General features: G+C 40.0%; 2 protein-coding genes across 3 annotated transcripts; one reads left to right on the top strand and one right to left on the bottom strand.

The window, feature by feature from the left end:
* The first annotated feature begins 23,274 nt into the window (after positions 1–23,274).
* LOC128475248 (guanylyl cyclase-activating protein 3-like) lies at positions 23,275–39,809 on the top strand. The gene is made up of 4 exons (XM_053457719.1): positions 23,275–23,469; positions 29,663–29,812; positions 38,207–38,294; positions 39,656–39,809. The coding sequence occupies exons 1-4, from the start codon at positions 23,275–23,277 to the stop codon at positions 39,787–39,789; spliced, it is 567 nt and encodes a 188-aa protein (XP_053313694.1). The 3' UTR covers positions 39,790–39,809.
* A 7,139-nt stretch (positions 39,810–46,948) lies between these two features.
* On the bottom strand, positions 46,949–60,158 carry VEZF1 (vascular endothelial zinc finger 1). Of its 2 annotated transcripts, none has more exons than XM_053457713.1 (7): positions 59,998–60,158; positions 54,095–54,807; positions 53,044–53,107; positions 52,137–52,323; positions 49,895–49,945; positions 48,082–48,135; positions 46,949–47,871 (listed from the first exon to the last, which is right to left on the bottom strand). In XM_053457713.1, exons 1-7 carry the CDS (start codon positions 60,028–60,030, stop codon positions 47,435–47,437), a joined length of 1,539 nt encoding a protein of 512 aa, XP_053313688.1. In that variant the 5' UTR covers positions 60,031–60,158; the 3' UTR covers positions 46,949–47,434. The 2 variants fall into 2 exon arrangements, with proteins under 2 accessions (XP_053313688.1, XP_053313689.1); XM_053457714.1 differs by having other exon boundaries at positions 52,152–52,323.
* Positions 60,159–72,089: the final 11,931 nt, after the last annotated feature.

The following is a 72,089-nucleotide window of genomic DNA, read 5'->3' as shown; positions in this document are numbered from 1 at the left end:
AAGGTCTCCAAGAGTAGATAAGCCCGCTTCCGACCACCAGTGGAACGACAGCCGGTGCATTCCCTCCGGGAAGAGGGGGTTGGACAACAGCGGCGTGAGTGGGGACAGAGGCCCCGCTAGGCGAAGACGGAATCTCCAGGTCCGCCAGAGACGAAGCGCTGTCGACACAACTGCAGATGTGGGAGAGCCAAGTGCCAGCGGGTTCTCCTGCCACAGTACCTGATCGAGGGGCTGAAGTGGTAAATACGACCGCTCAATATCTACCCACGGGACGGTGTTTGCAGGTAATGACCAAGCCTCCAATTGCGACACTCGAGACGCTACATAGTAGAGGAAGAAGTCCGGAACAGCTAGACCGCCGAGGTGTTTAGGTTTGAACATAGTAGACCTGTTGACACGTGCCCTCCTATTGGCCCAAACAAATTGAAAAACAGCAGATTGAAATGCCCCAATTTCATCCTTCAGAACTGGAATGGGAAGCGCCCGAAAAAGATATAAAAGCCTGGGTAATAAGTTCATCTTGATGGCGTATATACGCCCTAGCCACGATATGTTGTACCGGGACCACACACGTAACTCCGAGAAGTCTGTCAGATATCTTAATAATCATAAATTATTTATTTCATCTAGCTTTATAAACATGAATCCTGGGCAGATTGTATGTCGTCCAATAGACCTCATAATGGTAACCATTGTATTGATAAATATCCTAAGAAATACATGGTGATAACTTTAGCCCCCGCCACAGTTTCATGGATAGAAATATTCAAGCAAGTGTGCACATTTGTTATACTTGATATAAAATGTTTCTGTGTCCGTGCATCATTGAGGTGTTTAATGTGAAAAATTCCAACCAAAAAAATTGCTAAATTCTGCTTGAAAGTCTTCATCTCTCGGGTGCTGTGGTATTGTACATAGACTGGCATTTAGTCTCTGTATATGAGAGACATTATAAAATGTTACACGTTCAATCAAGGTTAAAGAAATAGATACAGGAGTAGAGAAACATGAAAAATGGGCTTTTGTAGAATGACAAATATAGTAGCTCTAAGGTATGAGATGGTGAGGCCTGGTACACTAATGTGAGGCAACTATCATCTTGTGCCTTCGATAAGACTAGAGTTGAAGAAAAAGGGAAAGTAAAGGGTTAAGGAAACAAGTACAATACTGTGAAAAAAAACATTTGCCTGTTCCAGACAACAGGATTTAACACAAAATGATCATTTAAATTTTTTAAAGGTAAAGAGTTAATCAAAACCAAAATCACCCATGTGAAAAAGTAAGGCAATGTAATGAAATTGAACCAATTATCAATAAAATTTGGTTAATTGGTGGATTTAGTAGATAAAAAGTATGTACTTGTATAAGTAACTAATGCTGCAAGGGCAAATCTACTATCAACAGTGCTACTGGAGAGTTTATAATAATAATAAAAAAGCTAGTTGCTAATACTGGACATCGACTCACGCACAGGAGCAGAGTTGTGAACGACCTTGTAAGTGGCAGGCAAGTTTTGCCGCAAGTATCGGCTAAAGTATACATCAATAGGCATGGAAGAAAAAATGATAAAGCACCTGACGTGTGTTTCACTTAGAGGGCTTTGTCAGGGTAAACCATTACCACGCTTGTGATGAATAAGATACAAGTAGACCAATCAATGGTTGATAGCATAGGTGTGTGAGTACTTTTAGCAATCATAGACTGGTGGACTCAGAGCTGGCCAATAGAACAGTTCACAACACCAGCGACCCCTCTTTACATTTTGTGGATTTATATATCAGGACATAATAACAATCATCTGTTCCTTAGCGAGTCTAAAAATAAGGGTAAATACAACCTCAGATGAACAATAACATATTACATGATTTATTCAACAAGAATAAAGCCAAAATGGAGAATCCATGTGTAAAAAGCTTCTAAAAGAATTAAGATGCTAAGTAGCAGACAAGTGCTGCTAATCAAATGCTCTTGATTAATTGATCATCAGCAAGTGTGACCACCAGGGGCGTAGCTAGAAGCCTCAGGGCCCCGGTGCGAGAATCTGTTAAGGGCCCCCCCACCCCCAACCCATCTACTCCCTTCTCAGGCTATCTACCCTCTCCCTAGCCCCCCTTCTCACTATCTACCCTCCCCTTCTCACTATCTACCCTCTCCCTACCCCCCTTTGTAGGTCACTTATCGTGCAGTCCTGCAGTGGGGACGCAAGGCCTCTGTCTCCCTGCTCTGCCGCGGTGTGCACGGCTTCAGACGAGACAGACGCCTCACGCTCCCACCACTGCAGTCGGGGCAGCGCTGAGGCAGGCGGCGGTGGCAGGGAGCAGATGAGACAGAAGCAGTGGTGACTCTAGAAACAATATATAGAGGGGGCACACAAGATACCACAGTCAAACTGGGGGGCATTCATAATTTTCAAATGACAGTGTCAGCATGTTTTTTTGGTGCTTTAAAAAAGCACCAAAAAAACATGCTGACACTGTCCCCCCCCGAGATATGCTGCCACTCTGCCCCCCGAGATATGCTGCCACTCTGTCCTCCCCCCCGAGATATGCTGCCACTCTCTCCTCCCCCTCCGAGATATGCTGCCACTCTGTCCTCCCCCCCTCCGAGATATGCTGCCACTCTGTCCTCCCCCCCCGAGATACGCTGCCACTCTGCCCCCCCCCCGACTTACCAGAGCAGACTCCCGGGTGTCTTGCGGGGCCGGAGGGGGACATCTATGCAAATCGCGTATACAACTCCCGGTGCCGGCACTCAGCGGAAGTGCCGGCACCGGAAGTTGTATACGCGTATTGTGTAGATGTCTTCCGCCAGCCCCGCAAGACACCCGGGAGTCTTCTCTGGTAAGTCGGGGGGGGGGTTTAAAATGCATCGTGCGGACGCTTAGACAACCTCCCATGCCGGCAGCCCCCCCGTGAGAAGTGCTGGCAGGGGAGGCTGTCTGAGCGTATCAGACAGTAGGATACAGGTCCCCTGCACTGCTCCGGGGGATCTGTATCCTAACCCCGCTGCCTGCCCGGCGCCCGGGACTGCATGTCCCGGGCGTCGGGCGCTAGACCCCGAATATAGGCCGCACCCCCACTTTAAAGACTTAAAGTGGGGGGAAAAAGTGCGGCCTATATTCGGGCCAATACGGTATATATCAAATAAACAGAATCAGACATACAAATCCTGTATTTGCAGGTATACAATAGTATGTGAAAAGTAGCATTGCAGGTATAGATCAAATAAATACATGGAAACAGCATTGCAGGTATAAATCAACTGAATAAGACATACAAACACTGTTTTTGCAGGTATACATAAATAATGTATGGAAAACCAGCTTTGCAGGTATAGATCAATTGGAATTCACATAAAAACACGTCATTAAAAGGTATATTTAAAACCCCCTAAATTACAGGCATAGATCACAGGTTGCACACCCCAAAGCCAGCCCTGCCGTCCACACTGCCCACACAGCAATCACACTCCTATCATACCCAGGCAACCAGTAAATGCTGGTACCTAGGCATGATGGGACTGTGCTTGCTGTGATTGCTGTTAGCAATCACACTCCTATCATGCCAGGTCAGCCAGTACATGCTGGTACAGGGTGGCTGTAAGTGATGTGTAGACCCCATACTGCTGGCAGCATCAATACAAAAGGGGGGCAGCTAGCTAGGTTTCAGCATATACTGGCTGACTTGGCATGATAGGAGTGTGATTGCTAACGGCAATCACAGTCCCATCATGCCTAGGTTACAGCACTTACACACCCATGCTATCACACACACTCATTCGTATACTCATTCATTCACAGATTAATTCCCTCAATCACGCATACTCATTCAAACACCCTCCCCACCCCCTTACCTGCACTGCAGCTCCTCGATGCCGCTCACAGACTTCAGCAGAGGGCGCGGCCTCCCTCTGCGTTCTCTGGTACTGCACAGAGGAAGCAGGACCGGAGCAGAGTCATGTGATGTCACGTGAACACTGCTAGGTTCCGCTTCCTCTATGCAGTACAGAAGACCCTCCCACAGGTAAGTAGCCTGACTCGAGGTGCGGCCCGCGTAAGATCGGTTGCCCTGGCTGCCAATCCTACGCGGGCCGCACCCTCTCTCATTAAAAATAAAATTTAAAAAAAGACGGGATTTAAAGTCGCATTGCATCTTTATTCCAAATTCGGCTGGGGGACAACGAAGCGACGCCACTGGACAGAAGGGTGCCGAGCGGTTGCTGAAAACGACTACTCGGCACCCCTTGGGCCCCCCTGACTGGCAGAACTCCAGGGCCCGGTCGCAGTCGCGACCCCTGCTGCCCCGGTAGTTCCGGCACTGTTTGGCAAAACTATGAAAGCCAAACTTTTGGCAGTTTGCTGCTCTGGAACATTCAGGTAACACAATGCCAAGAGACATCAGCAATGATCCTAGAAAAGCATGTGTTGCTGCCCATCATTTCATCAATACATAATTCATATGTCGATATAAATAACAAAATACAGGATTAACTTGCTATCATCAATCCATAACATGGAGAGACATGATATATAGTGAAAAAACTGATGTAAAGGTGTAATAATTAAACCCACCTTTGTCTGAGGGTTTGATCTCCGAGTATAATATTTTCTAAATCATACATTACCAATTTCAGCTCTGAAATTTATGGGGTAAATAAATAGCTCTTAACCTTAAAATCAGTTAAAGGCTGATCATCATAGATTTGTTCTTTTAACAATGCCATAAAATCTCATGTTGTTAGGCCCTGGAGTTTAGCCAATTGAATTTTCTGAATGTAGGACATGAAACAAACGTCCTTTGGTGTCTAGACTGTAATTTAAATGTGGAGAGATTATAAATCCTATTCCATTGTAGTTTTTGAGGTATTTTTTTCTTGTAACCCCAGACCCTTCATTCTTCTTAGTCTGTCTCTAAAAGGATACATTTTGCTTGCGAATACCTTAATAATGTTAGGGGCCTCAGGACATTTGGAATGGGTAATTGACCTTCGTTCATTATCCAAGGTGCTTTTCAGATTATCCTCCACCCTCTGAGGTGTCTAAATAATTAGACTTGGAATTAAAATGTATTTCCTTTTTTCTTGAAGAATATTATCCCATTGGGACTCAAATTATTTTTCTTCAATATGTAGGGACAGAAAGATATCCTCTGCCCTTAATCCTCTAGGGAAGGCATGTCTAAAGTCCGTCCCGAGGGCCAATTGCGGCCCGCGTTCCGGACTGATAAGGCCCCAAAGATAAATTGCCCAAATATAGATCTGTTTTTTTTATATTAAAGGCAGAGTGATTTAACACCTGTTTAGATTTGTCATCCAAGTCACAAAATGAAAAGTATGCCGTTTTCAATAAACTTTGCATAAAATAGTTAATTTGCATTTAATTTGAATGGTTCAAAGAATGTCAGGCAAAATGGTCGGCCCTCGCATGTTCACTTCATCAAATCTGGCACTCTTCGAAAAAAGTTTGGACATGCCTGCTCTAGGGACTAATCTATGTTAGAAATACAGTTGAAAGTACGTCTGACGAAGCTATCCAGGCGAAATGCGCTTTGGGTGCTGTGTTTGTCGTTTTCACAAGCTTTCTTCCGTGCCTATTGAGTTATACTTTAGCCAAATAGTGTAGCTGGCAGCAAAATTGGCATGGCAATAAAGAGCCTGGATCTCTACGTGAAAGGATTAAAGTAGAGGCAAAACATTAGATGTATGTAAATGAGGATAACGATTTAGCTGACTGTCTATTTTGTACATTTTTACAGAGAAAGGTGAAGGGAAGTGACCTCAGAAAACGTAAATAGTGAGACGTGCAACATGTATGTTTTCAAATGAAGAAGCTCTTTAACTCTCTAACATAAAGCAGCTGAATCAGAAACTCTTTTACTAAAAATGTTACCTGGCAAAACCATTGATAAAATAATTTAGCCAGTGATTATTGAGTGGTTCCAGAAGACTGATTGTTGGCAGTTGTAGTACCACTTCATAAAGGTAGCAGGGAAGAATCTTTCTACTACATACAGTAAGTCAGTGAACTTAATTGAAACTGATAAAGGAAAGGGTTATTAAACACTAGACTTGTGCATTCCTTTTTCGTACAAATTTTATTTTTAATTAAAATTGCCTGTTTTGTGCGTTCCTACAAATCATTACAGGTTGTATTACAGGGGCTGCGGCAGACATTTTTCCCCTGAGTATAGTTTAGTTAATTGACACAGTTGGCTATTTATGCTACTAGCTTAACCTGTAATTTGTGGACAAGTTATTTTTTTTATTATCTTTCTATCATATAATTTATTATTATTCATTCATAAATAAATATTGGTGACAATATAATATGTATAATATATAATATTGGGGAAATTCAGCCCTGCTCCACAAGGCTCATCTGCCAGTATTAGCCTGCCCATGCCCAGTGCTCTACTACTACTACTACTGCTGCTGCTGCAGCAGCTCTTTGACTATCCTTACTATAGGGGAACCCTTTTCAAAAAAAAAAGTCCTGCTCCTCTGGGCTACATGTGCCATGAGCTTCCAGTGTTTGCCTGCCCAGGTTCATTACCCCACTACTACTGCTGACCCTCTTTGACTGTCCAAACTGTGGGGGAACCCTTTTTTTAAAAAAAAATTCCATGATGTAAAGTGAGTCTAGAAGGTGTCAGGGACATCCTCTCCTATGGAAAGTTCCCCGAATGTCATTCCAAAACAAAAGTCCTCCGAATTTCGTCAAAAGACCAGGAAACAAAATTTGTTGCCCAAAAACTAACACGGCAAAAACAAAACAGAAATTTTATCCGAAGCAATTTTGCTCACCTTCTATTAAATACTTAACAATCCTAAACTGCAATATCTAACTCTCACCACTGAGAGTCTCTGCAAACTGTGAATACAATACTTGTGGACTATAGTGGCTGAATCTCCTAGTGTGGGCAAAAATTCAGATTAAAAATATAAAAGAATAATGTATTCAATTATCCAAAGTATCTTTTTGCAAGTAAAATTTTCTATAGATATGACTACGGTCATAACAGCTGTACTAGTGAAAAGGAGCTATTATCGAAATCTAAATGCACACTGTGGAATAAAGCGATTAAGCCATGCTCATTAAATGAAATAATATCTAAGGAAATATTAAGTATGGAAAATTAACCATCTGAATCCCTCAATGCATTTGCAAGGGAAAAACATTCATTTGAACAGGACACTCAGCTATCATATGCATTAAAGTAATAATCCAGTGTTCAATGTTGATAAATATAAAATAACTGATTCCCAGTGCTGTATGTTTTAGTTCTTTTAGGGCTCATTTTCTTGGGTCTTATTTATCAGCTAACCTCTTTCCAATAAGGCGAATAGGAATAAAAATTGATGAAGCTGTGGCTTGGTGTCTGAAGGAGATGGATGCATTGTGTGGAAGCTCTGTCGCCATTGACGACAGATAGCAATAAATCAACCTGAAAAAACTTTTTTTTTTTTTAAACTACCACAAATAGTACTATGGACTATTGGAAAGCTAAATGCAAACTGAACTTTAGCCAGAAATTTAAGGGGCAGCGGCGGGTGGACTTAACAGAGTCAGACACATTTGGGGAGGCAGTTTTCCCACCAACTGATAACAAGGGCACAGAAAGACCTCAAGCAGAAGATGCAGAGGACGTGAACAAATCTAAATTAACGCCAGTAATTAAAAGGTTGCTGCAAGAGCATCTTGATCAGATTCTTGGCTGCCCTTGACCCCATTGCGGTTCACCACTTTTCCTTCCTTGGACCGCTTTTGATAGGTACTGACCACTGCAGACTAGGAACATCCCACAAGAGTTGCAGTTTTGGAGATGTCTTTTCTGATTATCTAAGTCTGGCCTCCTTCCTGCTAGTCTGTCTATCATACAGTCTATCATACAGTCCCCATGTATGCTATATATTTCCTAAACACACACCCCATTGAGATTTCAAAGACACCCAAATTACCTTTCTAGGTGGGCTGCTGCAACCACAAATCTAACAGGAGCACAAGATTTTGTTTTTTCCTCTACCTTTTCACATTTTAGGGAGGTTTTCGAATGGATGCTGCATTCTAGGCTACCTGGAACAAGAAAGAAAACACAAATAATCTTGCGCTAGTTGTGAGCACATAGATACCACATGGATGTGGTATAAAAGAGTTAGAGGATCACAATAGGCCTCCAATTCATTAGATAGTGTATTCAACTTTTACAAATTTTCTTTGAACAAGGAAGTTGCACATCATGCGTTTGAAGGTAAAATACCGCATTTTCTCGATTATAAGACGAAGCTGATTATAAGATGACCCCCCCAAATTTGAATATTAATTTAGGAAAAAAGAAAAAGCCTGAATATATTTGCTACTCGGCCCCAGTTATGCATATCCGCCCCCCAGATATGCCTTATACCCCATTATATGCCACTTTACCCCCCAGAAATGCGTTATACCTGCTATATGCCACTATATGCCTCCCTAATAAGCCACTCTGGCTTCCTGACATTCATTTTAAACCCCTATTTGCCACTCCCCCCAGATATGCCTTTTACCCCCTATATGCTACCCTGTCCTCCCTGATAGGTCTTTTAACCCCCTATATGCCACTCTGCCTCCAGAAAACCATTGAACCCCCCCATGCCACTCTTAACCCTCTCAATGCCACTCTTAACCCCCCAGAGCAGAGCATCCCTTTACTTGTGACCCGTGCTTCAGACTCCCTGGCGTCTAGTGGTGCAGCCTGTGCTATGCAGACCTCCGCTTCTGCTGGCCAGTACTTCCGCCGGGGCTTCTATGACGGGGCTTCTATCACATGACCTTCCAGTGCTTCACCATAGAAGCTCAGACGGAAGTGCCTTCAGCAGCAGGGGTTGTCTGTGCCCATCCCGCAAATGTTCACCGGATGCAGGATGCACACAGACAACCTCCACTGCTGCCGGCACCTTTGCCGGGCTTCTATGGTGGAGCACCGGAAGGTCATGTGTTGCCAGCGCTCCGTCATAGAAGCCCCAGCAGAAGTGCCGGCAGCAGTGGAGGTTGTCTGCGCACATTGCACAGACCTCCACCGGCTGCCAGAGAGACGGATCCAGGTCCCCTGCAGCGCTGCGGGGGATCTGGATCTTAGTCTTGTAGTCAGACCTCTATTTGAGGTCTGATTACAAGACGGCCTCGAATATAAGACAAGGGATATTTTTCAGAGCATTTGCTCTGAAAAAAGCCTTGTCTTATAATCGAGCAAATACGGTGCAAACAATATAACTTCCTGAGCACATAGATACCACATATGTTTTGTGACACCCAAATTATGAGTGTGCAAGGTGGTTTCAACATTTTTACAGTTGAGCCAGGAATGCCCATAATTTAGATGGCTACCCCTAAACCACCCCTCAACTGCCACAAATGAAATATTTCCTGAAAACACATTGCCCAAAAACCTTATACACCCTGTGATGTTAGCCGGTGGCCCTCACATTTTTGTATATATATTGCTATATCTTTTCATGTGACAACACTGAAGAAATGACACTCTGCTACAATTTAAAGTAGTGAGTGTATAACAATGTAAATTTAGCTAAAGAAGCTGAGGGTAAAGGTGATGGACTGACCAAGCATGTCTCTAGACCTAAACCCTATTGAGCATCCGTGGGGCATCCTCAAACAGAAGGTGGGGGAGCGCAAGGTCTCTAACATCCACCAGGTCTGTAATGTTGTCATGGAGGAGTGGAAGAGGACTCTAGTGGCAACCTGTGAAGCTCTGGTGAACTCCATGCCCAAAAGGATTAAGGCAGTTCTGGAAAATAATGGTGGCCATACAAAATATTGAAACTTTGGGCCCAATTTGGATATTTCCACTTAGAGGTGTACTCACTTTTGTTGCCAATTTAGACATTAATGGCTGTGTTTACACTGTTATACAGGCGGTACACTACAGGGGGGATGGGCCCAGACAGGCGGTACACTCACTACTTTAGATTGGAGCAGAGTGCCATTTCTTCAGTGTTGTCACATTAAAAGATAATAAAAATACTTAAAAAAATGTGAGTGAGATACTGTATTTAATGGGAATACGGGATTTTGAGTTTCTTTCCTCTAACATTTCATGCACACTGGAGTCTCTTTTTGTACTTTGCACATGTGGCATGTTTTTGTTATTTCCCTGAGCCTGCTAGAATGTTTTCCCTGCATTTACCTTTTTAGAAAAATGCTTATTATCTCAAAAGTAGCACTCAAATAATTGATGAAATAGTTTAGTGCTTACATCTAGAGATTAGGTTGGAGTTAGGGGATAGAGTAAGGTGTAAAATAATGTTTATTGTCTCAAACCTGCACTCAAATAATTGAAGAAATAGCTTAGTGCTTACATCTAGAGATTACGTTGGAGTTAGGGGAAAGAGTTAGATGTAAACAATGTTTATTATCTCAAAAATAGCACTCAGATAATTGACAAAATAGCTTAGTTTTTAAATCTAGGGATTAGGTTGCAGTTAGGGGATAGAGTAAGGCAGACCTGGGCAAAGCACGGCCCGCGGGCCACATCCGGCCCGCTGAATAGCTCGGACCGGCCCGCAAAGAGTGTCCTGGTGACTCACCAATGAGTCCGGTGTCAGCAACGGGAAGCAGCGAAACTATGCACTCCGAAGCCTTGTTCATTTTGTTCACTTCTGTGCTGTGCTAATAGTTATTCAGGCCTTACTTATTCAAGCACCTCTACCAATGACGTAGGCTTGAATAACTTTATTAAACAGCACATAAGTTAACAAAATGGACAAGGCTTCGGAGTTTGTAGTTTCACTGCTTCCCGATGCTGAGTAAGTGATGCCACTGTAACTTCTGAGTGCCAGGATGCTCGTTGCGGACCTTGGGGAGTGCCAGGACAACCGTTCCACGCTCGTCATTGGTAAGTGTCAGGACTTTTCCCTTTGCATTGTAATTACAATAATAATAATGCTAATAATATTCACTTTTTAAGCTCTCTTCTTGTGGCAGCTCTCTGTGCCCTCTCCTAGGAGCATACTACTGTGTATTAAAAAAATCTATTTTCCGAGGTTAGCTGTTAACCCTTAAATATGGCGGCTAACATTAAAAAAAGAAAAATTGATGCAGAATGCCCCATTACGGCAATGTGCATGGAGCCTTCGTATGTTGGTCTGGCCCTCTAAAACCATTCCAATTTCTCATGTGGCCCCATGGGAAAATTAATTGCCCACCCCTGGAGTAAGGTGTATTGCAACGGTACTGTTAGTGGATAGTGACAGTGTTTGGTGTGGTTAAATGTAAGGGTTTTGTTATAGCATTAGTGGAATGGATGATCAAAATTAGGTCATTGGCTATTGATCGGTGTTAGTTATTTGATTCTATTAGATGTAGGTTTATTTGTCAGACCAAAATAGTATACATACAGCACTAATTGAAGACAGATGGTAATAGGATGATGGACCTTTGATACTCTAGGCTCCGTGTTATTGAAAAGAATAGAGAAGAACGAGACCTTGCCTTTTTAAACATGAGGTTTTTTTATACCGCTTTACATTATCAGTTAGGGTCACCAAAAACGAACAAACTACCAAAAATGGTAGAGATACGTGCACTGTACATATATAAACATCAAAACCTAATGTAAGGAGAGCACATAAGGAAAAAAAGGTATAATCTTAATAAAGTAAATCTTTATTAGACAATATGATTTAAATACATATAAAAAATATATATAATAAAAAAGCATCTCGGCACCAAGACACATATAGGAAGGTACCTATGAACAAGGGCACAGGACTACAGGAACTAGGATGGAAATACATATATACCGTATTGGCTCGGATATAGGCCACCCCCGTATATAGGCCGCACCCTAAAAGTTTGGTGCTTTTTTAAAGAAAAAGTTTTTTTCTTTAAAAAAGCACCAAAAAAAACATGCTGCCACTCTGCCCCCCCTCCCGAGATATGCTGCCACTGTCCTCCCTCCCCGAGATATGCTACCACTGTCCTCCCCCCCCCGAGATATGCTGCCACTGTCCTCCCTCCCCGAGATATGCTGCCACTGTCCCCCCCGAGATATGCTGCCACTGTCCCCCCCCGAGATATGCTGCCACTGTCCTCCTCCTCCCCCCATATGCTACCACTGTCCCCTCCTCCCCCCCGATATGCTACCACTGTCGCCCCCCCGAGATATGCTGCCACTGTCCTCCTCTGCCGGTACCGGAAGTTGCATACGCGTATTGCGTAGATGTCTCCCGCCGGCCCCGCAAGACACCCGGGAGTCTGCTCCGGTAAGTCGGGGGTGGGCAGAGGTAAAACGCATCGTGCGGACGGTCCGCACTTTGCGCTTAGACAACCTCCCGTGCCGGCACCCCCCCCGTGGGAAGTGATGGCAGGGGAGGCTGTCTGAGCGTATCGGGGAGTAGGATGCAGGTCCCCTGCACCGCTGCGGGGGATCTGTATCCTAACCCCGCTGCCTGCCCGGCGCCCGGGACTGCATGTCCCGGGCGTCGGGCGCTAGACCCCGAATATAGGCCGCACCCCCACTTTAAAGACTTAAAGTGGGGGGAAAAAGTGCGGCCTATATTCGAGCCAATACGGTATATATAAAGGCACAAATAAGAAACACAAGGATGACCACAGCAATAAAGTAAAAAGGAACAAATGAAATAACATACAGCAATGGTACATCAGTGCTCAAAAGTAAATAATGTTAGGGATATTAATGAGACAAAATAGGCAAAACCAATATTTTATCACATACGCAAAATAACGACGCTATCAAATATTGTAGTACCACATCCACAATATGAATTTAAGGAGATACCCTATATTTTATCTCCGATCCTAAATTCTTTCAGATCGCCGAAAATTATAATTCAAATCAGATATATATCACCAAGATAGTCAATCAAAAATATTTATTGTAAATACAATTTATAAAATCTATATATGGGTCACACAGTGCATAATATAAAACACAAAGTTCTTAAAACATGTCAAAAATGAATCAATTCAAATACAGTATATTATCGATAGTTATCAATATGAATTGGTACTTTATGAGTCTAACACACAATTAATTTCCATCCCACTCAGCAACCAAAAATTGATAATAATCAGGGCAGTAATAAAGATATCACTATCTCTCTAATATTAGTTCAACTAATATAACAAACTAAAAATAATTTAATTGTGTCTAAGAGTATTAGTGAAGTTCCTAATAGATGCAAATAATGTCAAACTTCATCTATAGGTAAAAATACCTTTTCATTATTGTTATTATCACGGGTTATAAGCTGCAGTCTCACAAGCCGTCATATACAATAATGCAATATACTATTTCCCAGAAACAGGGAATTCTATACGAAGAAGACAAAATTCACCTCTATTCAGAATAATAAAACAATTATAATTACCACCACTTGTTGCTGTTGTCCCACCGATCCTTGTAGAAATTAATCCAGGTTCATTGGCAAGAAATTAAGTGGAAAAGAATATAACTTTCTACCAGTTATATAGGTTAGAACTCAAAGTAACTCCAAGAGTGAAATATGGTGCCAGAATCTTAAGATTCCAATTCTCTAGGGTAAATTTGGTGAATAAGTCCGTCAGGGTCTGTCTCTTTCAGGGTGCGTTCTTTTTAAGGTCCGTCTTTTTTTTTTTATTATTCAAGACATAAGCTTTTACAGACAGGGCTTATTATCATTGCCTCCACCTTTTGATTGGAATTCTCCAATCATAACGGTGGGTTTTACCCATTATAATTAGGATTTCTAATCATATTTACACCGTTGTAATTTCTTAATTTACCTGTGAGAGACGCTCTGGTCTAAGAATTAACTTAAAACCATGACATATGTGTTTGGAATTTATCCTTTGTCACCCTAATCGCCAAATGTTACTTCCTAGATAGTAACTCAGGTCTTGGTAGTCTTCCCATGTATCCCCCATTCCAAGTTACATTTCTAAAGATATGCAGTGTCTACTCCTTAACTTTCTCATGGAAGATAACATTAATTGTATCATATATACACTGAAACATCATTATACATGAATACTCCTTTGTTCTCACTTATAGAGGGAACAAGGACAGAGAAAAAATAATCACTACATGATTAAGTAAAATAAAATGGCTCTGACTCCATTTTGTGCTCATGTAAAATACAGAATATATGGAATACATGTTTTCTATCATAAAATATCTGACAATAACCAAACCTAGAAACAAGGCTGAAAACAGTAAAAAAGCCTGGTGATAAATGGAGCCACGTCCAAACGTACTGTCACGACCGAGGTACGGGCTGTGGATCCTCGCTGCAGAATCGGCGCCTCCTGGTGGAGAGAGGACGCACTGCCACCAGGGCACTGGAGATACGGGCCGTTCACCACCGACAGCAATGTAAGGGTGAAACTCAGGAACATAAAATAAAAAATAATAACAGTATCCGTGGGGTCAGGCAATAGAGTAGTCGGGGTCACAAGCAAAGGTCAGGGCAGGCAGCGAAACAACGAAGGTCAGGTTCAAGCAGGAGTCAATACCGGAAAGATAAATCAGGATTCAAACGCTAGTGAAGGCAAAAAGGCACTAACACAGGCAAGGGTGTAGTGCCAAATGAGGGTTTAAATATCCTTCCAACAATACAGATCCTCCTACCCTCCTAATTAGGGGGAGGAGGAAAACTGATAAATGTCACTTTAAGAGTGACATGAAAATTCATTAGCATGCGCGAACGGCTCTCACGACGTGGAGGCTCGCGCCCCGTCAAGATCCCTCGAACTCGCCGGGGACGCGCGTCTTGAAGGAGGACAGACCCGGCAGCAGCTCACCGCAACGGAACGAGCAGGGAGCCGACCGCGCGGGCTGCGTCTCGGCGTCCCTGCCGGCGGCAACGCGACAGAAGAGGTAACAGTACCCCCCCCCTCTACAAGAGCCATCCTGGCGATCAGGAGCAGGCTTCTGTGGAAATCTGTAATGGAAAGAACGAATCTTGGCAGGAGCATGAACATCAGAGGCCGGAATCCAAGAACTCTCCTCAGGACCGTATCCCTTCCATCTAATAAAATATTGCAATTGCCCCCGTTTCTTTCTAGAATCTAAGATAGTCTGTACTTCATATTCCTCTTCATCTTGTATCATTACTGGTTCAGGAACACGGACTGAGGAAGAGAATTGATTGGTCACAACTGGTTTAAGCAATGAGACATGAAATGCGTTATTGATGCGCAAAGTTTTAGGTAAAACCAGGGAATAGGTAACTTCGTTAATTCTTGCTTTAATCTTGTACGGCCCAATATATTTGGGTCCTAAAGTTCTGGCAGCTTGCTGAAGATGCAGATATTTAGTGGAGAGCCACACAGAGTCTCCGGGATTAAGCATAGGTCCTCTGGACCGATATTTATCAGCTGTCTTCTTTTGCAGTCTTTTAGTGTTCTTTAAATGTTCAGCCAGTATAGCCCAATGATCCTTCAAAACCCGAAATTGAGCTTCCGCCGCTGGAACCCCTGTGGAACTGGTTTCCTGAGGCCATAATTGAGGTTCGTATCCATGAACTGCTTTGAAAGGAGACATCCTTAAAGATTCATGAAATGAGCTATTGTAAGACCATTCAGCGAGATGTAACAATGTAGACCAATCTGACTGGTCTTCTGAGACATACATTCTAAGATACTGTTTCAGTACTTGGTTAGCTCTTTCAGCTTGTCCGTTGGATTGCGGGTGGTGTGAAGAGGAAAAATGCAGTTCGATACCCATGAGTTTACACATGGCTCTCCAAAATCTGGAAATTAATTGTGATCCTCTATCGGAAATTATTCTTTGAGGTACACCGTGTAAACGTACGATCTCTTTCATGAAGATCTTGGCTAAGGTACTGGCAGACGGAAGTTTGGAGAGAGGGATAAAATGAGCTTGCTTGCTGAACAGATCAACTACAACCAGAATTGTTGTGTGGCCTTTGAAGGGAGGTAGGTCTGTAACAAAATCCATGGCTATATGTTGCCATGGTTGTTCTGGAACGGGTAGTGGACATAATAATCCTGCTGGTCTGATGCAGGGTATTTTATTACATACATTACATGCTTGAACAAAATCTACAATGTCCCGAGTCATAGAAGGCCACCAAAAATTTCTCTGGAGAAGAAATTTCACATTCCGAGTTCCCCGATGACCCGCTACTGGAGAAGCATGACCCCAAGATAAAACGGCTTTACGAAACCGTGGTTGAACATATAATCTCCCAGGAGGTGGTGTCAGTCCCTTAGGACGAGGCATCTGCGATCTGGAGATGTGCCACATGTTGTGAATGGTGGCAATGATTTTGGTAGGAGGTATGATTGGTTCAAGAGGGGTGTCTAAATCAGGTGCTTCGTGCTTCCTGGACAATGCATCTGCTTTACGATTCTTTGAACCCGGACAAAACGAGATAGAGAAATTAAAACGGGTAAAAAACAATGCCCATCGAGCCTGTCAGGGATTAAGTCTTTTGGCTTTTTCAATATATATCAGATTCTTGTGATCGGTCAGGATTGTAATGGGAATGGTAGTGCCTTCAAGAAGATGTCGCCATTCTTCTAAGGCTAATTTGATAGCTAAATGTTCCCGATTTCCGATGTCATAGTTTCGTTCAGCTGAAGTAAAAGTCTTAGAGAAGTACGAACATGGATGAAGACGATTAGACTCTTGATTTCGCTGGGACAGAATGGCCCAGGCTCCACTCTCTGATGCGTCGACTTCCAGGATTAAAGGTAAGTCTGGATTGGGTCGTTGTAGGATAGGAGCCGTCGTAAAGGCCAACTTTAGTTTTGCAAAAGCCTCTTTCGCCACTGGGATCCAGGATTTTGGATTCGCCCCTTTCCGGGGCAATGATTTGAGAGAAGTTCCGGATGAAGCGGTGATAATAATTGGCGAATCCCACAAATCGTTGTACACCCTTGACGTCAGAAGGTTCCTTCCAGTCTTTAATAGCTGCTAGCTTGTCTGGATCCATCTCCAACTGTCCGGATGATAAAATATAACCCAAGAACTTGACTTTGTCGCATTCAAACTCGCATTTCTCGGCCTTGGCATATAGCGAATGTTCTCTTAAACGCTGCAATACTTGAGAAACATGTCGCCGATGCTCAGTCAGATTCTTGGAATAAATCAAGATGTCATCAAGGTACACCATAACATGGGATAGCAACATGTCTCGAAAGATATCATTCACAAAATTCTGGAAACCTGCCGGAGCGTTACACAGTCCGAAAGGCATCACTAGATATTCATAATGCCCGTATTATGAATATCTAGTGATGAACCTCATTGCAGCGAAACGTACGTTGGGGTTGGTACGTTTGGACTTGGCACCATTTATCACCAGGCTTTTTTGCTGTTTTCAGCCTTGTTTCTAGGTTTGGTTATTTACTTTTGAGCACTGATGTACCATTGCTCTATGTTATTTCATTTGTTCCTTTTTACTTTATTGCTGTGGTCATCCTTGTGTTTCTTATTTGTGCCTTTATATACATATGTATTTCCATCCTATTTCCTGTAGTCCTGTGCCCTTGTTCATAGGTACCTTCCTATATGTGTCTTGGTGCCGAGCAGTGTTCCCTCTAAGCTGTGCGCTTGTGCGCGCGCACGTAGCTTTAAGAGGGAGCGCACACAAACAAAAATTGTGCGCACAACCAGTAGCGTACCGAACAGGGGGTGGTCCGCTACTGGTTGTGTGCACGGCACCCCTCCAGAGAGGGACAGTAATATATATGATTGCTAACAGCAATCCCACTCCTATCATGCTAGGAGTGTGATTGCTGTTTATCATATATATATATATATCATATCATATATATATCATATATATATATATATATATATATATATATAATATGTTATTGATTTTTTGTCTAATTTTGGTGTGTTACTTTTAATAAAAGTGTTTTTTTTTGTTTTTGTTTTTAAAGGTGTGTTTTTCAGGTCCAGAATTTTCATTTCAGTGCATATATATATATATATATATATATATATATATATATATATATAGATAGATAGATAGATAGATAGATAGATAGATAGATAGATAGATAGATAGATACTAGACCAGACACTAAAGTGGTAGGCCTACACCACATCAATGTTTGGCTTAGTATATAGTGATTGGGGTTATGCTGCATTATTGTCAATGTCTGGCTCAATGTATAGTGATAGGTGTTGTGTTGTACCACGGTCAATGTGTGCCTCTGTATATAGTGATAGGTGTTATGCTGTACCACCGTCAGTGCGTGCCTCAGTATATAGTGATAGATGTTCTGCTGTACCACTGTCAGTGTTTGCCTCAGTATATAATGATAGCAGTTATGCTGTACCACCCTCAATGTTTGCCTCAGTATATACTGATAGCAGTTATGCTGTACCACTGTCAATGTTTGCCTCACTATATAATGTTAGCAGTTATGCTGTACCACCGTCAATGTTTGCCTTAGTATATAATGATAGCAGTTATGCTGTACCACCGTCAATGTTTGCCTTAGTATATAATGATAGCAGTTATGCTGTACCACCGTCAATGTTTGCCTCAGTATATAATGATAGCAGTTATGCTGTAACACGGTCAATGTCTGCTTCAGTATATAGTGATAGGTGTTATGTTGTACCACCGTCAATGTCTGCCTTAGTAAATAATAAGTTATGCTGTACCCCTGTCAATGTTTGCCTAACGACAGAAGCTATGCAGTTTTAAAGAGTGTATGTGTGGGGGTCCCATGTACAGGATCCGCCCCAGGTGCCAAATACTCTAGGTACACCCCTGCGCACAACAGTTTTTCCCAATTTTTTTTTATCCTTTATGAGGCCTGGAGCCTCCGCTCGTGATTCGCTCATAATTTATTTATGCAGTGAGAATTTCACCTTTAAAAAAACATTACAGTAAGTAATACTGTTGTGTAACTAATACTACATTATCACACTATAATGTAGTGTTATTAACCATGAGCGAGCAGTACCAAAAATATAGAATAACAATTTAAATTTAACATTTGCAGAAGCATATTGTACGCACAAAATTTTGGCTCTGGGAAAATTTTTGCACAAGAGAAATTTTCTGCGCATACCACCTAAGAAAAATTAGAGGGAACATTGGTGCCGAGATGCTTTTTTATTATATATATTTTTTATATGTATTTAAATCATATTGTCTAATAAAGATTTACTTTGTATATACCTTTTTTTCCTTATGTGCTCTCCTTACATTAGGTTTTGGTGTTTATTATCAGTTAGGTTATAGTTTCTACCATATGTGGGCAGTATTTGAATATCCATAGTCCTATTAGACCATTCATGTAACATTTCAAAGAAGACCCTCTAACAGTTGTGTCAGGTTCTAACACTCATGTTTCACTCTAGGCTCTAGACCTAATGTGAGTATTTGCATAGGGAACAAAGAAAATATGGATTTCTTACATTTCCACTCTTTATGGTTATGTACCATAAATATGTGTCCTGTCTATTCTCACACCATTCCCATCACATTCAATGAGTGCAGGAATCTATCTACAGTGAAGGAAAAAAAATATTCGATCCCCTGCTGATTTTGTACGTTTGCCCACTGACAAAGATATGATCAGTCTATAATTTTAATGGTAGGTTTATTTAAACAGTGAGAGACAGAATAACAACAAAAAAATCCAGAATTAAGGTCTGGAGACTGGCTAGGCTACTCCAGGACCTTAATGAGCTTCTTGTTGAGCCACTCCTTTGTTGCCTTGGCCGTGTGTTTTGGGTCATTGTCATGCTGGAATACCCATCCACGAACCATTTTCAATGCCCAGGCTGAGGGAAGGAGGTTCTCACCCAATATTTGATGGTACATGGCCTCATCCATCGTCCCTTTGATGTGGTGACATTGTCCTGTCCCCCAAAAAACACCCCCAAAGCATAATGCTTCCATCTCCATGTTTGACGGTGGGGATGGTGTTCTTGGGGTCATAGGCAGCATTCCTTCTCTTCTAAACACGTTGAGTTGATGCCAAATAGCTAATTTTTGGTCTCATCTGACCACAACACTTTTACCCAGTTCTCCTCTGAATCATTCAGATGTTCATGTGCTTTCTTGAGCAGGGGGACCTTGCGGCCACTGCAGGATTTCAGTACATCACGGGGTAGTGTTTTACCAATTCTTTTCCCAGCTTTTCCCAGCTGCCTTGGCAAGATTCTCCTGTGTAGTTCTGGGCTGATTCCTCACAGTTCTCATGATATTTGAAACTCCACAAGGTGAGATCTTGCATGGAGCCCCAGACCTAGGGATATTGTTTGTGTTTCTTCCATTTGCGAATAATTGCACCAACCGTTGTCACCTTCTCACCAAGCTGCATTGTGATGGTCTTGTAGCGCATCCCACCCTTGTGTAGGTCTACAATCTTGTCCCTGACATCCTTGGAAAGCTCTTTGGTCTTGGCCATGGTGGAGAGTTTGGAATCTTATTGATTGGTTGCTTCTGTGGAAAGGTGTCTTTTATACAGGTAAAAAGCTGAGATTAGCAGCACTCCCTTTAACTTTCCACAAAGAGGTACCTGAGACTATTGACCATTCATGCTTCGTGCAATTTAGCTTGGTCATGGTAAAATACAATTCCTGCTTCTTCTAATTGTTTTTGTAAGGCATTTAAGAAACATTTGTCTTTTCTGAAACCATATGCCAACCTTTGCCATGGAAATTCACTTACTGATAAATTAAATTGAAGTGGAAAAACATTTCAAAATCCCTTCACAAAGATGTGAGAGACTATGTCAATTCATACAGAAAACAATTGCTTCCAGGTATTGTGTTAGGACTTACCTGGCTTCGCGTCCCACAAAGTCCCACTCTCTGCAAGCTGCTCCGATGGCCTGTATCCCCGCCAGAAGGAAGCAGCTTCCTCAACCACGTGGCAGACCACGATGCCTTCCGTTGAGGAATGTGCAGTCACGTGCGTACTGGAGTGATGCGCATTTGTGACCTCGGATGACCCTGCCTGACCGTCTGTGCCTCGTTCTCGACCCCTGCTGCCTATTTAAACATGGAACCTTCACTGATACTTTACCCTTGGTTGGTATAAGGCGTATATTGTATTGCTGCTCTAGTTTGATCTTGTTAACCTGTTTGACCTTGCTCCTTGTTTCCTGATGTTGGCTTATAGCTTGTTCTCCTGCTACCAATCCGGCTTGTTTTTGACCTGCTCCTTCTCTCCTGATTTTGGCATATTCCGTATCATTGTGTTGCTGACTTGGCCTGTCTGACCTTGGTGGCTTTTGTCAGTTCTGCCTGATTTTCCCGCATCAGACCTACTTTGCTCCACGGGATCCATCGTACAATATCTTTAAATATTGGTGCTAAAGGTTGTTCTACAAGCTACAGTGTACATAATTTTTCCACACAGGGCTTCTCAATTTTGGCTTTATTTTTGTTGAATAAATCATGACACAGGGAAATATGTCATGTGTTGTTCTTCATCTGTTGTTGTATCTACCTTAGTTTTAGACCTGCTAAGGAATAGATGATTGTTATGTTTTTACCGTATTTGCTTGATTATAAGAAGGGTTTTTCAGAGCAAATGCTCTTATATTTGAATTTTGGGGGGTCGACTTATAATCAAGCAAATACAAATGTCCTATTATGTGAAACCATAGAATTCAAAGAGGGTGTACTTTCTTCTTCACATGACTGTATGTTTAGTTAAATAGTAATTTGACCAATTTGAACCATGTTCTAGTAAGAGAATAGATACACACAAAGTAATTTGACCAATTTGGAACGCCTGGTTGTGAATGACACTAGCATAATAATTAAGACTGCGGACAAGGCAGGATTAATGGCAGGAATTACCACACATCTAAGACCTTAATACAGCTATCAGTCTGGGAGAACTAAATTCCTACTTCACAGAACGCAATACATAGACTCACACGTAAACTAGAATCTATTAAGGCAGCCTTGGCTCTTGGAATCCATGACTAAAAAGGAATATGAATTTGTAGTCACCTAGGTGAGATTCCAGATCATAAATCAAGTACAACCTCCCAGACGCAGAAGTTATAGGATCCAGCGGGTGAAAGAGACAGCGTGGATCAGCAGGCCGGAGGCCTTCTACCCAAAAGGGCTCAACAAATACCATGAGCTCTAACATTTCTTTTGAATCATCCTTGGGTGACTGCCGAGTCCATATGTTTATACCAAGAGGCACCCAGATTACCTGTTACCCCTTGGGATACATGGACACAACATTTGTTAGGTTCTAAGTTGTGTATGGTCATTTCAGTGAATAGTAAAATGTATTATTCCTTTATAGCTTCCCATGAATCTTACCTTATTATTATAGAATTATATTCTCATTTGCCTCTTCTAGAATTTTCCACAACCTTTCTACATCTTCCTTCTCATAAGCTCTTTACACTGATTCTAACCTTATTACTTTAGTGAGTATGGTTGTTACTCCTACACAGAACAGCCCCAATGGGCCAGGCTATTAAGTCCAGTTTATATTTATATATTTATATATGAGTGATTTTATGTGGAAAACGTGCTAGGGTCACCTACAGTATTTGTACTTTTAATTTAATTTTAAGCACTGTCCAACTAAGTGTCCAACATATTGCTACCCTACTTGTATTTATTAGCGCTAAACTGGGTGGTGGGTTTCTCCATCGAGTGTATATTCCTTGAGTGGTCCTGTATATGTAAACTGCTTTAATTAATATATAGAACATTCTATTGAAGAGGCTTCTTGTGCTCTTGCAATCACTGTAGTTGTTTGCCCTGCGGTCCTCTTTGCGATGTGTGGTATCTACGAGGTTAAAAATGCGTCTAACACCGGGGGTGACTCGAGGGGCAGTTTTTTGTTTATTAGATACTCCAAAGGATCTGGATACAGGAATAGGATAGTGCATGGAAATTAATTAGGGCTCACTTGCAAATGTTGTGCTCCTAAACTATAAATGTGTGTGCAGTTATTTTCAGTACAATGGCTAATGTATTTTATATTATATAGAGGTACATACTTATAGAAAATCAATGAGGTATTTTGTTGTAAAAAGAAATAAGAAATATGTGATATAATTTCCATTTTACCCTGAATGAGCAAAGCAAAAGTAAACAATCATCTCACGCACAGACATGTTTACCCACTTGACTTTGCACCTAATCTTACCAAGCTTCTATTTTTACACTTTATAGTCTTTCACTGTAACAAGCTTTAAGAGGTTTAGAAGGATCTTGTTTTGGGAAACCTTGTGGAAAGTGAAGGATTTTTTGCCTCGTTGCATATGGGATTTATACTTCTACTCTGACTTATATAAACAATATGGGTTCGTCTAACTCATCAGCAGATGATATTAATGCACTGGAGATACATCATTGGTACAGAAAATTTATGAAAGAGTGTCCATCTGGACAGCTCAGTCTCCATGAATTTAAAGGATTACTTGGCCTGCAAGGAATGAATCCAGAGGCAAATCAATACATTGAACAAGTATTCTGCACATTTGATATGAACAAGGTAAGTAAATATTTAACATGTTTTAGAAAATGATTTATGAAGAACCAGTAAGTTATGTTTTTTTCTCTTTTTGTGTGCCTTAATATATTTTATATTAATGTGTACCGAATGTGTGTTCTTGATGTTTACATGTTATATCTACACAATATATTCAGTTAATATCACTTTATTGGCCACACTTTTAGGAAAAAAAACAATTTAAGTATGCAGAATGTTTTTGTTAGTATGCCAAGATTGTTAAATCTGTTAAATAGCGAAGATGTCAAAAGATATAACTAGTCCGAAGTTATAAAGAGACTTAATATTTTTGTCACTCTTGTAGAACAGTTTGGAACCTCCAAGATTAACTTCTGCTAAAGTTTTACAAAGTTGTGCATGCACTGTGAGGATATGCTTTTCAGTATATGATATATGCGTTTCAGTATATGATATATGCGTTTCAGTGTATGATATATGGTTTTCACTATATGCATTTCACTATAAAATATATTTGTTTCAGTATATGATAAATGCGTTTCACTATAAAATATATGCGTTTTAGTCTATGATATATCATATACTGAAACGCATATATCATTGACTAAAATGCATATATCATATACTGAAACAAATGTATTTTATAGTGAAATGCATATATCATATAGTGAAATCCATATATCATATACTGTAATGCATATATGGGTTTCACTATATGATATATGCATTTCACTGTATTATATATGGGAAACAAAAAAACAAAATAATGTGCCTAACGGTCCCTTGAGCACACAAGACCTTGCTCCTAGTGTTTTTGCAATATTGTAGACTCCTTTACTGTTCAAAATATAATGCAAAGCTGAAACCTACCAATTCTGTATATGTCTATTGCAAATGTTGGCTCTATATAAATAAAATATTAACAGTAACAGCATTTTAATAATAATTATTAATAATTTAAACATTAAATATGGACTCTGCTTATGTAAAATGTAATTAACATAGTTTAAGACACAAGTGTGCTACAAAAAGCCATGATAGGTTTGTACCTATCATATTAATATTAAAAACCCAATGATTAAATATTGAAATCAGTATCAAATGTTTGAATCAATAAAATGACATACTATATATTTTAACGTTTAATTAGTTTATGTTAATTAAAACTCCCAGTAATTATAATACCAAAAATATCATTAATATCTCCATAATTTATTTTAATAAATACCATTAATATCTCTATAAATTATTTTAATTTAAATAACTTATTTCAACTTAAATGACTCATTTTTAAATAACTTATTTCAAAATAACTAATTTTAAAATAAACATGATATCTCCATGGTGACCCATAGTGGGTTAATCAATTGTGAGTTTAATTCATTATGATTATTATTTAATTGGTATTGATCAACTGCTTAATTGCCAAATTCATTAGTTGACCATTTGGTTTTGTCAAATCTTTTTCAAAAGTTTTTGATATGATAATAATTAAAAATTCATGATAAAATATACATTCTAAAATATTAATCATTCATGTTGACCCATACAGAGTTCACGTTTAATGTCTCCTCCCCTCCAGTATGGCAATACTAAATCTATGCCTATGATTTTAAAATCGGCCAGGGAGAACTTCCTGCAATTATTGCAATGTCTAGAGACGCTATGTTTATGGTTGTGGTTACGTATATTACCTAAATGTTCCAATGACATTGAGTGTCAAGATAATCTTCTCTTTTCTTCATGCTAACCTCTCTAAAGCCCTCTTCTAACAATTCTTTTGGATAATTCCTTTCTCCGAATTTTTTCAACAGTTGTTGACTTTGAAAACCAAAATCTGCTTAATTTGAGCAGTTTCTTCTTATACGTGCCACTTCGTAATGTTCCTTAGCCACTGAGGATGGTGGCAACTAGTAAAGTCTATGTAGCTATTGCCATCAGTGGGTTTAAAATATGTTTTAGTGTGTATTTGATTATCAGATATGTAAAGATCCAAGAAATCGATTTGAGATGTATTAATAGAAGAAGTAAATTATAAATTATACTGATTATTATTAACATAAGAAATAAAACTGCTTAGATCTTCTTTCGACCCTTGCCAAATAATAAGAATATCATCAATGTAGCGCCGCTATAGGACCAAATTTGCACCAAACGGATTATTAGACCAGATCTAATTGGCCTCCCATATCTGCTACATACAAGTATAAACCGAATACAATCTGTTATAAATTTACTTTGTAGAGGACTCATATTGGCATCAGAGTCTAAAACTTTCTTATTAGCGACAATTCGTCCTTCATGAGGAATAGCTGTATACAAGGAAGAAACATCAATGGTAACCCATAGATAATCGGGTGACCATGTTAATTCCTGTAAAATATTTAAGTTGTGTTTAGTGTCTCTCAAATATGAAGGGACAAGTGGCACGTATTTTTGTAGATAAAAATCTATATATTGGGATACGTTGCTAGTGAGGGAATCAATCCCACTAATGATAGGACCTCCTGGGGGTGTTACAGGATTTTTATGAATCTTAAGTAAAAAATAGCAATAGAATATTGCAAATTTTAGGAATTTGATATCCAAAAATTCGAACTCATTTTTATTGAGTATCTCATTATTCTTACCTTCTTGTAAAAGTAATTTTAATTCCTTTTGTAATATTTTAGTTGGATCTTTCTGTAATTTTTTATATGTATCGTAATCATTTAATATTCTATTTGATTCCTCCATATAGTAGGTGCGATCCATAATCACAGTCGCTTTTATGACTTTTTGTTTATTGTCTTTTAATTGTGCTAGACTTTCCTTTTCTTTTTTTAGTAAGGTTGCGCGATCTTTTATTATTTTTGTCTATATTTTCAAATTCTTGAAGAAGCATATCCTTAAAAACTTCCAGATGGTCAATTTTGTCCTGTTGCGGGTAAAAAGTGGACTTTAGTTTGAAATTAGTGTGTGAAAAGAGATCTTTTTCTGTTGTTTCATTTTCTATCTTATTTTCCGGTTCTTTTTTCAGGGAAAAACGTTTTACTGTTAAGTTTCTAATGACTCTCTGGGTATCGAGAAACAGCTTGAAGTTATTTGGACCCGTATTCGGGGCAAATTTTAAACCCTTATTCGAAAGAGAAATCTCTACAGCATTTAATTGATATTTTGATAAATTTACAATTTCATTACTAGGAGAATTATTCTTTGTTACTATTTTCTTCCCTCTTCCTCTATTTCTTCTATATATCTTATTAATTTCCTTTTTTTCAGAGGTGGGGGAGGGTGAGGTGTTTTGACCTTTCATAAAATTGAGCACATATATGACATTTTAAAATTGAGCACATATATCACGTGTTAAGGAATACTCTTTATTGACCATACCAATAGTCTGAAATGGTGTCCCAATTTTAGAAAGGTGAGATAGATCACCCTTGATCTTAAAATACAGACCAGCCCACATCTTATTCTCTGAAACCATTTATTTCTGCCATCTTAGTGCTGACATCCATTATTGTGGGGTCATTAACTTTTCTTTACCAATGTTTCTCCCTGAAGCTTCTACATCATCTAAGTTGACAGGTTGTATGCCCAGTGTTACCTCAGTGGCTAGTTGGACTTTTTACCAACCTCTACTATCAGCCTTTTTCCCCAACCAATATTGTAAGGATATCTCTACACAATATCTTTGTACTAAGTTTGTCTAGCCTTCCTTTTTTGGCTTTCTTGTTTTTACAACCTCAGTAAAGATACTTAATTCGGAGACTTGATAGAGAGAGACATATTTGAGGGTAAACCCTCTTTAGCCATATTCAGCAACAGCCTGGAGAACACTGAGAAGTTCATCCCCTGTAAAATAGGATATAATGACTGAGGTATAATAGCAGTGACAGTTTTATCAATCATTTTTACAGGGAGCGTAACATTTTCCCCTTTGCCAGTACATGCTTAGATCCTGGGTCGTTCAGCCCAGGTCTTGTGCTTATTCTTATCAAACTAAAGAAATGACAAATCAGTACTGGTGTAAACCAACAAACGGAACCTCTCTGTGTGAAATGACCAATCAGAGACAAGGACTTACAAGTACATAATTTCTATGATTAGCATAACTAAATATTCAACAGCTCACTTGTTCCCACCAATAGAAAATGACTGGGAGACTCCCTTTTTCATTTTAAAAGCTCCTTCCTGTCTCCTGTTTCCACTTTTACCCCTAGCAAATCCAGCCATTTGCAAAATGGACATGCTACTCCAAAACTGACACAATTTGATACTTTGTATAAATTAGTATTGGCAAGCCAATTCTTAGGCAGTATTAGCAGGATTCCCTTGAAGCCGCTTTAGACCTCATTCATCTTGATATTTAGGGGGTAGCAGCACAGGTTGATATTTATCTCTAACTCTAGGGTTTCATCTTAATACAGATGGTTGTCAGACTAGGTAACTACCACACTTTTTAATTCATTAATTTCCTCCCGATATGTAATTTATTTCATAACGTTATTTAATGAAAAGGTAATTTTTTTATTTAACAATAAGTGATGTGCAAAATAAATACAATAACCAATACAAATATAAATATAAGGTGCTCCTGGTTCACCATAAGAAACAAACCCCACTGTTGTTTCACTGAAACTTCTTAAACAAAAAATCTAAATCACCTGTGACCGCACCCAACACACCAATAAGTATAAAACACAAATTTAATTTATATAATACCCAATTGATGCAAATCAAATTCCAGAGGAGTCCAAAATCGACCAGAGGAGTCCAAATATGAAAAAATAAAAACAGACAAAACAATATAGTATAGTATGAAACTTGATATGTAGATATGAAAGACCAAAATCAGGATGGACTCTAACGTTAGGTAGTGCTTCCCCAAGTCCATAAATGAGCATGTGTGATATTCAAATCATATAAGTGGTAATCATCCACTTCTCTCCTCCAAAGTAGACCTCAAGCAGTCGAACAGTTCATAGCGATAAGAGACACCGAGAACTTCAAAAGAGCACAGTATAGGAGTCGAAGGTGAATACAAATAATGAGTTTAATACAATAAAATAATCTCTGCACTTACATATAAAATAAATAGGAGCTTGCATATCGCAGGTTACTTTAAAATCGAAACTCTCAATGTCACCCTTCTCCTCCTTCCAATGACGTCAATACATACAACACGTATATTAAACTGCTGCACAATCTGTCTCTATTTAGTAATAGCCATTTCTTGGCACTGTCACTTTTCAGATTTTTCAGATTCAAAGCATGTTTGATTCTGGTTACGGTAGTGAGTTAAGCACCACTGGGTCGTCTGAAGCTACAGTGAAGCTGAGCTCCCGAAGACTCAGTCCAGTTTTGGTGGGGGAGTGGTGTGTGCCTTCTGGCCCCCACTACCCCTTAGAAAGTTTTTTTTTGTTCAGGAGTACGAGAAGACTTCAGGGGATCTCCTCTCGGGGAGATCCTAGAAGATCTAGCCCACCCAATGTTTCTACAGAAGACAAAGATTGTGGACTTGGCTCCGGTGTGGCTTCCACAGTTTGGATCACCGTATCCCCTTCTTTACGTTTGATTAATACACGGCAGTAGAAGACGGAAGAGCACGACCTTGGGCTCTAAAAAACAATAGCCTTTTGTTATTGTTGAAGAGAAAATTAATGTCAACATCGCCTGTAAACTTGATTGTAAATCTGGCGGATTACTTATGAACTCGGGCTGCCAATGTGCTGAATGCTAAATATTTCAATGAAGATTGCGGCCTAACTACACGGTTGGGGTTAGGAATAATTTACTCTTTAAAATAATACTATCTCTGTAAGTTCAGTGAGTAAGTATTGATCTAGCTGGAATATATTACAAATTTGGAGAGTTTTTGTTAGTTTTGTCTGTTTGCTCAGTGAGATCCTAGTGGTGCTCTTGATATTCTGTTCTTCGAATTGTTTAAGGTTGCTCAGGTCTGTACTATAGCATAAAAAGTTAAATAGAGATTTATTTTAGAAAAAACATAGACATTGCAGACATTTTGCAGAAGGTGAAAAAGTTGCATGTTTTGTTCCTGTAAAATAAAAGTGTAACTTATTTATTGGCATCACCAATTAGTTATGTTTGTGAAGGAACTGATAGTATGTCTCCGCTGTATTTTTATTTCAGTTCAATGTACACAAAAAATCTAAAATTATTATACACCATTTCAAATAAATGTGGTTAATGTATTTTTTCTGACCTCCAGGATGGATTTATCGACTTTCTGGAATTTATTGCTGCAATAAATTTGGTTTTGCGAGGGAAAATTGATCAGAAATTAAAGTGGTATTTTAAACTATATGATGCAGATGGAAATGGATCAATTGACCGTAAAGAATTGCTAAGTATAATAACGGTAAGAAAACCATTTTCTGAAAATATAATGTGGACTGTCTTTATAATAAAGACTGCTTTCTAATGTCTCATATCGCTCCAATGCCACATAAATTGCAATGGCATGATTGTAATGTTCAGAAAGAAAGAGTCTAAAAACTTTATATTATAGCAAGTATACATACTATGGAATAGTTCATTGAATAGTTGACTGTGTTGTGATATATATATATGACAATCCACCATACTGCTTTTTTAGAACTGCTTATTTTAAATGTATGTATTTAATTTATTGTAATGCAGTTCACAAACAGTGGTGTCACTTATTGCTAAACACACAAAAAGAAAGATAATAACAAAAAATGGCAAATACACATTTCTATTTTTACTACTTAACATGAACTGGCACGAGGCAGTTCCCATTCCCAGGGCCGGCCCAAGGCATAATGCCGCCTGGGGCGAATTTTAAAGTTCTGCCCCCCCCTACCCTTCCTCTCCCTCCCTATTATCTAACCTTCCTCTCCTTCCCTATTATCTACCCTATCCCCCCCCCTTTTACTTACCTTTCAGCAGTCCTGCGGCGAGTCTCCCTGCTCGGTCTCGGTGCTGGCTTGTAATGATGAACACCGGAAATGACGTCATCTTCCGGTGCTCAGCATTACAATCCGAGACCGAGCTAGAGGGCTCGCAGAGGAGAGAGAGGGGCACCGAGCGGGTAAGCGAAAACCACTCGGCGCCCCTCTCTCTCCTCCGCTTTAAAAAAAACAAAAAAGGGCTTGGGGCTTCAAAAGTGCCGCCTGGAGCAATTGCCCCACTCTGCTCCATGGTAGGGCCGGCCCTGACCATGACTCTCAGTCTTCTATGTTACTCAACTACTGAAGTGCCAAAGGTTAATTTTTATATTATTATGGATTGGTACTGCAGCTGCTGTGGAATGCATATCTTAGCCATCTATTTAGTTCATGGAAAATGTAATAATAGCCACGACTCCAGGGGGAACAGCATTTCTCTGTGTATATTTTGGGGTTCTGCATTTAAACTTTAACAACTTTTTGCCTCTGTATTGGCAATTCTCCTGTCCATGTGCCTGCTTAACTGCTTTGATCAGAATTGTAGTCTAGAACAGAGGGGCACAACTTCAGTCCTTAAGGGCTACAAACAGTTCACTATTTCCTCAACACGCATAGTTTAATTTTTAATTAAAGATAACTTTGCTCAAGATGGGACAAAAGTTGTGCCCTATTTGTGTACCTCGAGGAACTGTATATAGGTGCGTACCTGGTCTACTGCACATAAATTGAGAGAATGTGCTTTACTTTTCAAGCTTTAATAAAAAATACAAATTCCATCAAAAATAGGGTCTGAGTATTGGAGATGAGTACTATACTAAATACTTAAACTGATGTCTGAACATAGATTTGGAAGTGGTCATGACACTATCCAAATCTATGCTCATATGTACTTAAAGTATAAGAGGACTCAAGTGTTTACAGTATATATTTTTTGTCCCATTCTCTTGAATGCTGATTTTATTAAGTATACATTAAAAAATGTTTTGTGTTTTGCAGACCATTATTTATTATTTAGGTTTATTAGTTAGGTCAAGAAATACCGTATTTGCTCGATTATAAGACGAGGTTTTTTCAGAGCAAATGCTCTGAAAAATACCCCTCGTCTTCTAATCGGGGTCGTCTTCTAATCAGACCTCAAATAGAGGTCTGATTAGGAGACTAAGATCCAGATCCCCCGCACCGCTGCAGGGGACCTGGATCCTCCTGCCCCCCCCATCATACACACACTTACCGGTGCTTCCTGCTGTATTGCCGGGGCAGCGGGTTGACGTCTACGCGATCCGCGTAGACAACGTCCGCTGCAGCCGGAAGGAGGTGTGGCTAGCAGCGGGGGTTGTCTGCGTCCGTCGCGTAGGCCTTCCCCGACTGTCAGAGACCAGAGTTCCCCGCACCGGTGCGGGGAACTCTGATCTCTGACCTCTGACAGCCGGGGAAAGTATACGCGACGGACGCATACAAACCCCCGCTGCCAACTCCACCTCCTTGCGGCTGCAGCGGAAGGCGACGTCAACCCGCTGCCCCGGCTGGAAGCACCGGTAAGAGAGGGCAGAGAGGGGAGAGAGGGGTGAGAGAGGGGGAAGGGGGGGAGAGAGAGAGAGAGAGTGTGTGTGTGTGTTAATTAAATGGAGGTATAGGGTGTGTGTGTGTGTGTGTTAAATGGGGGCATAGGGCATTTCTGGAGTGGCGTTAAGGGGGCATTTAATAGAGCACTCTGCCTCCTGAAATGCCTTATACCTCCCTATATGCCACTCTGCCCCATAATATGCCTTTTAACCCCCTAAATGCCAGAGTAGCATATAGGGGTATAAGGCATTTCTGGAGGCAGAGTGCTCTATACAATGCCTTTTAACTCCCTTAGTGCCACTCTGCCTCCTGAAATGCCTTATACTTCCCTATATGCCACTCTGCCCCATAATATGCATTTTAACCCCCTAAATGCCAGAATGGGATATAGGGGTATAAGGCATTTCTGGAGGCAGAGTGGCACATAGGGGGTCAAAAGGCATACCATGGAGCACAGTGGCATATAGAGGGTTAAAAGGCATATCATGGGCCACAGTGCCATATTGGGGTGGCAAGCCTGGGGGCAGATGTGCGTAACTGGGGGACAGGTTGGAAAATACAAGAAATAAAAACAAAAAAAATATTTTTCTCAATCATAGCTTTTATAAAAAAAAATAGTTTACATGAATTAACATTTACTGGTAAAACTTTTTTCCTTTGGGGTCGTCTTATATTCAGGCTTTTTCTTTTTTTCCTAAGTTAATATTCAGATTTTGGGGGGTCGTTTTATAATCAGGGTTGTCTTATAATCGAGCAAATACGGTATTTGAATTCTGTAAATTGCATTATATTTTCAATAAAAAAAAAAAAAAGAAATATTTGAATACTGACACAATTTTCATAATTTTGGCTCTGTATCCTACCACGATGGACTTGAATTGAAACAATGGAGATACAATTAAAGCGCAGACTTTAGCTTTAACTCAAGGGGCTGAACAAAAATATTGTATGCAATGTTTAAGAATTGCAACCATTTTCATAAATCGCCCCCCCCTTACTTCAGGGGCTCAAATGTAATTGGACAAATCAACACAATCATAAATTAAATGTTCATTTTTAATAATTTGTCGGAATCATTTGCAGGCAATGACTGCTTGAAGTCTGAAACACATCAACATCATCAAACACTGGGTTTCCTTCTTTGTGATTTTTTGCCAGGCCTTTACTGCAGCTGACTTCAGTTGTTTGTTTGCGGATCTTTCTCGCTTACGTTCAGAGCCTTAAATATTAATTAGACCCTGGGCAGGCATTTCTTCCACCACCCCTCCCCAAACTCCCTAGCATGCAATCACACCCTCCACTCCAACACAAAAACCCCCCCACAAAAATCACAAAAGTACTTGCCACTCTGACTCTACAGATTAGAAGGAGACTGTCAGAGTCAATGCAGTCTTCCCTCCTTGTGACCTTAATGTTACTCCGCGTGACACACGGAGGATAGTGGAGGACTGCAATACTATTTAGATTGCATAGAAAACAAATGGTGCGGGTCCAGCGAGTAACCTGAAATGGACGTGGGACTCGTAATCAGGGCTTGCTTTGGTTGTTAGGGCCACTGTGTGGAACCATTGGTATTGACTTCTGCTTGTTTCCTGACTACCGCAGATTACCGCCTGCCCTGAATTATGTTAATGACCCCGACTGCTCTTTTGCCTGACCCGTGTTAATTGGTTATCGGTTCCTGACTACTGCCTGGCTCCTGACCACTGTTGGGTTCTGGTTCTTCTGCTCTATGCCTGTGTGTCTCCTCTGCCTTTGCTGCACCCGTGTACTACATTTAGCTCCATCTGTAGCAGTGTATCCTGTTGACTGCTAGGGGGCAGCTTTCCCTATTTTCTGCAGCGAGGATCCTCTTCTAGATCTGCCTGAGAGCTACAGGTGGGAGGAGAATTGCCAGGTTGCAAGATGTAGAGGATATTATAATAATTTATTATTGTCCTTATTATTATTATTATGAAATATTCTAAATATCTACATGGCTATAATAAGTCTTTCCTTGCTGCCTTTAATTCTGTGTGTAGCTACTTTGTTTTCTTATGAATTACTCTAGCTATTGATTTGCCAGTTCTATACCTAATTTGCAAACACTGTTGCTCCTAGGTTTAGTATTAACTTTTGTTTGTAAAGTAATTGATTTGTAGAGATCAGATTTGTCAAGCATTGTCTCAAACTGTCCCATTTGAGTGGTGAGTTGTTTCCTGATCTCTGTTGTGTGGATTTTTTGTGTTTAGAACAGTATTGTCCTTGCATCACATATTTTTTGGCCTCTCCCGCAATGAGGAAGGCAGAGACATTACTAGAAACCACCAGTCCCTGATGCGGAAAAAGGTCCCAGGCCCCCAACACCTAGTCTGTGCCTTCTTTGACCCCCCTCCTTCCAACATAAAACATATGTAAACAAACAAATTATACACACTTACTCATACTCACTAACACACTCTATTTCACCCCACTTACACATCAATGCTCAAACACACAAAAGTACACATTCATGCTCACACACAATTACACATCCATGTTCACACACACACACACACTAACACAAGTACAGATCCATGCTCACACACACAAAAGTACAGATCCATGCTCACACACACAAAAGTACAGATCCATGCTCACACACACACAAAAGCACATATTCATGCACACACACACACTAATACAATTACACATCCATACTCACACACAAAAAAATTGCACATCCATGCTCACACATATACACAATTACACATCTATGCTCACACGCACACTAACACAATTACTCATCCATTTTCTCACAAACACACAATTACGCATCCATGCTCACATACACACACACAGAAGTACACATCCATGCTTACCTATATATATATATATATATATATATATATATATACACACACATAAACACAGACATATATCCCACGCTCATGCAGCTTTCCTTCTGGCTGCTTGCGCACATTGTGCGGGCAGCCTCGGTTTCACGTGACCCTCATACGCTCCTGTCTCCCTGTGCGGGTTAAAAATAGTTTACAAACAAATTCTAAACAATTTTGAATTGGTACGAGGATACAGGAAGAAGGGGTCCCACCAGGCCCCCTAGAGGCACGGGCTCAGTCACAACTATTCTATTCAGAAAATATTGTTTTCTATAGTATACTGTCTTTGTTCAGCAGTAATTTACCGTTATCGTCATAGAGTTGGGCAGGGCCCTCCTCACCTTCTGTTTCGAAATCCAGGTTGTTACTATTGACCAGGTTACCCACTGTACATCACTACGGAATACAATGGCATACTGTAAATCAATAAATATCACAAATATTCCAGAGTTTCTATACTTACCTTAACAGGCTGGCCCCAAGCTTTTTGTGGCACTCCAAAGATTCCGGGAGAGAAATGAAGGGGAGCTGAATAAACGGACCATTACTCTCATGTCTGAATGAAAGGTTTTTGGTATTCTCATTTAATGTATTTATTTTTTTTGATGTTATGCATGGACATTGGGTCTAAATACATTATATCAGTCTATAGACTATATTTCAACAAGTGGCAGATATATTATGGACTCCAATATCTAAGGGCTATATGCCTTTTTTTGACCTCTATAGAGGCGGAGTCTCCAATCGTGAGATCACGGATTGGTGACTGAGCTTTCTAACCGCCAAATCTAAGTGCAAACGCTATTGCTAACGAAGGAAACAGCTATACATGTACAGGCTTTGATGAAACAATGTTATACATTGCTGAAAACCATGCTGCGCCTTAACACTATGGCTCCGAGTTTTTAATATAGCGAGTGTTATTCCGACCATTGTGTTTTTATTTTAGTAAAGTATATCGCGGTATAACACTATTATATATATATATTATTTAGATTCCCGTAAGCTGCTTTTGTGGGTGGGTTCAGTTGTAGGTTCTTTTTAGACGGATCCTCCGCTTCAGTGTTTTTAATTTCATACATGCTTTGATCACTAAACGGTTCATCACTTTGAATGAAGATTTTGAACTTTTGTTCATACTTGGAAAGACTGTATGAACTATGTTTTGTCCAGGTCCGCATATTTTTGTGTTTTGTGGAATTATCTGCCTAGATGAAGCCGGCCACAGGCAAAGCTGCAGCAAGGCCATAAACCCCAAGACAAGTAGAGTGCACTGATCGACCTTTAAATACCACCTGATGCTGTAGGCACAACAGATTCATTTAGAGATCCCCATGCCATTTGTCGGCTATCACTCCAAGACCTAACTCGACCAAGTTTTAGGTCCACCATGTTTGCACTTCCTGCAACAAGGCAGTCACAGCAATATCCTTCTGATCCACCCAAATACACTTGGAGAGGTTGTTGTGGCTTTGTTGGTTAGCTAGAGCACCCAGTTCATGGTCAGTACCAATGCTGTGACAGAAAAATGAGTCTTTTTGGTATTTGACAGTCCTTAGTTGTAACTAAGCAATTGCTTACTCTGATGCCACCAGCTTGGTTGTCCCAGTGTGGGATGCATCAGCAAAGTATACCAGATGGTTTCTGCTCAATCATTGCACTGGTATGTTGAAGGTCAAATTCCCAATAGGGTCAAATTATTTGGATACATGGTACTGCCAAACTAACTTCACAAAATTGCCTGATGGACCTGTGCTGTCCAGATTCTAAACTCTAACACATCCTGGTGTTTTTTCCTGTGAATGGATAAATATCCAACCCTGGGATATGTTGGGATGCATACCTCTAATATCAGGTAGCACAGATTTTTACATTAAAGACAGAGTTCACATGAAGAGTTATGCTTCAGCTCCTTCCCTTCACTACATTATGAACGAACAGACCCAGCGAGCCTCTGCCACAAGAAGGGCTTGGCCCTTTATAATGTATAATTAAATCAATGAGATCTCTTCAAAGTTTCCTCATCCATGAAATTATGCATTATGTTGGGCCATCTCGTTCCTCCATGCTGTGGAAACGTGCTAGTGTTGGCACTTCATAACAGTGAAATGGAAATTTTGAAAGCACAACTTTCCTGACAACTCTCCCCAGGGGGTATGACCGGTCAGTTGCCAGCATCTCCAAGAAAACTATGTAACAGTTTATATAAACAAGTAGGGTGGCACAAGGATCAGGCTGGAGCAGGGAAGTAGGGCTTAAAAACTGTATAGTTACCTGGGAAGGCCAAACATTTGGTATATTTTCTAAGCAGAAATCAATTGGATCACAGGAGAATGTCATATTCTCCCCAAGTGGTCCCATGATTCAAAATGCCCAGGTCAATACCTTCCTCTCCAGAAGGTTCCACCCGCTAGCCTTGGAAAGGCATGTCATGTATTTTGCTTTACCATTCTACCTTGCCTGAATCTTTCCCCATATCTCTGATTCATCTGCTCTACTTCTTCCTGTGAAAGTGGTGCAAATGATGGTGTTGATTATGAGGTATTATGGTAGCTTGGACTGCAGTAAGTACATAATCTGTACTCTTCGTAGATATTTTCTCACAATACATTAAAAAGCTTCACAAAAAGAGCTACTTTTATGTGGCCAACACACATGCTGATGATTTTATGTTGCTTGAACTTTAGAGGAAGTTTTGGTTGGTAAATCCATAAGTATTAATATTTGTTCTTTTTCAGTTGTATACATTTTCTGTTTTTCTGTTGGTTACTTTAGAGGAAGCCTTTCAGGCATGAGGTCTGTGTCCTTTCTTCTAGGTTCCCAGAGCTTCTAGGAGTTCTTCAGCTGGCTGCAGTTAGCTAGTTTTAGATGGTGATTGATAAGACACAACTATGATAATTGATGATGCCCGTATTTAAATTAATGAATATCACTTGGTTGTCAAACTGAGGGACCCACAATTCTCTTTTCTATATTGTTTATATTTGTGTTTATTTTTTTATCATCTTGATGACAGCACCAACTGTGCTATGTATGTTTTGTATGCAGGAAGACATTGGGAGAAAGTCACTCTTTCGCTCACTCTCGCTATACTAAAATACTAGAGTTTGGTGGTTTTCACTGGCAATAATTAAAACAACACCACATAATCTTTTTGAATTTATCTCAGTGAAAAACCACGTTATGTTACTACTCCTCAAGTACTGCCCGAGAGAAGTTCTGGACTTGGTTACTATAAGACCGAGCAACATTTGTTAGTGAAAATGGCTAATTTAGATGTAAGATAGTGATTAGTGATTACTTTACTGATTCCTATTTTCTGTATAATTTTGTATATACTTATGTATTCAATTATGTTTCCTTATTGTACATATTGTTTATTTTTATACCATTAAATGTTACTGATTATATTTTTGGTTTCAGGCAGTTCAAGCTATAAATGGCCACCAAGGGGTGAACCCAGAAGATTTCACAGCCATGTTATTTCAAAAGATTGATGTCAATGGAGATGGTATAAAATATACTTACGGTTTTGAAGAAAATAATAATGGACATTGTTAGTTTTTTAAACATTACAACATACATTAGAAAGAATTTTATAAAATAAGATAAAAAGTATAAGTATAAAAAATATATATATATATTAACATGCTTACAGCTAAAATGCAATGATCTCTTTGTTATAATAAAACCTTGTTTTGTATCAAAATTGAACACAGTTTCAATGCTTTTATTATTGTTTTTAGCTGTAATACAATTAACTTTTGTAAAGCTGGAGGGGTGTTTTTTCTGCAGACCATGGTTAACATCAACCTCAGTTATATACCATGTTGCATTGTTACAAAGAAAAGATTCACAGCAAATGTAGTACCCATTCACAAGAAAAGTAGTAGGGAGTCGGGCAACTATAGGTCAGTAACTCTTACATCGGTAGTAGGGAAATTAATGAAAACTATGTTAAACTATAGGGTTGTTGAATATCTTAAATTACATGAATTTCAAAATCAGAAACAGCGTGGGTTTCCCTCTGGAAGATCATCCCAAACTAATCCTATAGATTTATTTGGATTGGGTGACTAAAATTAAAGATCGAGGTGGTGTAGTAGACATTGCATATCTAGATTTCGGTAAAGCTTTTGACACTGTCCCTTATTGAATTCTTATCAATAAACTGAAATCTTTGGATTTCAATTCCCACATTGCTGAATGGATTAGGGAGTGGCTGAGTGACAGACAACAGAGGGTTGCAGTCAATGGAGTATATTCGGAGCAAGGTCTTGTTACCAGTGGGGCACCACAGGGATCTGTACCTGGAACCATTCTATTTATTTTTTTATTAGTGATATTGCAGAAGGTCTTGATGGTAAGGTTTGTCTTTTTGCTAATGATGCAGAGATTTCCAACAGGGCTGATGTTCCTGGAGGGATAAGCCAAATGGCTTATTAGTAAACTAAAAAAATGGTCAGAGCTGTAGCAACCAATGTTTAATGTGGATAAGTGCAAAATAATGCAAAAGAGGTCTTCATGCCGTTGTACAGAGTACTGGTGAGACCTTGCTTGGAGTATTACACTGGAGACAGTATCTCTAGAAGGATATAGATACATTGGAGAGATTTCAGAGAAGGGCTACTAAACTCGTCTGTGGATTGCAGGATAAAACTTTCCACGAAAAGTTAAAGGATCTTAATATGAATAGGTTGAGAGAAGTACGAGGGGGAATAGGATAGAAACATTTAAATTTAGACTAGATGAGCTGAATGGTTTTTCTCTGCTGACACATTCGGTTTGCTTTCCAGGCTTTGCTGACAAACTAATTGCAAAATGTTTTTTTTTCCATTTAGAATATAATTAAATTTTCTTCTTTTTTTGTAGGGGAGTTGACATTAGAAGAGTTTATCACTGGTATACAAAAAGATGAATCACTTCTTGCACTTATTTCAAAAAGTTTTGACCTTTCCAATGTACTCAAAACAATCCAAAATGGAAGACGGAAAAGTATTCCATGATATGTGAAGATGATTTTGTTTTTTACTATGCAGTTCTACTATATTTACATTGTAATGTAAGTTTTACTAATCTATGGGAAAAATAACTTTTTAATTGCTTAATTTAAACTCATTCATAGAGCTTGTTATGGAATAACACATTTACAAGGTTTCAAGGAAATCCTGTCCCTTAAGTGTTAGTACATGGCATGGTTCACTAATTGTGAGTCATATTAAACGTAAACTATTATATATTATCTTATTTTTAGATAGAAAACATAATCTGGAGGATACAATTACTTAACAATGAAATTATTATATGTTCAATAAAAGTTACTTCATATAAGTGTTCATGTTTGTTGTTTTGTGCCCTTGTGTTAGAAAAAGTAATTGTCAATCAAGTATAATGATATAATATAGGAGCAAAACCATGTAGATATCCCTCCTATGTATTGAGTTTAGGTTTTTCAGTCACATCCATTACCAACAGGTGCATAAAATCAAGCATATACAGTGAAGCACATGCCATCTCAATAGACAAACATTGGCAGTAGAATGAGTTGTATTGAAGAGCTCAATGGCTTTAAATAAGGTACGTATGATGCTACCTTTGCCACAAAGCAGTTCATGAAATTCTGCCCTGCTAGATCTGCACCAGAAGTGCTCTTGTTGCGAACTGGAAGTGTCTATGAGTAACAACAGGTTAGCCACAAAGCAGTTGACCACGCACACTCATAGAGTGAGGCTGCTTAGTGTAGCACATAAAAAAAATCACCTGTCCTCACTCATTACAGAGTCCTAAACTGCCTCATTATCACAAACAACATCAGCAATTCTAAAGTGCTGTAATTCCACTGGAATCCAGAGCAGTGAAAACATGTTCTCTGCAGCGATCAATCACACTTCGCTATCTTGAAGCCTCATGGATGGATCTGGGTTTGGTGCATGCCAGGAGAACACTACCTACCAGAATGCATGCTGCCTACTTGAAACTTTGATAGAGGAGGGATAATGATCTAGAGAATTCAGTCCCGATTTTGGGTCTCTGTCCTGCTTTGCAGAGGAAGGGTGAGGCGAGATCTGTACTCACTTCAGGTGCAGCTGTGTGGGGCGCACAGACACCTGATCAGCAGCTGCAGACTAGCTGGGAGGTCGCAATCTCCTTCTAGGTCGCTCAACATTAGGGAGCGAGGTCTGTCCCTTCCGACCTTGCTTTACCGCTCCCTAATCACTACCCACCGGCAAATAATGCTGAGCGCGGGGATATGAAGTCATCCCTGCGCTCTGCAGCAATAGCCGGCACTTAGTGATGAGGGAGTAGTAAAGCGAGGTCTGAAGTGACCACCACAGGATGCAGGATACAGCATGGAGGCAGAAGGAAGAAGGATGGTGGAAGAGGTAAGAGATGGGGAGAAAGGGGTGTAAGGGCAGTGTACATGTTTATGTGTGTGTAAGGGCAGTGTACGTGTATATATCTGTGTGTGTGTAAGGGCAGTGTACGTGTATATGTGTTTATGGGTAGGTGTGTGTAAAGGCAGTGTATGTGTATATGTGTGTTTATGGGCAGGTGTGTGTGTGTGTGTGTGTGTGTGTGTGTGTGTGTGTGTGTGTGTGTGTGTGTGTGTGTGTGTGTGTGTGTGTGTGTGTGTGTGTGTGTGTGTGTGTGTGTGTGTGTGTGTAAAGGCAGTGTGTAAGGGTCCTGGGAGGGAGGCTAAAATTAGCCTTTTTTAATTAAAAAAATTATCTGCTGCTGTGGACTACTCTTCCAATAATGCTTAGCCAGCATTATGGTGGACACCTGGCTGGCTGAGAATCATGGGAATTTTAGTTCACAGTTAGCATCTGCAGCTTTACTGTTGCTGCACTTCCTATGACGCTTAGCCAGCATCATGATAGTAGTATGTCTGGGTGAGCATCATGGGAATTCAATTAAATGTGTTGGTTATTTTTAATATGCATGACTGTGCTGACAAAAACAAAGGGTGTTTTAAGTGGCGATGCAAGCGTGACATTGTAAAGTGCAATTGCTTGTATCGGTGAATTCTGCAATGCTGTGTTTCCATGTGTTGTTTATTTGATCCGTAACTCAACTACATAAAGGAGTAAAAGAGAGGTGTGGTAAATTGAAGAAGGAGACAAAGTGACTCTGAGGGTTATGGTGGGGGAGGGGGCACCACAGGGATGGCCCGCACAGGGTGCCTAAGCACCTAAAGCCGCACCTGATCACATCAGCATTAATTTTATTCGCGATCAACATAGTATTGTGCTCCTTCCCTGCCTTGCATGTGTTGTGTGAGGATGTCTCACGCAGAGTCACATTAGGGTCAGAAGACGTGAAGACTGCACTGACTCTCTCCTACTAACCTGTAGAGTGAGTGCATTAAGTACTTTTGTCTTTTTGTAGGAGTTTTCTGGTGTTTGAGTGAAGGAGGTGATTGTATGGGGAGGTCCAATCAATATTAAAGGTGACCCTGACGGAAGCAGACATTTTCCCCTGTTCCTGAGTAGAGTTTAGTTGATTAAGACAGTTGCCCATTTATACTATTAGCCAAACCTCTAATTTGAGGATTTTTTTAAAATTATCTTTCATCTATTATTCTTCATTGATAAATATTGGTGACAAAACCAGGTATTCTACTGGGCTTTCCCACAGTTTAACTGTTTTTCCATTGTTTCAAATTTAAAACCTGTTCCTGAGTAGTTTAAGACAGTTGCCCATTTATGCTAGTGCCAGCCAAGCCTGTAATTTGCTGCCAAGTCATTGTTGTAATTAGCTTTCTATTATATCCTCTATTATTCTACTTTGATAAATAAATATTGGTGAGAAAACCAGGCATTCTACTAGGCTGGCGTATGTGCACAGTGTCAGTCTTTTAGCCGTTGCCCATTCACTCTACCAGCCAAACCTCTGATTTGTGGACAGCACAAAATATTTTTTATTATCTCAAATTCATTGCTGAGTAATAAATATTGGTGACAAAATCTAGCACTTGACTGTGTGAAATTCTTCAGTAGAGGGTATCCCACTTATTTTTTTAAGATGATTAATGATTCCAGTGTTCATGGGTTGGGCAGAGCTGGTAGCAGGCATATATGAAAAAGTAGTAGTCAGGTTACCACCGGGATACCAGTCCCAAGTACGCAGAACCTTTCTTGCTTTGAGTCAGAAGTTGAATTACCCCTGCCACAGCAGTGCTGATGAACATCCTCAATCATCAGACCAGGCAATGTTCTTCCAGTCTTCCATTGTCCAATTTTGGTGAGCCTGTGCGAATTGTAGCCTCAGTTTCCTGTTCTTAGCTGACAGGAGTGGCACCCGGTGTGGTCGTCTGCTGCTGTAGGCTTGACGTGTTGTGCGCTCAGAGTTGATATTCAGCATACCTTGGTTGTGGTTAAAGTTACTGTTGCCTTTCTGTCATCTCGAACCAGTCTGCCTATTCCCCTCAACAAGGCATTTTCGTCCATACAACTGCCGCGCACTGGATATTTTCTCTTTTTCAGGCCATTCTCTGTAAACCCTGGAGATGGTTGTGTGTGAAAATCCCAGTAGATCAGCAGTTTCTGAAATACTCAGACCAGCCTATCTGGCCCCAACAACCATGCCACTTAAATCCTCTTTCATCACCATTCTGGTGCTCGGTTTGAACATCAGCAAGTAGTCCAGACCACATCTACATGCCTAAATGCAGTGAGTTGCCGCCATGTGATTGGCTGATTAGCTATTTGTTTTAACAAGCAATTGAACAGGTGTACCTAATAAAAGTGGCCAGTGAGTGTTTTACATGGGTAATAACCCTTTGAGATGAGGGAAGACATCCTACAAAACAGATATTCTCGACATAAGTGGACTGTGTAAAAAAAAAAAAAAAAAAAAAAAAAAAACAAATGGATGTACAAAACTTTTGAGCTGATGACAGCATTTATTTTAGGAAGACAGCTACCGGCTGTCTAGGGTCTTTGAAATCTTCAGGTGGTGTGTTTTTGGGCCATGTGTAGTTTGTGGGGGTTACTTTGGTGTCTGAGTAGTTTTTACTAGTAAAAGTATGAAGGTGCAACTTCCTGGCTCCACTGTAAAAACAGAAATGGATATGGGACACCAAAAACATTTTAAAAACTGCCCCAAACTTTTTTTAATTTTAAAAACAGAAATGGGAAGAGAAACCAAAAAGCATTCAAAGCATTGTTTGAACCCCAGGCAAGGAAAGCCTAAGTGTGTCTACTAAACTTTAACCCAATTATCAATTCATTTTACCTTGTACTTAATTATACTTGCATACTATTTTTTTTTTTTGAAACAAGAATTGTTTTGTTCTTGTCATTAGTTGAACTACTACTATAGAGAATATTACTGTATTTCCCCATGTATAAGACGCTCCCGTGTAAAAGACGCACCTTAGTTTTGGTGCCCAAAATTTGAAAAAAATATATTACATTAAGTTATTGTACTGGCTGCCTGGGCATGATACGAGTGTGATTGATGTTACCTGCTAGCAATTGTTAGCAATCACACTCCTATCATGCTCAGGCAGCCAGTACATGCACATCACTTTCAGCCTCCGTGTGCCCCCTACACACACATCCATGCTATCACACACACACATATATATATATATATATATATATATATTCATTATTTACTCCCCCACCCTTACCTGAACTGCCGCTCTTCTGGTGCCACTCACAGACTTCCGTGGGGGGCGCTATTTCCCTCTGCGTTGCTCGAACAGGAACGGAGTCATGTGATGTACATTCACGTGACTTCACTGGGTTCCTGTGTCGCCCGAGGGAACAAGAGACGCTGCTGAGCAACACAGAGGTAAGCAGCAGGTCCCCTGCAGATGATTATTTTCGTGTGGGGAGGTGTCAATCTACCACCACTGCATAAGACGCACCCAGTTTTTACACCCCATAGGGAAATACGGTACTTTATAATCGCTCCCACCGATATGACAAATATCTGGAAATAAATAAGCTTGTCATTTTGGGGTCCTCAAATGCAAATAGTCATTGACCTGTCATTGAAGTGTATAATCTACAGTGGTACCTCGTTTACTGGTAACAATATTAAAGAAAGGGTTGCAGAAACTATATTTGTGATCCAGTATGACTTGGCATGGTTGGTGCCTAGAACTTTTTAAAATTCTCGTACATCAGTACAATGCAAGCACTTAAGCTTCAATTATTCCAACTGGGTCAAATTGTATGTTAATCGTCAGCTGTTTGTCACTGCTGGTAAATGTATTTGTGTCTTATTTACAATAAAACAAAGTTTGATTGCAGGTAAACCCAGGAGGGGGGGGGAACAGAGAATTACCATTTTCTAACTCCTGTAACTAGAGAATACATACATCAATTTGCACACAGTAAAACATAAATTGACTCTTATATGCTAGAGTCCCTTGAGCCCAAAGTGCCACTCCACGTAAACTACCTTCTCTCCCAAACGGTACATCACTTCAAATTATTCTCTCAAAGATGGGTGTATGTTTGACATATAGTGAGGTCTCGGCAACTTCTTCTTGTAGGCAACATTCTGAAAAAATACTGGTATAGGCCCATGTGAAGAGCTTGGGCCCAAAGCACATATCTGCGACATTACAAGACAGTATATGCAGTGACCGATATAAAGTACAATTTCTTTCTCTAATTTTTTTTTTATTGAGACAAATTAATTAAAAAGGCACAAACATGGGGTGTATGTTTACATGGACATTTTAACAAACATATACAGTAGTAGTGTAGGAATGTGGCTTCTTTCTGCTAAACAGAAAATTCCTAGTGTTTTATATATACAAAAGATGGTATAGTTTATAATGTCCTCCAATACAAAAGATCTGATAAAAAAATTAATTTTCTTTACACTGAATTTTATTTTGTGTATCAAGCCCCTACATACCTTTCTCATCTTGTACGTCTGTCCTTCCATATTTTTAACGTGCCATTTTTCAGCTGCCACAGAGGTATAGGCAGTCATTTTAGAATACTATTATAAATATGCAATTTAATCCCCTGCTGCTTGTGACCTCAAAGCCATACATTTTTTTTTCTCCTGCAGAAATGGGTTAATATGCATAAGTAAGAGTACTATCTGAATCTGTAAAATTTCAATATTGTTACAAAATATGTAATATTTTCTACAATCTCAACAGCTGAAGACGACCATAACACAAAATTCTAACTGTGTTTTTAGCTTCTAAAGCAGTTAAAGATTTTAACCTATTTTTTATTTAAAAAAAAAAAAAAAGTTAATGTCACATGATGGCCTAAACAGTTCTTTTGGATATTTTTTCTACAATACAGTTAATATTTTAGAAGACTAAAAAAAAATTAAAAAGTACATATAGCTTAGCAATTCATGGGGAATCTGTGTGTAATATGAACCATAAGCAAGTGCTATTAGGGATACGCCCCAAAGGACATTCTCCCAATGTCACCATAAACAGAACAGAATACTAGATAAAGTACTGGATACAACAAAAAATGCTAACAATATATTTACACAATAAAAACAGATCTCTACAACACTTGAATAAGAACAAAAAAAAGGTTAAAAAGTATAATATTGGCTTGTCTTTATGGGCTCACTATCTAGCTAGTGGTTAGAGAAGAAGCTACACAAACAGCTTTGCACAATGTATACCCCATTCCTTCACTCCGAACAGGTCCAAAAACGGGGTAGTAACGCTCAACTTGAATTTTTTTTCCTTGTGCTTCTATATCCATTTGCTTTTCTGTTCCACTAGCCTCATCTCATGCTGGCTGGTGGAACAATCCATAAGCAGAATTCAATGTGTGAAGCAGTGGGTTTGTAATAAGACTTCAGCAAAATAAAAAGTACCCCTGGGGGGGGGGGTAACTGTGGCGTCCACCAAGTTTAGAATCATTTCCATAAACTTAGTCACCAAAGTCTCTGCTGGAATACATGCGTAAATACTTTCATTCTTCTTCTGAACATAATTTGTGCCAAAAAAATAAAAGCCAAAAAATAAAAGAATCAAACAAAACACAAATGTGTGTGTATATATAGCTACAATGCGAATATTCCCTTAAGTTTACAATTTTAAAAGTATTTACATTTCGAAATAACTAAGGACAATCTACGACTGAAAACATAGCAGGGATCTTCATCAAATTAGGAAAAGAAGAGCTTTGGAATCACAAATAATAAAAAAAAAAATTCTACTGGGAGACCAGCAAAAAGAAACACCCTTTTCTGTAGCCTATAATACAATAACAAATCATCAGGTGTTGTATATCAGAAGTGGCACAACTCTTCTACAGGAAATGCTACAAATAAAGACATAATCCCATTATGAAAAGCATTCCTAAGAAGCAAGGAAAACCTCCACTATTAATCTTCATTTGCATTTTTAGAAATGATAAAAGGTTATCTCATCCCGTAGGCATAGGTATTAGGGAATTTGTTGGTAGTGTTACTAGAATGAACCGACTTCCATACAAATAAACGTTTCATCCTGTCATTTAACTCTCCAGGTTTCATTTCCCTTCCTTCTTAGCAGATGCGGACCAAGACCATAAATACAAAGGCGGAAGAATAGCCAAGATCAAGGCTTAAACATCAGCTATTTTCCAGGCCCTTATGAAATATTGAAAAATTGGTAAATAACTACAGAACAACTTTCTAGAATACTGCTGCAAATGTTCTTTACCACGGTGGGGAAGATGGCAGAGCTTGGGATAAGAATGGCATGCTTTCCACTGGTCTCATAGCTATATTTAATGGGCCAGCCAGTGTCATTGGGGTAGGCAGGTTCATAGGACTTGTTATGGTAACTGGATGTGCTATGTTCACTGGTGCAGTGACTGAAGTTGGCAAATTGACAGCAGATGTTAAAGACAAAGGTGAGGTCATGGAAATGGGGGTTGTTATGGTGACCGGGTGACCCAAATTCATTGGAGAGGTTATATTAACAGGACTGGAAACATTCACCGGACTCCTCATGCTCATACTCATGGCAGTTGCTACAGATACAGAATTAGTCAAAGTTCCCGAAGCAGCCACAGAAGACGTAATATTGAAAGGTGAAGTAAGAGTCACTGGTGTCTGAGCCGCAGTGGACGTTTGGCACATATTACTTGTGTCTGAAAAGAAAAGGAAAAAAAAAATCATATCACAATACATTGATTTATATATATCAGTTATGGGAAAGACGTGGAATAAATAATGCATTAACTAAGGAGAGAGAAAGATTTTTGCATTGGTCATTCACTGCGCATTATAAATGCCAAATAATCCTGGAAAGAACGCAAAAAACAGCTGCTGAATCAACTGGTATGAAGATAGAAAATCACCTATTGAAAAGGTCCTATGATTCTGATCCACAGCACAAAAGAGTGAGTCTGAAGCTGAAATAAGAGGAAAAGCAATGAATCAGCGTCCCATATTTAGGCGGATTTTTAATGTGCATACAACAATGCAACAGACAGATAGATGTAACAAAGTTTACAAAAGTTTTAACCAAGCAAAGGTTGAAATAGGGTTTTCCTGGCAACCAGGAAAAAGCGTATTAAACAGCATACTTTCCTTCATATACACCAAGGAGTATTGCGAAATATGTGCAGAACTAGCCATATTACACAATTTTCACACAAAAAAAAGCCATGCCTTTCTGCAATCAGAACCACCGTTTCTGCAATGTGCATGCTAAGTCCTAACACACCAATGAGACCCTGCCCACGTAAGGTTAGGTGGTGCAAGGCTTTATTTTTATTTTTTTTAACTATTCTTTTAATGTAAATTAAAATCATGAAAACAGGAAAGTGTGTACCAAGCGATAAATCGCTAAATTTTGAAAAGTACCCTATCACATGGTAAAATTACTTCAACAGTGCACCCAAAGCAGTTAACAGAACTGCCACAGCTTTTGATATTACCTATTTAACTGCCTACATGTGTGTTTTTTGTTTTCTTTTTAAGATTTTATAGTTTTGGAGAAACTAAAAATTTGATTATTTATTACTTATTTTAGGGGGACTGTTCTTTGTGGCAAAGGACGGTGAGAGTAGCGCAGCAGTTCCTAATCTGATGTTCCCTTTGTTATCCTGACCCTATGTTTACATATGAGGAACATTGTAAGCATACGGTAAGGATACGAGAGACAGCGGGGTAGGACACGCTGTGCTACCCTCACCACATTTTGCCACAAATGACAGCGAATGTTTTACACCCCTTTGAATTACTTGTGGAGTAATACTACTGTTATGATGCCACGACTTCCAGTTCTATGCATCCACCCAGGTACATAAAAGGGAACTTGGGCAGAAATAGGTGCCATAAGAAAGAATAAAATGTAGAAGTGTATAACGGTTTTCTATTAAGTGAAAAAATATAAAGTGAAGATGTTATTCCATCATACTTTATAAGGTTGTCATGCATCGCCACGTTTCCATTCTCGTAAAACTAGTTTTATAATACAATGTAACAGAAATAAATGTGACACTATACATTTTTAATCTACCAGGGCCGTCTGTCCCATGGAACAAAATGGGAACATCGCATAAAGGGTCTGCAGCTACACCCTTTGGTTCACAGAATAACCTGTCATTAAAGCAGACCTGTGTAGGAAAAGGTCCACTACAGGCAAGCGCTTCATTGTATTTATGTTATACTGACAAAAAAACAAAACTTCATTGTACATATAGAAAACTAGAATTATCTAATGCTTGCCGTCATTAATGGGTGAATTTTGCACCCACAATAGTCTCTGATCGGAGTAAGAATGCTATGCATATAAACTACAGACATTGGCGAGGTATGTGCAGCCCACACTGCATCAATATTTTAGCTTTTATCGCTGTGCTATCAATACCTGAAATATTTCATAATATATTTCTTACTAGTTTAGTATGCATCACTATGTTCAGGTATAACTTTTTTTTGTTTGTTTTTAATTTACAGGTGTTCTGTGTTATCTGGAGATTAGATAAACTAAGGTTTTTAAATACTACTGAATAAGAAGCCTTTTAAGCTAAATCATTTGCCGAAAAGGGCCAAAGTGGAAGGCCCTCCAGCATCTGTTCACCCAGGTCCTCAAGTGATTAGACGGCCCCGTTGACTACAAACATTTTGTAAAAGCGTATTAAAAGTGAAAAAGCTCATAAATACCTTCATATTTGATTCGACAATGAACTGGATTTTGAAGCTCATGAAGTTGTCCTAAATTAAAACAAGAAATGCTCTTACATGTATACTGAGAGCATAGCTGACATATAGAAAAATGCAATTTATCCATGTGATTTCCAACTAAAAGGGAAGGCTGGCAAGAAGGAAAGGAGGCAGATACCAACCAAAGTGGTGCTTAAAGTAACATTTACACTCTCTTAATCCACTGCGCTCATTTTGTGTATTCTCTAAAGTTCACACTGCCAAATATGCGTTGGACAGAACAAGTGAGAGCTCATGTTGCCTTTCAGATGTGTTTTGGTCACATTATTACCATTTAACTGGACTTGCCAGCCCTCCCTGTACACTCAAATACCGCTTTTATATGTATGATGTACGTGGGTAAGAAAAACTTCCCAACATTACTCACCATTAAACCCATTTTCTCCCTGGTACACAAAACTACTACCTGTACGTGTATGTTAAAGCCACGGCTCAGTAGTGGAGGTAGGACTAACAAATCTTCAGTTTTTTTTCCCCTCTCTCAAATAACTCTTGCCTAAGAATCACTATATCACAATATGGGCACAATATGGGCAAACTGTTTTGAGAAATGGGCAAGTCAAAAGGGAAAATCTGTAATTCTTCTGAATGATGTCTACAATTTATGAACTGGATAGTTGCTTGGCACAGAGTCCAAAAAGAAAACAGACAACCATCGATCTCCTCCAACATACAGGACATGGCCAACCCTTCATTACCGACAGACAGATGTTGTAGATGGTTTCTTCTGGAGCACCTTATGTGGAATCCAGTTTATCTGTTCTATCTGGAAAAACACAGATCCACTGGAGGGGGGCTCAAGAACATCAAATATCTTGATGAATTTTACTTGTGTCCCAAGAAGCAAATGTGCAATTTTCTAACAGTTTTATTCTTTCCTATGACTTTTAAAAGCCAAGTAGATGTTCATTATCAAAGAACACCAAGAACAGCTTATTCCTGAACGCCACCTAAACAAAGCTTCAACCAAAGGGACACATGAGAGTCCACTTTGGTCTCCAGCTCATTCTGCCAAAGGGATGTGGATGGCATAGAGAATACAAATGAAAGACCTCGTTGTTAAAATTGATTTAGTGCCGAAAGATTCCACAGCACTGTACAATTGGTCATACAGAAAAGAGACCGAAAGTGAAGAGGGGCCTGGTCATCAGACTTTCTATTTTAATTGCTTTACACACTTTAAATTGTAAACAATCAAAATAAACTAAAAAATAAAATTCCCCCAGGCTGCTTTTGGGGGTAGGGCACAAACACTAAACGGTACACGATGAACAGCAGCTGGGCTGGAAGGGCTGCTAATATAAGGCAGAACTAGATAGCGACCTGTGACAAATGTTTCTCACTAAAGACCTGATCCAGCCTTTAAAAACAAAGGGTTCTAGGAGCAAAGTATTCACTAGCAATCGGTGATTGCGGGATTGTTTAGATTTAAGCTTGTCTGTCATGGTGAGCTGAAGATACAACTTACAATCACATGCGCCAACGAAGGCCATTAGAGAGAAAAAGATGCTGCACTGATACGAGGAGCGGTTGAGAGTAAAATGTATGCGATACAATATGCTTGGCTTGTAACAATTTTGACCTGGTGCCTACATTAGACTTGTAAGCCATGCAGACATTATGGAAGTGTAAAATAGACGTAACCGAGTGAATCCCGACTGATCATTCAATATTCATAGGCATGGGAAAGTTGTTTAGTCAGTAAAACTCGTCCTCTGACTCCTCAAATCTGACGGCTATGCCACTTTAAGGTTAATAATGGTACTTTGCACACTTGTAACAAAAACAGGGTATTTTCAGTGAAAGTAAGAATTGTCAAAGGTAACCAAAAAAAAACTAAAAAAAAAAAACACTTGTGTGCTATGTGAGGCCTTTAGCAGCATCCCGCATAAATACATCACTGGCGGGAGCGAGTTTCAGCCACCAAAATACACATACAAATACATTCACAGTTTGTAGTTTTGTTTTTTTAAAATACAGTTAAACACAAGAAAAAAAATCAGTATATACCAAGTATAGCTCAAGCTACAGAACCAGGCTGAATCTTATCCATACTTATTTTTCCCATATGGTACTGCACCATACTGTATTCCTTTTAGGGCCCAGAATTTCATGGAAAACGCATTTATAGCTTTGATTATTTTGTCACTACAGGAATGTCTTAGGAATAAAGAATAATTACCTTGAAACTTTTTACCTTGCTTACAAGTATTACAATTGATACTTTGGCTTTGCCCATGTGTCTTTAGGTGGCTGGTGATGTAGGCCGCACTGAGAAGTTTGCCACAGATATTGCAGGACACCTTCCCTTCGTGACGCACCATGTGAGTTCGAAGTCTGTCTTTGGTGGCAAAGGCAGCCGTACATGTCTAAAAACAAAACAACAACTTAGTCAGAGGATCTATTACAATATAGAGATAAATAGAAAATATACATTTATGCAGATCAACATCTTGTGTTTTAAATAAGAACAATGACTAATTTAAACTTTTCTCAGATCCGTGCTTCCCATGAAGCCTTTTATTGGCTGCAGCTAAATCACACGGAAACCAAACCAATCTGCTTTGTTTGTACTTGACTGCTTCATCCATTATAGGTTGGGGAATACACGCACTTATACACTATACACAATACACTATATGACACATACACATGCTTATGCTATATACTAGCATAACATCACTCTTATGTACACTATCCAACAACACTTACTTGCTAAGACTATACATATATGAAATACACACACACACGGAATCTGGCACTACAATACAGAAGACATACCAAGTCTGGCACTATACATTTACACACACACCGACTATAACACTATACTATAATGTGCATTACATAACCCTGCCAGGAAATGGTTTCTAGTCACGATGGTGAAAAAAAGTCTGGCCTCCAAAGATAATATTGCTTACCTTTGAGTATATTTAGTTCTGTGGACATAAAATTTTATGAAGACTTCAGATATTAAATATATAAAGTGTTATCCCTCAAGAAACCTGAGAAGGTATCCTGTATTTTTGTCAGCCAATGTATCACCTTTATTTAGAAGAAAGGTATTAGTACTGGCTTTGAAATACTCTTACTTGGCATTTGAAGGGTCGTTCTGTAGAGTGGACATGCTTCACGTGGCAGCTTAAGTGATCGGGTCTATGCAAAAAGGGAAAAACACAAGTAAAAAAATTTAACTCATATTTGTATGGATACAAAAAATTACAAATATAAAATAAGCGCATATAAAAAGATAATGTGAACACTTACTTTTCATATATATATATATTTTATTTTTTTAAACTGAAAATTAGTGGTGTAAAAAAAAAAATCCTATTTTGGTAAGGATTTCTTCTATACAGTAAGTTCAGAAGCATCCCCTGATCACAAAAATATCGATCCTTTATGTATCACCATATATAATATTTTAATATCACTGACTAAATGGGTTGGGTGATATTGTTTTTTTCTCACCATTTTTTGACTTGTAGTGGCGTATATATATTTTATTTTTTTTGCACTATTCCCAGTGCAATATAGATAGAGACTCCATCGGGAACCTCTCATATCTTACAGATTACAGTGAAATCACTGAGCTCCCTATAAAGTTTTTCTTTTTCATTTCTTGGAGGACTTACTGAAGTGGCCAGTGACACAAAGTGTGTTTTTAAGGATGAGGGAGCAACTAATCCCCTCAATTATCCTAAAGTCGCAGCAAGGAGGAATGTTCAGAATGTAAAGCATTTTAGTAAATTAAGTGTATACTTAAAAACAATTACACATTATTAAGTTAATAATGTAGCGGGTAGAGCACACGGAAGAAAATCCACTCAGCTATTCCGAGTGAGGCAGACAGATGCAGAGAACGGTTCAAGTATAATTAAATCCAAATGACCGACGAGCCTGGCAGTTAAATTCTGCAGCACTTCAGTTTGCAGTCAAGCTATCTATACAAAGCGTTCAATAAGAGATAAAAACATTTGGCTTAACACCTTATCCATGTGTGGCTGTATGAAATGAGTTTGCAGAGTGCCGATGAAATGTGTCAAGTAATGTGTCGGTAACGCAAGTCTTCACAAGCCTGAAACTTTTTGTTTTTTATATTTACTATAAAAATATAGAAAACCATACAAGTATAGCTCATACCTTGAAAACCCTTTTCCACAAACAGTACATGTGTAGGGTTTTGTGATCCCTCCTTCATGAGATCTAACATGGTAGGTCATCCGATCTTTCCTCTTGAAACGCTGATTGCAGACTGGACATTCAAATGGCTTCTCGTCAGAGTGAGACAGTTTGTGCCTGTTGAGATGATACACATCTCTGAAAGCCTTCCCACACATCTCGCATGCATGGTTTTTCTTAACTGGTTTGCTGGGTTTCTTCACTGGTTGAGCCACAGGCATGGTTGGTATGCTCGTGCTTGCGCTAGGAATAGTGGTTGAAGAAGAAGTAGTGACCGTTGACAATATTCCTGCAATCGTTGATACCAGAGATGTTCTGTTGTTATCTCCAGCAATTGTTGAAATGAGGGGTACAACTGGCGACGCCTGTGTTTTCTTTGGCCGTGACACCAATTTTATTCCTGTGTGGCAGGACTCGTGGCGCCTCAAATGGTAACTGTCTCTAAATGCTTTGCTGCAGTATGTACAAACGAAGGAAGTTTTGGATTTTTCTTTTTTCACCACAACCGGCTCTTTTATGGGTTCTGATGGAGTCTGGGGTTTTTGTGTTACAGGTAAAGGTAACATGGGCTTCTGATCAGGAGGCTCCACAGGCGTACCCAAGAGCGGTAGTAAGCTGTTCTGAGAAGCCTGTTGTTGATGGTGATGGTGGTGGTGATGTGAGGCTTCATGAGCCTGGGGGGAAATTAAGAAAGAAAGCAAAATAAAATTACAAGTGGATATAATCTTCCCATGGATTAACATACAATGTAGTTTGTTCTACCGACATACACGCCTCTTGTCCATGTGACAAAGTTTGCTTGAGACTTCTAATATTTTATTTATATAGGAGTGAAGTCTAAGCTACACGAGCTACAAGCTTAACACACATACATACATACACACACACATCCCAAGTTAAAATGTAAGCTGCATTAGGATTGTCACCTGCATGCAAATTCAACACTAAAACACTTCATGGTGATGCCATTTTTACACCGGGGATGACAGCATTTTCTACATTTCTGCTATGTCCTTGTTCAACTGTAAATTTCCTTCTTCCTCATTTAGTGCGCCAACACACATTGTATATTGTTTTGTTCAAGACAAGTAGGGCTTTCTTTTTAAACCATATTCATCTAAAAAAACTTTCACGAAAAAAAGAAAAAAATGCACAAAGCTAGTGAGCAATAAAACAAACTAAATTTGTATACCTGTCTTCAGATTGGATACACCTCATACATGTAAGATTTTCGTTTGTTTGAACTGTTACGGGCAAATATTAAGATGTCCACACATTTAGAAATTTGGTATCCTGAGGCTCTAACTTCAACGGCACTCAAAGATCTCAAAAACACTCAGACTATAAATTTCTGAAAATACATTTCCCCATCAACCTCATTCAAAAAACAACTTTGGGTTTCTTGCCCAGGGTATCTCCACCTGCATAAACACCAATTTGCATTCTGTAACATTCTCCGGGTATAGCCATGCCTCCCATGCATAGGTTATATATATAATATATATATATATATATATATTATATATTATATATGATCACACACACACACACACTTCAAATTGGAGAAGCGGGTAGTATTTAAATAAATAAGAAATAGAAATAGGAATGATGTTTTTTTAGGGGATGGGTATAGGTTGGTATGGCAGATTATTTTAGTGTTTATTTGATATACCGTATTTTATATTTGTTTTTGCACTGCTCTCTAGAACAGGGCAGATACTCAGAACTAGAGATCCCATTTGGGATTTCTTTTGAAACAATGGAAAGCCTTGTGATGTCTTGTGGCACAAAGAAACGGCTCTAGCTTTCTTGAACACACTGAAGCACCTGAGCAGCAGGAAAAGCTGCTAGGAGACCTAATCTCACGTTAAAAGGGAATGTCTGAATTGAAGTTTTGGGCCAGGCTTGCAGGGGACCAGGCTATCTATTAAACCAACAGGACTTAATGGTATATGCTCTGGCATCAACTACAAGAGTTCTTGGATTTACTATTATTATGTCCATCGTCACAAAAAAAAAAAAAAAGGTAAATGGCTTGGCCCCCAGCAGGGAAAAACATGCCCCTGGCACTCAAAGGATTTAAGGACCAACCCATTCCCTATTTTCATGTTAAATGCATGTTGGAGTTTCTTCTGTAACAGACTGCATGCACCCTACTCTGTAGATAATGTGAGTTAGAAAACAAGACTTCTGTCTCCTCTGCCAGCTGCCTTTACGAAAACCAGCTGGCATACGAGGGTATAAATTTATGTTTGACAACATCACCGGATAACACATACCACACATACATATTTTTTATATTACAGAGGGTCACATATAGTGTTTTGCATATTCTTAAACAAAGATGAACAGATGGGCTTTTGTTGACTTCTACTCCCATTATCCTCACCCAGTATACTGAAGCAGCATTTCTCATTGGGCCTGTAGGGGAGATCTCCCTGTAACAGGCCTATCTACACTGTGGAGAATTGCGCTTAACCAGCACAGCTTCTGTAGTGGCTTTATTCTTCTCCATACAGCCAGAGTACCCGGGGAAATGACTATTAAACAGGCACTTTGCATTGTAGACAGCGGCCATCCAGGTAAGTTTTACTGTGTGCCATTGGAATGTAACCCCTTCCTATGCACCTACCCTGGTTTACTGTGACTTCCATCAGCATTATCTGCAGACAACTTGTACACAAATTCAAATCAACTCCATAAGCTTACTAAAGTAATTAGGAGCTTACGAAAATTATACCGTTTAATTACGTATTTGGTTTGCAATTTATGGGGCGAGCTGTGTCTCCCCCCCCATATTTTTACCAGTTTGTACTATGTTGGATGCACAGCTTATGCTAAACTATGTATCTATGAATACTTTAACTTGCCCTGACAAAAATAAAAATATCTAGACTTCCCCAATTTAACCCCTGAAGGACAGGGTTGTAACATTTCTGCAGTGTTGGTGTTTAGCTGTAATTTTCTTCTCTCTCATTTAGTGTACGCCCCAAAACTTTTTTCCAGGAAAAGAAGGGCTTTCTTTAGATACCATTGTTCATATCTTATTTACTTTAAAAAATGTTATAAAATATGGTTAAAAGATTTTTTTTCTGACTTATTTGAAAATTCTTTGAAAAACCTGCAAAATAGATTCTTATGTTTGCCGTCAGTTTAGAAATACACATTTTGGCACATTATAGAATAATAAGTGCAAGAAGCATATTGGCATTTCAAAAACATTTTTTCAAATCTGGTCATACTGCATCTATGTCCTATTTTGGACATCTGTGAATCCTTGAAGCCAGCCGATTCAATATACCCCATCAAACCATATATATTTGACCAAATGTTAGCAACATGTTTGATTTTGTAGCTCCCGGTGTATGTCATTGCCACAGAGCATCCCAGTATGTATTCAGCAACATCTCCTGAATACAGTGATACCACCCATGCATAAGTTTGTTGGGTTGTTTGGAGGCTAAAATGCCACATTTGGGACATGAACAAATCAGTTTTTCTAACTGGAATTTTGACATCTGGTCATCTTACCCCCATTGTCGTATTTAAGACATCTTTAAAGCTGGCCAATTCAATTTACCTCCAACAAACCACGTATTTTTTGAAAACTAGAGACCCCAAGGTATTTCAACTCTTGACATGTACTAATTTTACCACCAGCCTTTGCCAGTTTGCGGTAGTAACTTCTTGTGTAGCACCCACCCCATGCACAATGTACTTTAGGTGTAAGTTTACAGCTCTTGGTTACTGCCAAAACGAGTTAAGCAACATCTTCTGGCTGGCTGACATATTTGATCCCCTTTACCTTAGCTATCAATTTTGCCTTAAATATGTGAATTATAGTTGTCATAGCCTTTTAATGTTTGTATATGCAAAAAAAAACAAAACAGTACTATTAAAACAGAGCCACTAACTGATCTCTCTCTCTCATGTATATGTATATGTATATGTATATATATATATATATATATATATATATATATATACACACACATAAACATACATAAATATATACACACACGTGCACAAAGGAGACACAGTAGGATAAGCTTCCATATTTTTTATGGCTGTAAGTTGTAATTGCAACAGTTTTATAACACCTCTCACACATACACATACACATACACATAGATATATACATATATATATATACACACACACACGGGGCATTTCTTAACACTATCTTACATCCACCATACAAGACTTGTTTTTCTTGACAGAAATCCTGTAGTGCAAGGGATTCTGGGTGGATTCATGGAAGATTTATGCAAATCAGGTTTAATCCGTTATTTCTTAATTTTTAAGTAAAGGGGATTTTCATCACCTTTCTTGTCCCCCCCCCCCATAACACATTTCGAGTGTAACCCATCTATAAAAGAAACGCTATATAAATTAGATTAACAAAAAAAAACTTTATTTGGAAACAATGACTATCAATGATATGCAAAATGTCCCTGGAGTGACAGATGCCGTTTAGTTTGTCAGTTTGTATCATAATACGAAATTCTGTTTGCAAACTAATGAAATAAGTAATGCTGTTAATACGAAAAGAAAAAAAAACCGTGAGTTTACCAGAAGTGATAAATATACAGAGGATAGGTAGTGTGGGGGAGAAAAAAAAAACTCAGTGTTACAAGTGTTAGAAATATAGCAAATAACAATTTGCATTCACGAGAACCAAAGTTTATAAGCATCTGTGGGGGGGGGGGGCGCAGCAAACTCAAATAAGCTTTTGCTAAGGCGTGAGGAGTTAAAGTAGCCCACCGTGACCCGTGCTGTCTAGAAACGCGGAGCCGGCGCATTAATACAAGGAACACGAACGTGTGACACAGCACATCTCGAGCGCGGCCTCTTTGTGCACGCACACTGCCGCAGGTTTAACACACGACTCGCGCCTCCACCGTCAACTCGGGTTTGCGGAGGCCTTCGAGATATGCGTGGATGTATACTCGAGTGCGCGTGAAACAACATGCGCTAGTAAAAACAATTAGTTGCCTCGAGGGCAGGTGAAATCTTCACTTGCACCCGCCAGTAAGACGCAACGGTCTGGATATAATTAACTTAGCGTGGGACACTGTACACAACGAAACCATAACTCTGGGATTACTTAATACGCGAAACTGTTCTATTTATCAAACGTGTTTCCCTTCCCAGAAAAATGTAGATTTTTTTCTCTTCTAATCACGAGCCACACGCAAGCTTCTTTAGAATGTTAGGTTTTCCATCGCCTTTTCACAACAAGCAGCAAGTCTGATCTTCTAAACAAAGCACTGAGGGTTCTGGGGATTATTTGTCTGCAAATTCTTTTGGCAGGAGTTTGTTACATAAGGCATTCTGGTGTCGATCAATCGATCCACGTTACAATCTAGGATCCGCTATAACGTTCCCTTATAAAAGCAGAGCTAAGATCGTTAACAGATTTTAGGATACAAGCAATATTAAAAGACCTGCGGTTGCTAGTTCAACCCGCCACCCCTAGGATGAACGCCGCAAGAACGTTAACAGATCGAGGGTGCAGTAAAGAGAGAACGCGTCCAACGTGCTTCCAATTCTCTAGGTCTGAGGCCGATTGAGCGGTTCCTGCCTCCCCTGTATGCCCGGGGAAGGAGGGAGACTGAGGAGGGAGGAGATGATGAGGGGTGTATGCTCCCGGGTGTCCCCGCTTCCCGGGGAGGGGAGAGGAGGGAGGCTGCTGCTGGTCCTCCGGCGGCGGGGAAGGAGGATGTCAGAGGGAGAGTGGGAGGAAGGGAAAAGGGAGGGGGAGTGGGTGATACCGCCGCCCTATCTACGGCAATCCCGTATCCAGACAGATCTCGGCGCGTACAATTCAACCGGCGAAAATAAAATATTTGGTTTGCCCTTACCTGGAACAAGAAAGCGGTCCAGTTGGCCTCCATGGCGATCCAGGAAAAGGGGATGAAAAGGAGGAGGAGGAGGAGGAAAGGATAGCGTTCGGGAAAGGGGGAGGCAGAAAGAAAAAAAAATGTCGAAGTATCCTACATAGAATCTACAACAAAGCAGATGAAAACATGGCAGCGCCTAACAACTTCCGGTAACCTCTGGGAGAGACCATACAGGAGGAGGGGTAGCGGGCTGCGGGCTGGCGCGACTGCTCCGCCCTAAGACATTTGTGAAGGGTGGGGGGAAGTCCCAGGTAGCTGTGTCCCAGCTAGGCTGTTCCCGCCGTTTTAACACTAGTGTTTTATTATTTATACAGATTATACCTTACCTAACGTTTTGTGACGTGCTGTATATTTTAATAAAAGAATAACGAAATTGCTGTTTATATATCTGTAAGAACGCCGTTTTTCTGGGAGGCGGAGAATGGGAAAATGGCACTGTAGCTGCCGCTCTTTGTTTACTGAGGTAGCGGATTATCGCGTGTGCAAACGAGGCCTACTTGAGAAAGGAAGGCTGTCCGTTTTTTGTCTTCGTCCTCCATTGTTTCCAGCGCGTCTCTTGCCTGGTTAAACATTACGTTTAGCACCGTCATTTGTAGCTGCGCCCGTTAACTTTTTACCTTTTTTTTTTATATTTAAACACCGAAATGATTAACGTGCAAAAACACGAAACAATCATCTCAGAGGGATTGTGGTACGGATAGCCATACGAGGCCTCCAGAATGTTATGTTTAATGCCTACTGCGCGTTTCGTCTAGTTTAATATTGTAATGGCAACAGCCACGTTGCTAGTTGACTATATTGAGAAAAACTAGACAACTACTGCCTCAGCGAGTGCAACGATTCATATAAGAATTTCCAGTTTTACCTCAGAATCTTAGTGTATGATTCGTTGATGAGTTTGATCAGATTAGGTTAATTACATTCATATTACGATGCGATATTATATATGTGCAAAATTCCGGACTTGTGCACTTCCAGATTGATGGCATCTCACAGCGGGTTCTGATTTGTTTTCCGTTCTTTGTGTACATCTGCCTCATAGCAGTTCCCCAACCCCCCATTTTAGTCATACAAAGGATAAGTGGAACAGGCGGGAAAGTGCAGTTGTTCATTTATCTTCTCACAACCGACCTCTGTTAGGCATCCCCTCCCCCTCCTCTACTGCCTATTTTCGGTGATGGCTTCTATGTTATTTCAACGAAATGGACATTTGCCTATTTTATTGCTTTGGTGTGGAAGAAAACATTGAACCTTAGTGGGTGGAAATATCTACAAGAAAAATATTTACATTATTTTGTATCAAATAATTTTATTGTATCTGATAACATTGTGTTTTTATGTTGTGAGTCTATCATAACATGCTAAATCAGTTGCAAACGTGGTGCAAATAACCTTGAACAGGAAGTAAGTTTATGTTTTAGAAAGGCACTATTGATAAAAAAAAAAAACCAAAACAAAATTGTAAGCTTGTTTGAATAGGGCCCTCCTTACCGTTTGTTTCTGTATATCTAAATTATTGTGCTATGCACTATTTTGTTATGTCCTGTTTACCCATTGTACAGAGCTGTGGAATATTATGGCGCTCTATATTATTATTGTTTTATAAAGCGCAAATTCCGTAGTGCTGTACAATGGGTAGACAGGACATGATAAGTAGTATATAACACAACAATTTGACTTACAGAAACAGATGAGGAGGGCCCTGCTCAAAGATCTTACAATCTATAAATCAATCAATAAATAATAATTATACTTTATTTATAAAGCGCCGACAAGTGTAAAATGACAAGCAATTGACATACAGATACAAGAGGAATGAGGAATAATAAAAACAAGGGCAAGAATACTTGTAGAATTTGGCCATCCCCTGCATACTTTAACCCCTTCAATCCCAGGGGTTTTTGGTACCTCAAAGCCCAGAGCAATTTTGCCATTTTTGGGGTATGTCGGTTTAGCGATGATTCTCTTTTCCTGTGAATAGTGTACCCATGTGAACTATATATCGTTTTTTCAAGGAGAGATAGAGCTTTCGTTTGATACCATAGTTGGATGATTAGCTGGAAATTTAGAATGAGAAATTTAGTAAAAACTAGCGAAGATTAGAAAATTAATTTTTTTTTACATTTTCCCTCTGAATCCTCACAAAATTAGGTAAAGTGATGGAAAATCCCCTCCAAGTTTATTAATTCAGGTGTCCTGATTTCAGAAATACCTAATTTATATAGATTTTCCAGACTTTCCCAGCACCAGGGAGCATTCTATTAGGTGTACAATTTTGTAAAATATTTATGCCTATGGCTTAACGGGTTTGGGGGTTGTGAACGGGGGCAGGAGGGTTATACTGGCTAGATGTTATGCTAGGGCAATGGGAAGTAAGGTTTTTTAATAATTTTTTTATTATCTTTTTTTATATATTTTTTTTAAATTTTTTTTTAATTTTAATTTTTTTACATTTTTTTATATATTATTTTTACACAGTAATGGTTAGAGGTCCTCCTAGGGACCTCCTGAACATGCCAGTGATGTCACAATGACATCACAGCCCACATTATAATTTTTTTTGGTATTATTTATATTAATATTTTAATGATTTTTTTAATATTATTTTTTAAATGACTAACCGTTTTTTTTTTTTCTGCTTTTTCTTACAGGACGGGAGGGGGAGTGAGAGAGATGGTTTCTCACTCCCCTCCCCGCGATCCCCCTGCACCGATCACACTGTGATCTCTATGCAGGTCCTCACAGACCTGCATAGAGATCGCAGCGTCTCTGTGCCTCATCGGAGGGCAGGATATCCCCGCAGGGGATATCCTGTCCTCCGATGACCTTCCGGGTTACGTCAGCAGTGACGTAACCCGGAAGGGAATGCCCGATCGCGCGTTTCAACTGCGCGATCGCGCGATCGGGCACTTTCAACCGTAACAACTTACCGGCTTTCATGCCGGAAGCTGTTACGGGAGATCGGGCAGCAGAAAGCCGGCAATGCCGGCTTCTGCTGCCAGGGGGGAGTCCAGGCTGTCAAACGACAGCCTGGTCTCCCGTGCAGCGGCAGGGATGTGTCCCTGACGCTGCACGAAAGGCTGGACGTACCGGGACGTCCATAGGGGTTTCTTTGTGGGCGTTTTTTGGACGTCCCGGTACGTCTATAGGGGAACTAAGGGGTTAAGCAAATCTGTTATTTATTACTACTTGCCCTAACATCTCTAAAATCATTGGTATGTTAAAGTTGCACACGGCATGAGTTTACATAAGGTTTAAATAAGTAATTATCAATTTAAAATCCATTGGGCCACCAACATTATGTTATGGATACAATAGTCCAGTCCCATATATAAAACAAAAGCTGTTTTGCCCAGTTCCCAGTGTTCCAGCCCCAGGTTGTAAGCATTCTGAGGAGTTAAAATGCATTGGGCCACCCAACTCACCACAGATATAAAGAATTGAATCTCCTGAATAAAAGTGATTCCAGCCTAGCCCACTAGTAGTTTAGCTCACAAAAAGGCAGCTCAGTGTACTCAGGCATTTTGAATAAGTAACTGAGGATTTGAAAGGGAAAAAATGCATTGGGCCACCCACATTATGCTACAGACATGAAGGGCCAACTCCTCTACATGAAAGCCAGATAATTCCTGTCTGGCCCCAAAGCAGTTTTGCCCATAAAAAGGGAACCCAATGATTAGAGCCAGCCTGACCCAAAATTGATTTTGTAAATAACAAGAGTGCTTTCTGTGCCAACCCCCATAGTTAAGCATTTAAAAAAAGTAACGGGATTTTGAGGGGTTAAACTCCATTGGGCCGCCCATTTTTACATACAAGTAGAATGAGATCTTTCCACTGCATAAAATCCAACTCATTGTAGCCATGGCATCTTGCAGAAAGAAGAGAACATGTGTTTTTTTTCTTAGGCCACAGCCTGCCATAAATGTTATCTGAAAACCTGTCCATACCCCACCATAGAGTTAGTGGAACATAAAGAATATCCAAGCAGGGTGTCTTCAAAGGATGTCAGATGTCTTGTCCTGGTTGCCATACAATCTTACAGGGGACCAGGCATTGGTGTCACATATGAGACACAGCATTTAGCATTTTAAGAATATGATTCTGTGTGCTAACACTGACTTTCAGAATGATAGGAATTATGGCAGGAGTGGGTTATAGGGGCCTAAAAAATAACAATGGGTTACCTAGATGAAATGTAGACAGGGGTGTAATTACATAGGGGACGTGATCACCCCAAAGTTATGAATGTGCAAGGTACCATGACAACAAAATATGACCTGTTAAAATATCAGGCAATTAGCTGCCAGGGTTTATGACCCAGCTCTTTAGGGGTGTTGTATAGTATCAAGATTGTAAGCTTGCGAGCAGGGCCCTCTTCACCTAATGTATCGGTTAGTCTTAGTCTGTCAATTCTAGTCTTGTCATATCCCTTGAATATACCGTATTTGCTTGATTATAAGACGACCCTGATTATAAGACGACCCCCCAAAATCTGAATATTAATTTAGAAAAAAAGAAAAAGCCTGAATATAAGACGACCCTATAGGAAAAAAGTTTTACCAGTAAATGTTAATTCATGAAACTATGTGAACAATTGTTTGTTAATAAAAGCTATGATTGAGAAAAATATTTTGTTTTTATTTCCTTTTTTTTTACAACTTGCCCCCCCCGTTATGCACATCTGCCCCCAGGCTTGCCACTCTGCCCCAGAAATGCCTTATACCCTCTATATGCTACTGTGCCCCATGATATGCCTTTTGACCCCATATGTGCCACTCTGCCTCCAGAATTGCCTTATACCCCTATATGTTAAAAGGCATATTATGGGGCAGAGTGGCATATAGGGAGGTATAAGGCATTTCAGGAGGCAGAGTGGTGTATAGCGGGTTAAAAAGTATTTCTGGAGGCAGAGTGGCATTAAGGGGGTTAAAATGCATTTCACAGAGCACTCTGCCTCCAGAAATGCCTTATGCCCCCCCCCCCCGTTTAACACTCCCTCCCCCTCCCTCCTCCAAACTTACCGGTGCTTCTGAGTCCCTGGTGCTTAGTCCGGCCAGTATGTAGAGCTCTGCTGCAGCGAATCGTGTAGAGCTCTACACGCTGCCCGGACTAAGCACCGGGGACTCTGAAGCACCAGTAAGTTTAGTTGTAATTCATTGCAGAAGGGTTTTTTTTCTAGAGACGTTAGTAATGGAGTGGTGATTTTACTTTCCCCATGACAATATGGAAGTCTACCACTTGAAAATCAAGAAAAATCAATGGACATGACCTCTAACACACTTTTGTAAGTGTGCATACGAATAATAGTAATTATTAAAAATGTTATCTCTACATAAATCCCTGTTCTTGACATTTCTGAGGAACCCTGATTTTCATCTGGATGTGGCGCACCACAGATTTATGGTCTGGGAAGAGGAGGAGATACAATTCATAGGACACCTACTGAATCCTTTTTCCTGCTCAGCTAACCCATTCTCGACCTTGCAACAATATTACTAACTTCCCCATAATCATATTTGTGGCAGTACCTTCAACCCAAAAGCTGCAGCAGTGAATGGTTACATTTGATCAAAGATGAACTTCTAAACAATCAATTGGAAATTGGGGTTATCCAAGCGCTATCTATACCACTCTTTACTTCAGACACCGCAAAACAATTCTAGACCACACGTCTTTACCAGGGGTTATGATTAAATGGAGAGAAGAACTACAGCACTTACTGCTCCAATAGCACACTTCAACAGACACCGAAAATCCCTTTCATTTGCATACTTCCATGACACACTCTATAAACGTTTCCTTCTACATTACCCCAAAACTGACAGACAATGGGAATAAGCTTAACTGCTACTTGGTTCAAATGCAATGCCCCAGTGATGTATCTGTTGCATAATTTGTGGGTATTCCCGAAGATTCAGGGCTTTTGGTTAGCCCCCAAACAGCACTGCAAACCCATTCTACAAGATAGATATAGCATCTCCAGACTTTATTGTAGGTGCATATCAACTTCCGAACAGCATCCCTAATCAAAAAGACAAAACTGATAGGCTTTATTATAATGATGGGACTGAAATATATCCTGGCAAAATGGTTACTCCCAGACCCCCACCCCCTTCCCGGACTATGTGTAATACTAATCTACATCACTTTATGAAACAAATCCACCAAGCAGGAACACTGGGTTGCTAGGGATGACAGTCCAGGAATGGTGAGTTCAAGTGAGTGTGCTGACTTCAGGAGGCGTGTGGCTGGTGCCTGGATGCCAACTCCCTTACCTAGAAGAAATTAAGCATGACCTAGAAAGAGATGGTAAATGTTAATGTTTTATGTATTATTTCAGTTATATTGAGGTAGAATCACTTTAATTGTATACACCATGATACAAACTCCAGTTTCCATGCTGGTTGGGAAGGATGAAGTACTTATGCCGCTAAATGAAGAGCTGTACATGCCTCAGGTTGTCATTCTTTATTACAGTGCATAATACCGTTTTTAAAAATGTTTTTTTACATTTTATAGCTTGCTTAATTTCCTTATTTTGACAATTAGATAAAGAACATTTTAAATATATGACATGGATGTACCCGGGGCCCTCCACAGCAATGAATCAAAAATCCCAGGACCTCTTCCAGTACCTTTCTTTCTGTCCAACTAGGTCTAAAAGTAATGCAAGGTCAACCCCTGCTTCACTGGAACTACCAACTTCCTATGTCATCTACCTGACCACACTTCTTAGCCTACAGCGAACCAATATTTCTGCTGCTTTCTCAACAATTATTGGCTCAAGAGCAAATGAGTCCTTCATGGTCCTTTAAATGGACAAAATCTGTTTATTTTAATTCATCAGAAGTCCATACATGTGATGGAATATCAAAATATCTTATTTAAGTGCTTAGAGATGGTACATTTTAGTATAGCATCTACCAAGGAGTTTAGGCACATGCTCATTCCCAAGCTGCTTATCATGACCAAATGTTTGATAGGGTACCTCGAGCGCTAGTAAATTATCTGATGTGGAAAGGTCTATAATATGACAGAACCAGAAGAAAAAGGGCTACCATCAACTGTATGGACTTGTGGTCACCTGGAATGCACAGATGCTTTTCTATCTCTCTACTGAATAGCATATTTTTTTCCACCATTCACTACTCTAATCCATTGTGAACACCAGTCAATGCAAACATCTGATCTTTTAATATTCTTCTCATGTGTTGTTCCATTGTTCCAATCCTTCCACTGGCTCCCAATACAAAACCCCATACTAGGTGACTATTACCTACTCAGCCTTAAAGAACACTGTACCCCATATATATTTTGTATTGTTACCAAATACTTTCCTAACTACCTTCTTCTCTCTGCCCAGAACTTGCTTCTTTCCTCACTTCCATAGTTTGCTCTGTCAGGCTTCTCCTACTTATTCTCACTTGAAAGACTTGAAACATCCTTTGGCCCAAGTCTTCAAGAATTCCAAGCCACTGACTTCTCCATATGATCCTACCCCTCCGTCATTGTTCCACATGGTGGGTAGAAAATTTAGTGATGTCAGTCTCCTCATTGACAAAAGGATGGTAGAACTCGGCTCGGTTACGGACAAATCTATCAGCCTCTTAATAGATTGCAAGCTTGCAACTGGGGGATCCTTTTCTACATCTGTATCAGTATTTCTTAACACGTGTTAATGTTTTTGCTAAATTTTGATATTGTCAATTGTTTTTCTACCCTTTTGTATTAGTGCTAAGGAACCTGCTGGTGTTCTTTAAAAATAATGTAGTGGTCCCAGGTAGATGATCCTGGAGAACAAACTCGACCACAGAGGGAAAGGTAGGACATGGACAAGGCAGACGGGAGATCAGGAGTCACTAAGATCAGTGCATCATCAAAGGAGATGCAAGAATCATACGCCCCAAAGTAGTAGTCCACCAGACACAATGGTATATTCTAGCCTAGGGTGGCAATTCCAGTGGTGGCTCAATGGTGTAGCATTGATTAATAGACCAGCTGAGATCAGAGGTCTCCCTTATAACTTGCCTGTATATATAATATGGAGCACTGAGCCTAGGTGGCACAGTCTCCGTGGTCTTGCTCAGTTTTGTGCATTTTTTTAAAAGGCAGCACACTGGGCTATTGCAGAAAATTATGACCCTCTTGCAGGATTATTCTTTCAGGGAACATGTGACGAATAAAGCACAAATGCAAGTGCATAGAAAAACGTATATGAAAATTGAAATAGGTACCTGTTACAGGTTATAAAACACATAACATACACAAAACATTTCATCATACAAAAGGGAAAGTTAAGCATTGAAACGATCATGTGGTTCTTACAATTTCTCCTTCATCCTTGGGAAACCTCTCTGCTCTCCGCATTCTCCCGGACGCCATCTTTCTCTCATTCTGAGTCTCCCTACCCAGAACACTTCTGTTCACTGCACTCCCTTTTCTTAGACTGCCTCTTATAGCCTAACTAGTTATCTCAACCCTTCTTTCCAGAGAAGGTCTAGGATAGACTAGGTAAAAATACATGCTTCTATGTGAAAACACAGCACCTTCTTCTTCAGGTGTCTGACCCCCTATAGAGTATACCACCTCTGTTGGAGCCTTTGTTTCCAAAACGCTTGTAGTGCATAACTGCGATGGAGCCCTGTACTCGAACTGAGTAGCTCCGCCGTAGAAATCCTTGCCATAAATGCTCAGTTGCCCAATGGTTAACCCTGTAATCCTCCTCCCAGAAACTAGTCATGACTTAATGTAGGGGTAAAAACAGTACTTATATCCAACCATAATCAGATAAGGAGTATAATCTTGTCAATTTCCAGACAGCCAAGCTCCTCTATACATAGAAAGTGACTGCAGATAAGAACCAGTAGGCCCATCCAGTCTGCCCAACCTCGCAATGCCCGTCCTCATTTTGGGATGTTTCAATCAATGGGGAGCTCAGGGTCCCAGGATGTTATGATTCAAAAAGTGACTTGTTCTATGGTCGGGACCCTGAGCGCAAGTGGTGGAAACGTTCCCGAGAATAGTCCGCGAAGTAGCCAGGCTCGAGTTCCAGAGAAGCGACTGCGAGTCCCGAAGATGTGTACTAAAATCAGGTTTCTCTTTTGAGCTCCCGCTCTGGAACCACCTCCGACTGTGCGCTACCACAGGAACAATGTATCCACAAAATAGCAACCTGGTAGGGTAATGGGTGTCCACAGTGCCTTCATTCCAAAGTTTCGGCGGGCATTGCCGGGACCCCTAGCCGCCATACAGTTCCATGGATGTGCGGCTAGTTCCTGGTCATGCACAAGCCAGGTGACAAGGGGTTTCTGTAACCACAAACATAGGCACCCTTCATTTCTTATGATGTTATATCCATAACTACGAAGGTGAGCAGCAAGGACGGCTGTCCTCACCTAGGACAGCATGCAGCCAAGATACAGTACTGCCTCCAGTCAGAGATCCAAGGTGTTACCATAAGCAACAGGATCAGAGACAAATACAGACTAATTAAGCAGCACAGGACAGACCAGGGTTGGGTGTTGATTATCTTACTCAGGATGATCATGTTTACTCTCAGGTTAGTGGTGCAACACAGGGGAGAATGTCAGCTGAGGCATGCTGGACATCTGTACAGCAAGCAACATCACAAAACAGCCAATGATGCCCTGCAAGTGGCAACTGATAAAATAATGTAAATAATATATTTATTGTTTTATATAGCACCATCAAACTCGCTAGCATAATGTGCAGCTTCAACCAGCTGCCTAACTGTGGCTGCTGTTGGGAAACACCATCTCTCTCTCTTGTGCCCACAGAGCTGTAACTGCCATAGTACATCTTTTACACAAACATTATGTCCAGCGACTATATGAGCATGCAAGACCCTGGATAGAGACTGCAGGCCAAAGGGGGGCATGTTTGTTTATTAGGCATGATAGAGAAGATTGCTACAAGTAAACATCTGCATGTCTGGTTCAGCTATATGAGTTCCAATGTGTGTCCCAGAGCCAGGAATCTATGACTGGGCCCGCCACTTTAGGGAGAGTGCATTTTTCATCTGACTGCATGATCTTCGTGGTAGCAAATAAAGTTTGGAGGTTGTATGGTTAAGGTGTAGTTGCCCTGGGCCCTGCAGGTAGAGTGGCAAGCAAGCCTGTTGGTTGGTTTTCCCATTAACTCTTTCATGCCCACATTCCCCCTTAACGTGACTGTGAGAGCCGGCCAATAGGTAGTGGTTCCTGCTGTTGTTTTTAGGGCTTCCATGACAGGGGGCACTGTTTGAGGGCCAAAGATGGCACTAACAAGCTGCTTGGGGACAAAGATGACACAGACAAACTGTCTGAGTGCACTTACCAATTTGCAACAAAGATGGTACAGGCAGTCTCTTTTGGGGACAAAGATGGCACAGACAAGCTGTTTGGGAACACAGATGACAATGATAAGCTGTTTGGGGACAAAAGATGGCAAGTGCAAGCTAGTTGGGGCACATACAAGCTGGTTGGGGGCACAGACAGCTTGTCTGTGCCATCTTTGCCACCAAACAGCTTATCAGTGCCCCAAACAGCTTGTCTGTGTCATTATCCCTTCAGCTTGTTAGTGCCCCAAACAGCCTGCTGTGCCATCTTTGCCCAACAGCCTGCCTATTCCATCTTTTTCACCAAACGGCCTGCCTGTGTCATTTTGCCCCAACAACCTGCCTGTGCCATCTTTACCCCAAAACACTTGCACGTTTATGTTCACACACACACGGCTACACAAGTACACACATACATATTCATGTTAACACACTTATACATACATTCTCATTCTAACATACATACTCCATCCCTTACCCTCCCACTCACTAGCTCTCAAGGTCCCTCTCTTGCACCCCCTTACCTCACCCGCAGCTTTCTCTTACTGTTATGTAGTACATCCAATAATAAAGATTTATAAACTATGAATTCATTCACATTTAATTATGAGTGATAAACTTTTAAAAAGCAACCACCTATAAATATGCAATCATAAAAAGCACATCATGCTTAAAGATAAATGTGATGGATTCCAGTACTCAAGACTCCTGTTTATCAAACATGACACCAGGTGAAATACAATATCCTCCACCAGGCAACCATCCTCGCCATCTGCCTGGTGCAACCAAAAAAAACCCTGTATATCCCCATATAAGTCTCACAATTGCCTCTCTTGTCCCAAAATAGTATATCGATTGGAGCTTTTATTGGGGGAGCAACAGCATTTGTGGATCGCAGAGGATCTGTGGTCCAGGTGGATCCTGTTGCAGCATCTTGTAATTCCCGATGCCGCCAGCAGGTGGCGTATAAATTGTAGGGAGCGGAAAATAGGGATAAGGACAAGGTGGTGAAACAAACCAGTGCGGAAAATTAACGAACATAAAGGGGCAAACACATGTATATAACGTCCACACTTTCCAGGAAAACAGGGAGCTCATTCTAGCTGAAGTTTATCAGGCAGAGGCTTCCATAGAAGAGGGGTGCAGATGGTATTGTCACAATAAAAATATAAAAACTCTGTGGACCTATGAAAGGTATGAATGTCAGCGGAGAATACCAAAAAAAACAAAAGCACTGAGAAAGGTGGTGCTCGGTAATGTGAGGTGTTTCAACACCCCAGCTTAGCACAGGTGCAATGAGAGTCAATTAATGAAAACCAAGGTGCCGGGATAAAATTTCAGATGAGCAGCTGAAAGGTGCGGTTCTTCTGGAAACTTTAGATACTGCTGCATCTATGGCTTTGCAGAAAGCTGTCATCAAGGGAAAACATTTCTTACTGCTTCTAGATAAGTTTTCTTTTTTTTTCTTGGTGGGACCATTCTTCCTTGATAATATCGTCTAAGACATTATGGACCGGAAAGGCTGTTTCTTTTTTTTTTTTTTGAACAAGGTCAAAAGTAGACTGCATCTCTTGTCATAACCATGATAGAAGTTCTGTGCTTGAGCTGGGAGATACATGTGCTGAAATAGCTTTTAGACAAGCCAGGCAGGGCTTTTTGTGAGGGCCCTGGATGGCCTTATGAAGGCCCACACAGGGGTAACAGAAGAAAGGGGAGC

Source organism: Spea bombifrons, chromosome 2, assembly GCF_027358695.1.
Source record: "Spea bombifrons isolate aSpeBom1 chromosome 2, aSpeBom1.2.pri, whole genome shotgun sequence".
Lineage (NCBI taxonomy): Eukaryota > Metazoa > Chordata > Amphibia > Anura > Pelobatidae > Spea > Spea bombifrons.
Note: the sequence above shows the minus strand (reverse complement) of the source record. Positions and strands in the feature narration are given on the sequence as shown.

What these genes read in the sequence shown, in the direction of transcription:
- LOC128475248 (XM_053457719.1), top strand. Translation starts at nt 23,275, where the DNA reads ATGGGTTCGTCTAACTCATCAGCAGATGATATTAATGCACTGGAGATA. An exon ending in GCACATTTGATATGAACAAG is followed by an intron (nt 23,470 to 29,662) that starts GTAAGTAAATAT and finishes TCTGACCTCCAG; the next exon opens with GATGGATTTATCGACTTTCT. An exon ending in AATTGCTAAGTATAATAACG is followed by an intron (nt 29,813 to 38,206) that starts GTAAGAAAACCA and finishes TTTTGGTTTCAG; the next exon opens with GCAGTTCAAGCTATAAATGG.
- VEZF1 (XM_053457713.1), bottom strand. Translation starts at nt 60,030, where the DNA reads ATGGAGGCCAACTGGACCGCTTTCTTGTTCCAG. An exon ending in TGTGGAAAAGGGTTTTCAAG is followed by an intron (nt 53,108 to 54,094) that starts GTATGAGCTATA and finishes CTTTTTGCATAG; the next exon opens with ACCCGATCACTTAAGCTGCC. An exon ending in TTGTCGAATCAAATATGAAG is followed by an intron (nt 48,136 to 49,894) that starts GTATTTATGAGC and finishes CTCTTATTTCAG; the next exon opens with CTTCAGACTCACTCTTTTGT.